Raw genomic sequence first — 72,089 nt, forward strand, 5'->3', positions numbered from 1 at the left:
TAGGGTGCTACGGTACATAGGCTTGAGTGCGGTACAGTCTGCTGTTCTGTAAGGACCGCTATAGGTCCACAATAGATAGGGTTGACGTGCACCACTGCTGACCGCTCACCTATACTGCAGCAGTCCTTCAGCGGTATAGGGACTGACGTACAGTCTGCTAATCACTAACACACAACCTGCTTGTTCCACAAAAGTTCTTATAAGGACTGGTAACTTGGTATAGGGTGCTACGGTACATAGGCTTGAGTGCGGTACAGTCTGCTGTTCTGTAAGGACCGCTATCGGTCCACAATAGATAGGGTTGACGTGCACCACTGCTGACCGCTGCCCTATACTGCAGCAGTCCTTCAGCGGTATAGGGACTGACGTACAGTCTGCTAAACACTAATACACAACCTGCTTGGTCCACAAAAGTTCTTATAAGGACTGGTAACTTGGTATAGGGTGCTACGGTACATAGGCTTGAGTGCGGTACAGTCTGCTGTTCTGTAAGGACCGCTATCGGTCCACAATAGATAGGGTTGACGTGCACCACTGCTGACCGCTGCCCTATACTGCAGCAGTCCTTCAGCGGTATAGGGACTGACGTACAGTCTGCTAATCACTAACACACAACCTGCTTGTTCCACAAAAGTTCTTATAAGGACTGGTAACTTGGTATAGGGTGCTACGGTACATAGGCTTGAGTGCGGTACAGTCTGCTGTTCTGTAAGGACCGCTATCGGTCCACAATAGATAGGGTTGACGTGCACCACTGCTGACCGCTGCCCTATACTGCAGCAGTCCTTCAGCGGTATAGGGACTGACGTACAGTCTGCTAAACACTAATACACAACCTGCTTGGTCCACAAAAGTTCTTATAAGGACTGGTAACTTGGTATAGGGTGCTACGGTACATAGGCTTGAGTGCGGTACAGTCTGCTGTTCTGTAAGGACCGCTATAGGTCCACAATAGATAGGGTTGACGTGCACCACTGCTGACCGCTCACCTATACTGCAGCAGTCCTTCAGCGGTATAGGGACTGACGTACAGTCTGCTAATCACTAACACACAACCTGCTTGTTCCACAAAAGTTCTTATAAGGACTGGTAACTTGGTATAGGGTGCTACGGTACATAGGCTTGAGTGCGGTACAGTCTGCTGTTCTGTAAGGACCGCTATCGGTCCACAATAGATAGGGTTGACGTGCACCACTGCTGACCGCTGCCCTATACTGCAGCAGTCCTTCAGCGGTATAGGGACTGACGTACAGTCTGCTAATCACTAACACACAACCTGCTTGTTCCACAAAAGTTCTTATAAGGACTGGTAACTTGGTATAGGGTGCTACGGTACATAGGCTTGAGTGCGGTACAGTCTGCTGTTCTGTAAGGACCGCTATCGGTCCACAATAGATAGGGTTGACGTGCACCACTGCTGACCGCTGCCCTATACTGCAGCAGTCCTTCAGCGGTATAGGGACTGACGTACAGTCTGCTAAACACTAATACACAACCTGCTTGGTCCACAAAAGTTCTTATAAGGACTGGTAACTTGGTATAGGGTGCTACGGTACATAGGCTTGAGTGCGGTACAGTCTGCTGTTCTGTAAGGACCGCTATAGGTCCACAATAGATAGGGTTGACGTGCACCACTGCTGACCGCTCACCTATACTGCAGCAGTCCTTCAGCGGTATAGGGACTGACGTACAGTCTGCTAATCACTAACACACAACCTGCTTGTTCCACAAAAGTTCTTATAAGGACTGGTAACTTGGTATAGGGTGCTACGGTACATAGGCTTGAGTGCGGTACAGTCTGCTGTTCTGTAAGGACCGCTATCGGTCCACAATAGATAGGGTTGACGTGCACCACTGCTGACCGCTCACCTATACTGCAGCAGTCCTTCAGCGGTATAGGGACTGACGTACAGTCTGCTAATCACTAACACACAACCTGCTTGTTCCACAAAAGTTCTTATAAGGACTGGTAACTTGGTATAGGGTGCTACGGTACATAGGCTTGAGTGCGGTACAGTCTGCTGTTCTGTAAGGACCGCTATCGGTCCACAATAGATAGGGTTGACGTGCACCACTGCTGACCGCTGCCCTATACTGCAGCAGTCCTTCAGCGGTATAGGGACTGACGTACAGTCTGCTAATCACTAACACACAACCTGCTTGTTCCACAAAAGTTCTTATAAGGACTGGTAACTTGGTATAGGGTGCTACGGTACATAGGCTTGAGTGCGGTACAGTCTGCTGTTCTGTAAGGACCGCTATCGGTCCACAATAGATAGGGTTGACGTGCACCACTGCTGACCGCTGCCCTATACTGCAGCAGTCCTTCAGCGGTATAGGGACTGACGTACAGTCTGCTAAACACTAATACACAACCTGCTTGGTCCACAAAAGTTCTTATAAGGACTGGTAACTTGGTATAGGGTGCTACGGTACATAGGCTTGAGTGCGGTACAGTCTGCTGTTCTGTAAGGACCGCTATAGGTCCACAATAGATAGGGTTGACGTGCACCACTGCTGACCGCTGCCCTATACTGCAGCAGTCCTTCATCGGTATAGGGACTAAGAGTTTTGTCACAGGGTCATTTAAAAAATGACAGGCAGAGGAAGAGGCAGGCCCTTCCGCAGGGGTGGTAGGGGTAGGGCAGGAGCAACAGGCTTGAGCCAAAGTGGGAAGTTGCAGAAGGTGCGTTCAATTACTTTAAAGGATGCACCAGACTTGGTTGAGTGGCTCGCTCAGCCTTACTCTTCTGCACCCTCCTCATCCTCTCGATCTGCACCCTCTTCTTCACTCTCTGCTATGTGCACCCCCAAAGACACTACCACCAACAACACGACCACCACCACCACCACCACATACCTTCCGCTTGAGTCACTGGAATTATTTTCCGATCCATATCAAGAGGACATTTCTGATGCGCAGCCACTCTTGGTATTGGATCAGGAAGAGGAGGTAGCAACAAGCGCTACTCAGCAGTCTGACGCCAGTACCCAGATCAGCCCAAGGAGGAGGTTGGTCCCCGGTGTTGCTGCCTACTCCGAGATCTCTACTTATAGCGGTGGGGAAGGTGACGTTGATGATGACGTGTCTAGTGATGTCACGTGGGTGCCCACAAGAGAGGAAGAGGAGGGGAGTTCAGAGGGAGATATGGACCAGCAGATAGGGAGGAGAAGCAGCAATGACTTACATTGCACAGCAGGGACAAAGCAGACTGCAAATGTATCAGGAGCGAGTCATCGACCATGTACGGTCACATCTGGCGCTCCCAGGACACCGGCACATGGCTCCGCAGTGTGGGCTTTTTTTAACGTGTCCGCTGCTGACAATAGCGTTGCCATCTGCAATCTTTGCAGTCAACGCGTTAGTCGCGGTAAGCCCAATACTCACCTAGGGACGACCGCCTTAAGAAGGCACATGAGCAGCCATCACCGAGCCCAGTGGGAGCAACGGAACACACAAAGCCACACTGCAGGCTCTCACCGTCCAGCCTCGTCTTCTACTTCTCCTTCTCCTCTCTCCTCACAATTGTCCTCCACTCCACCTTCCATCACGCCAAGCTCACATTTTTCTGCAAAAAGGCAGGCTTCCGTGGGCCTAATGTTTGAGCGTAAAAAAATGATGACGCCGGATAACCCTCTTGCCCAACGGTTGGCGGCTGGCTTGTCAGAACTCATAGCCCGCCAACTACTGCCATATAAACTGGTGGACTCGGAGGCCTTTCGCAAATTTGTGGCCATTGGAACACCACAATGGAAGGTCCCAGGAAGGAAGTATTTCTCAGAGAAGGGCATCCCAGAGCTATATGGCCATGTTCAGCGGCAAGTGAATGTATCTCTGGCACACAGTGTCGGTGCCAAGATACATCTGACCACAGACACGTGGTCTAGCAAACACGGGCAGGGAAGGTATATCAGTTTTACTGCCCACTGGGTGAACCTTCTGACGGCCGTCAAGCATGTAACCCGTGGCACCCGTGTAGATTTGGTTTTACCGCCACGGATTGCATGCAGGCCTGACTCTTCTTCTCCTCCTCCTACTCCATCCTCCTCCCTCTCCTCCTCAGCTGCCTCCTCCTTTTCCGCTGCTAGCGTCTCTTCCACTGCACCGCCCAAGCTCCCCAGAACCTATTCCACATGCCAGGTGAGACGTTGCCATGCCGTGCTGCGTCTGTTGTGCCTGGAAGCAAAGAGCCACACTGGCCCGGCACTCCTTTCAGCTTTGCGTTCACAGGCAGATGAGTGGCTAACACCGCTCAATTTGACAGTTGGTAAAGTGGTGTGTGACAACGGTGCCAATCTGCTTAGCGCATTGAAACAGGGCAAAATCACGCACGTGCCGTGCATGGCACACGTCTTAAACTTGGTCGTGCAGCGATTCCTTGTCAAATACCCTGGGGTCCAGGACATCTTGCGGCAGGCAAGGAAAATCTCGGCCCATTTCAGAAGATCTTACACGGCCATGGCTCGCCTTGCTGACATTCAGCGGCGACACCATCTGCCGGTCAGACGTCTTATTTGCGATTGCCCGACGCGATGGAACTCAACCTTCTATATGCTTGATAGGCTGCTCCAGCAGAAACGTGCAGTTAACGTCTACCTGTATGAACTCTGCGAAAGAAACGGTTCTGGGGAGCTGGGTTTTTTTTCACCGCGCCAGTGGCTGCTCATGCGCGACACATGCAGACTTCTGCGGCCATTTGAGGAGATCACCAAACTGGTCAGTCGCAGCCATGGCGCCATCAGTGACATGGTACCTTATGCCTTCTTTCTGGAGCGTGCATTGCGTCGTGTCATTGATCAGGCTGTGGAGGAGCAGGAGCGGGAAGATGAGGAAGTCGCAATGCTGGATGAATTCCCAGGGGGGGCTACTCTATCTGAGACAAGTCAACAACAGGAGTCTGATGAGGAGTCAGAGGAGGATGGTGCCGGGGCGGATGAGCAGGAGCAAGAAGAGCATGCTTTAAACCTTTCTGGGATCCCTGTTGTGCGAGGATGGGGAGAGGAGAATGAAGAGGACGACATTATCCTGGATGATGAGCAGGAGCCAGGCCACCACACCGCTTCCACTTTAGTGCAAATGGGGGCCTTCATGCTCCAGTGTTTTAATAGGGACCCCCGTATAAAAAGCATGAGGGTCAAGGACCAGTACTGGGTGGCAACGTACTTAGACCCCCGGTACAAACACAAAATGGCGGAAATGTTACCGCCGTCGCAGAGGGCTGTCAGAATGCAGCACTTCCAGGCCTTGCTTCGAGAAATGCTGCATTCTGCTTTTGCGTCCGCTGGCAGAGGAGCAATTCCCACTCCCAGAGAAGGATTTGCGGGTACCAATCCAACAGCGCCTGCAAGAAGAGGCCGGTTTGAAGATGTGTTGGTGACTTCGGATATGAGGTCATTCTTTCAGCCGACCCATCGACAGGTGTCATCCGGATCCAGCATCAGGGAACGCCTAGACCGTCAGGTGTCCGACTACATTGGGTTAACGGCCGATGTGGACGCTCTGAGGAGTGATGAACCCCTAGACTACTGGGTGGGCAGGCTTGACCTCTGGCCAGAGCTTGCCCAATTTGCAATCGAACTGTTGGCTTGCCCCTCATCCAGTGTCCTGTCCGAAAGGACGTTCAGCGCAGCAGGGGGGATTGTGACCGATAAGCGTACTCGCCTAGCTCACCACAGTGTTAACTACCTCACATTTCTAAAAATGAATGAGGCATGGATCTCGGAGGAATTCAACACATGTGACCAGTAGACCATGTATATGTCTATAAACTATTTTTTTAATCAAGCACACAGACCTTCTTAATTCATTTGGCTCACTTCCTTGACCCAAAAAAGCACACCGTACTATATGCCCCTACCCTCCTCTTTGAAGAGGTTGAGCGGTGTCATATTTCTACTGGGGCTGCTTATGATATCCCTGTGCTGTGCTGACTTCCTCCTGGGGGTTCTTATTATGAAGGGATCACACTATCCCTGTGCTGTGCTGACTTCCTCCTGGGGGTTCTTATTATGAGGGGATCACACCATCCCTGTGCTGTGCTGACTTCCTCCTGGGGCTGCTTACGGTGCTGCTGTCAGTGCTGTATGTCACGGTGCTGCTGTCAGCGCTGTATGTCACGGTGCTGCTGTCAGCGCTGTATGTCACGGTGCTGCTGTCAGCGCTGTATGTCACGGTGCTGCTGTCAGCGCTGTATGTCACGGTGCTGCTGTCAGCGCTGTATGTCACGGTGCTGCTGTCAGCGCTGTATGTCACGGTGCTGCTGTCAGCGCTGTATGTCACGGTGCTGCTGTCAGCGCTGTATGTCACGGTGCTGCTGTCAGCGCTGTATGTCACGGTGCTGCTGTCAGCGCTGTATGTCACGGTGCTGCTGTCAGCGCTGTATGTCACGGTGCTGCTGTCAGTGCTCTGTATTACGGTGCTGCTGTCAGATGCCTCTATCACGGTGCATGTGTCATTCCGGTATGTCACGCTGCTGGTGATCATCTCCTGCACCCTCTTCTTTGCCTACCCTGGTCCCTGACCTTCCCTCTCCTCCATTGCCTTCATTAGCTCCATAGTCCTGAATTGTTAGAACAATTTCCCAAATAAAATAAAAATGCTTGTAGTTATCGATCCCAAATTCACCTCATACATGTATTATGTCATTGTCCAGATGGTGGGACTACGTTTTACCCCCTAATAATTACCACGTGGCCGCAAATTCGACATGAAGGTTTGCAAAGTTCGCCTCCCATTGAAGTCAATGGGGCCCGCGGCGAACGTTCGGTTTCGCGAACGTTTGGGTCCGTTCGCATTTCGCGTTCGCGAAACGTCCCGTCGGAAGTTCGTCCATCACTAGCCGAGAAGAGCCGAAGGCGGCCGAAAGCTGCCGAAAAGAGCCGAAGGCGGCCGAAAGCTGCCGAGAACGGCCGAAGGTGGCCGAAAGTTGCCAAGAACGGCCGAAGATGGCTGAAAGCCGCCGATAATGGCCGAAGGTGGCCGAAAGTCGCCTTCAAGAGCCGAAGGCGGCTGAAAGCCGCCCAGAGGCTCAGAATTTCGGGGGATTGGCGTATAACACGCACCCACGATTTTCCCCTGCTTTTAAGGGGAAAAAAGTGCGTGTTATACGCCGATAAATACGGTACGTTGTTGTTTATCAGTACCGAGATAATCCACCATAACCATTTGGATGGGAAGAATTTGTATGGACAACTTCAGCAATTGCCCTACTTCCACACCTCCCTTGTTTCTCTATATTAATTTGGATGAGGGTACTTTGCTATGTCTACTTAAACCTATACTCAAAATTCAGAATTCCCCGTGATGAAAATATGATTACCCTGTATGAAACACGTGTAGGGGAGGGGCCAGGATGGTACGACAGGCAGTCTATCTGCCTAGGAGGAAACATACACCATTCCAAAACCAGCTGCTGTAATATTTCATGCCATACACAGAGTGGTGCACTGACGCACCTGGTACATGTGAGTACCCCATTGGGGGATTGTTCTTATTTGTTTAATAAAACGTTTAAAGCGATATCACACTATCAAGGCTTTCTATTTCCCTTTATTCCCGAGATACTGCGTGGGAAGTCCAAGATCCTGTTACCATTATAGAACTCAGGGGTGGTTCACAAGCGTGTATTGACTGAGCCTAATTGCTAAGTCACACGCTCCAAGGTGAACGTTTAATACCTAGGGGGTCACTGGAATAAGAGCACCAATGCATGATCTGCAACACCTGTCAATCATCTTTAGACGCATAGATTTATAAGCATGTCAGCAGTGCTATAGCTGGATACCATGCATATGCACTTTTTTCAACAGGACTGTCACAGTATTGTTTTATAAAAAGACTTGTTTTTGCACAATAGCACTTTTTGCTATTTAAAGTGGGACTAGTGTTGTTCCCTATATACCACCGTACACTTATACCTGTGTTACAAAGCACTTGGATGCACATGAGCACTTTATTATTAATGTTTTAATTGACATATTCATTATTTTTATTTTGGTCATATCACATCTATGTCACTTATGTCACATTAACACTACACGTGTTTTTTTAATCTTTAGCATGTATTTATTGTGTAATATTCTAGAGCACAGTGTATTATTTACTATTTTGGGCAAAGTGCGCAAGCTTATGAGACGTGTGTAACGCTTGCAGCTGGTTAGTGATACTTATTAGGCTTCGGGTTGATTGAGGCTCGCAGGAATTTTATCACTTTCCTAACTTTAACAATGTTAACATAAAGCATCAGACTTCAAAGTTCCCTTTAGATCACAGTCCACAAAGTTGTCGCTTACATCAGAGTCTGCTGCATTCCCCCAAATATTATGGTCTGCAGCGTTTCCCTTTACATCAGAGTCTGCTCTCTGCAGTATTGCCCTTTACATCAACGTTCCCTTTTGTATCAGGGTCTGCAGAGTTCCCTTTATGCCTGAATCCTTTTCAGTTCTTGTGTGTGGGTAGATGTTCCAACTGGCTCTACCACAGGCACATCTACCCGGCACCGGATGGGGAGCAGGAGATTGTCCAGTGCAGGACCAAAGATTCACTTTAAAGGAGATTGTACAGTGTATGGCCATCTTTCAAGAGATTGTACAATCTGATTGGACAGCGTACGGCCATCTGCAATCAGATTGGACAGTGTTTGGCCATCTGCTCTCTCTCCTCTTGTCAGCATGCAGCCTGGTATTGGTCTGCAGATGTGGAACTACAAGTCCCAGCACTCTACAGACAAGTATGGGGTAGAAACTCCTGCCCAGCCGGCCTTACATTCTGGTGGTGAGGACAGCTGTACCACCTCCGCCCAGTCTCCGCTCCCCGCCTCCCCTGTACTCGCCCTCCACCAGGCGCACACCATCCAGGGCTCTGAGGCATGATACCTCCACACTCGGGCTGCCATGTTCTCATGTTCCAGTGTTTCTGGGCCATCCCAGCTGCCCCTGCTGTAGCCCATAGTTCATAAAAGACGCGGCAGCAGTGACATCACCAACCATATGCCCAACTGCTTGCCCCCTGTCTGAGCCCAGGCTGGCCTCCGAACTGTGCCTGCTCAGTTCTAAAGCCTGGCCACAGTCATATATTTTACAGGCAGCAGCTGTCCATAACAGACCATTGGCAGCCTTGCTCCACGCTCGCCCTCAATTTATTTTTACTCACCAAATGCTAGCAGGTGCTGATAATACTATAACTAGTTTAGAGGTGGTTATACTATCGCCCAGGTCTACTGCAGAGCTACTCCTACAGGCAGTACCAGAAGTCCTTGTAGGGTGGCTTATCTGAATAGACAGTCCTACATCCTACTCTTCAACCGGGTAATGTTGAGGCTCATATTGATATTAGTGCACATGGGAATCTGCATGCAGTATTATAAACTGTTGGGTATTTGTGTAATCTTCTACAGCTTACATTCTGATAGAGGCAGCAGGTTGTGACCACAGGGACCTCTTACCAATTCAGCTATACAGCCACAGAAACCCAAGCGTGCGGATGTCCTCATTTTTGACTCATGAACTCTCCCGGTGTCTTGTCAAATACTGTCCCCCATTGGATAGTGTCCGTCCTGTACTGCTCGCGCAGTACGGAGGCAAGGAGACACCGAAGGTCTCCGAAGATGAACGGCGCCTGCGCACTGTGTTCAGGTTCAAGCCCTAACATCCAAGTGGACATAGAGTTAGAATAAAAAATTGCCAAGCAAAGCGAGGCCGTGCCCAAAGCGTGGCGAGCAAAGCGAGCCCGTGAGGGGCCGTCTTACTAAGTGCTGTTTAACATTATCTACTGTATGTCCACTTGCATGGTGGGGCTTGAACCTAGACTCAGGGCACAAGGTACTATTAAGTGCGCAAGCACCGTTCTCCGTGCTGCACCTGCACAGTACGGGGCAGACACTATCCGATGGGGGGCAGTTCTCAGCAGAACACTGGCAGTAGTGCTCTAGGTTCTGTACAGTGCAAAACTTCCTCCAGTAGCATTTCAGTCCCAGTTTCAGCGCTCCCCAATCCTCCCTCCTTCTCTTGTCTCCCAGCTGTGTGAGATCGCCTCCTCTGATCCAACTACCAGCAAGTCCAGATGGCAATGTTCTCACTCCAAACTCCCGCAGCAAAAAGTCTGCACTGTTCAAACTGCACCCTGGGAAGCAACCACTCCTTTCTTATCCCCCGGGAACTGTAGTCAGGGCAGGACTTAGGGTGGTGGGGGCCCCTGGGCTTGAGTCACTTTCGGGCCCTACCATCTATACATTACCGTATTTATCAACGTATAACATGCGCCTGCGTATAACGGCGTTTTAAGAGGTAAGTTTAAGGGAAAAAAAACGTACATTTAAATGCCCATCAATGCAGCCTTATCACTGTCCATCTGCAGCCTTGCCCATCCATCTGCAGCCTTGTCCAGTGTCATTGCAGCCTTGTCAGTGTAATTTGCAGCCTTGTCAGTGTAGCCTTGTCATTTGCAGCCTTGTCTTTGCAGTCTTGAAGTTTAGAAATGGTGCCGCGAGAGTCCTGTGTATCTTGGCGGCCCTCTGGTCCTCTTGGCGGCTCTCTGGTCCTCTTGACGGCTCTTGGGTCCTCTCAATGGCTCTCAGGTCCTCTCCGCGGCTCTCGGGTCCTCTCGCAGTCCCGAGCGGAGCCGAGAGTAGCCGAGAGTACTCGGCTCGGTTCGACTCACAGTCCCGCCCTATGATGGACATAACACAGGGACTGGGCATGACTGTGAGCGGAGCGGAGCCGAGTACACTTGTCTATGTATCTCCGTGGGGCCCCCTATTGGAAGGGGCCCATGGGCTTGAGCCCAGTCAAGCCCAATGGTAAGTCCTGCCCTGACTGTAGTCCATTGGTTAATAGAGGTCCACTCCCTTCCTGGACTTCAACTCCCACATTCCATTGCAGCCAACTTCAAAGTCTGTGGGGTTCCCCTAAACTCGCCTGCTCCCCTTGCTGATGGGAGTTGGCAGTGTATTTACAGTAAATCCAGCTTGTCTGTTTAGTTACATTTCAAGTGTAGCTGCAGACAGTGTTATGACTTGCTCATTGCAGTCAAATACCTGGCTACAAATACCTACAACTCCACCTTTGGAGCGCAGTTCTATGTTAGCCTATGTAGCCATGCAAATCAGGCATTTAGATCAGTATTCTCAGAAAGGAGCTCATGAGCATAATTTCCACGTATATGTCTGTAAACACATGTAAATGTGCATAAACCCATGCATATGAGTGTAAATGTATTCATGTGGCCAGAAAAAAAAAAATATTCCGGCCTATGAAATGCATTACACTCAACACCATACACCCATAAATGTGCGTATATATACACACATACAGTAAATGCTCATAAATGCGCAGTATTAAAGGTATTTTTTATGTTAAGTTCTGGCAGAAAAAAACATCCAGCAATTTTAGAGCATAAATGTATATGTCTGTGTGTATGAGGCCTAATGTGGAGTTGCCCAAGTCTTGTGACATACTTCAACAAGGCAATAGGGTATGTGAATATGGTTTTCAATGCAACCCTGCCCAATGAATCACTTAAATGCATTTTAAGACACTTCAACACTCCTCCTGGAAGTCGCACAAAACATTGCAAAAAGGTGTAGGACAGCCTCAGCCCTGACTCTAAACAGGCCACACTCCCAACGCATTTCACCCTGTCCACTGAGCTTAGTCATGGGGATTAACCTTACCCGTTCCCTGCAACTCCCCCCCTGAATGTGTGTTTATTCAAATTGTTAATGCAAAATACCAAATTATAAATTCTGATTTAAAAAATTTGCAATCCGCTTAGGTGCTTATTACAGCCAAAAGACAATAGATATCTTCAGCTGTATGTTTACGTTTTACAAGGTAGAGAGTTGCAAACTGAGTGACCCAGAGAATATGAAATGGAACACAATATTTTTATGAAGCACAACGCTGGATTAAGAAAATCAAAAAGTACAAAATATCTTACCTCCAGTAATTATAGCTGTTTCACTGGAAAACATAACATTATTTTTCTGAAAGATGGCACAGTAATATATTCCAGAGTCCCATATGCTTATATTGTGTATTTCTAGAACAGGGCCGGTGTCCTCCTCCTTACAATTGTACTTCTCAGAAAATTGGCCTTGTCTGCAGTTTGTAACATTTTCCAGCTTTTCAGAATCCCTCAAAGTCCTCCGAAACCAGTAGAACATTCTAGTTCCATTCAGTGAGTCACTACTGACTAAACAAGGAATATTAACTGAGCCTCCAGAAGGAGAATAAGTCAATTTGTGAGGCTGACATAGTTTGATAGCTATGCCTGTAAAAAATAAATAAATAAATAAAATAAATGAACAGCTTATCAGTCATTATTGCTTTATTTTTTTAGTTAAAGATAATAGGCTTGTATATATTTTCTATATGAAGGTCCATGACAAAAAAGGAATAAACCTTTTGAATATATATATATGAATATATATATATATATATATATATATATATATATATATATATATATATATATATATATATATATATATATATATTTTTTTTTTTTTTTGGTTCAGGTAATGAAATATTACATAAAAACATTTTGTATCTTTATTTTCAGCCAGCAAGTAGATACAAAAGCCCATTTTCACATTGCCTTCATTTCCTATCTACTTGTAAAAAAAAAAAGTCTGTTATTTACAGAGCTCAATAGTTCATGCTGAAATTTATATACACTAATAAACAAGTCAGAGCAGAGACCCATCCTTTATTGGGCGGCACTTTCAGAGATTTCAGACACAGAAAAGGGGACTCAATCAAAGGTTAGTGGTAGGAACCACAGGGGCGAGTAGGGGATGTCTTCTTCCGCACACCTGGAAGTGTGGAGTGGGATAAGATTGGTCCCAAGCCCCAGGAAGACATCATGTAAGACAAGTGAATGTTGTAGCGCTAATACATGTACACATTAATATTCAAATAAAACCGCGCAAAAGGTCAAATATTCAAAAGTGACAAGTATAAAAGAACAAATGTGAAAAAAGTCCAATAGGTGAGAAAATCTATTAAAGATGTCTTATGAATCATCCACCGAAAGATGGTAAGGCAGGATTATATTATGCTGATACTGTCCAGCAAGGAATACATCAAGATGGTACTTCTTCAACCAAAGGTAGAGGTGTGTATACTCTTACCGGAACAGATGGACTCAAGTGCCAGCGACAAAGAGTCATATAGGAAAGGGTGCAGGAATTGTCAGTTACACGTAACTCCAAAGGATCCAGAGCTTCCACTGATGTTATAGATGGCCACCAAACGAAGCTTCGATGGGGATAACACCAAGGCTGGGTCTTGAGAGTCAAAAACCCAACTGGACAGCAGGGCAATCTCTCATCCGGGTAGTATGAAAAAAAGGAATGCTTATAGATCAAAAAAGTATGTTTGTATGTCTAAAAACCAGCATACAGCAATAAAAAACTGTGATCACAAGTTAAAAATTCAGGGCAATGTAAGGAGCGATAAGCCTAGCCTAACGCTTTTCAACTAAAAAGGCCTTCGACATATGGGTCATATAACATGATATAATCCTGCCTCGCCATCTTTTGGTGGATGATTCATAGGCCAGAAAACTTTGTAGTTCCTTCCAGTCTCTCTGCTTTCCTTTTAAAAACTGACTAGTTACCTAGCTTTGCTGGGAAGTCAGTGTGCTCTCCTCCAATGATCAAGCCTCTGTTGACACCCCCCCTGCACAGCCCTTCACTGGGAAGGTCATTGTGACAATGTTTCTCCTCCCCTAGCCAGGGTTGCCAACCTGCTGAAGCACAATTTACTGACATGACCCCAAACATTGGCTGGGGGTAGTTCCTACAAAGGCCACTAGGTTTCAGCACAATACAGAATAAAAGTATCTAAGAGAACAGAGCATGAGAAGAAATCACTAGTAATAAACAGCATAGTATGGTCCGGTCTAGTGCAAACAGTTATTTGTGGTCCCCTTTCTTACAAGGATGCTGGGTGTAGCTGATAGTCCAGATGGTTGACCACAGGAATCTCCAGACTGGCTCCCCAGGGAAGGTGGAGGGGATTTCTGGTCTGGATGTCCAGATAGCTGCAGAAATCCTAGGTATGGGAGGTGGTTGAAGATACTTGACCTCTGCACTGGAAAGACAGTATTCAACAGCCAGCTACCACAGTGCCGACCACTGTTTCTGAGGCTTAGGATTCAGCTGCATGCTCTTGTGTTCTCCTCCAGCAGCCAGCACATCGTGAACAATGAGGACTCCCCCACTTGGTGACAGCTAACATGCCCAGCCACTGTTCTCCCATCAGATATGGTCTCTCTGAGCACCTAATGCCACGTACACACGATCGGACTTTGCAGCAGAGGTCCGTCGGATTTTCCGAACGAGCGTACCTGCCCACACACGACTGGACTTTTCCGGTGGACAAACTGTCGGACTATGGCGGGAGTCCGCCGGACTTTTGAAATGAACGGACTTGCCCACACACGTATAAAAGTCAGTTAATTTTGAACGTGGCTCCAGGTAGATGGGACTAGCGAAGGAGGTCAATTTCACTTGAATGGGTAGCATTTGGCGGTGGTACTGCCTGTTGAATGCATCAAGGAGGATAATCTGGCTCCCTCCACAGCTTAAGGAGGAAGCGGGGAGGTAGTTGGGGGGGGGTAGGATGGCCAAATCAGCTCTGTTTTTACTACCCCCTAACATCCCCCATTATCAGTACCTTGGTAGAATACAAGACTAATGGCCTCAAAGGGAAAAAAAAAACTATTATAAATGCATATACACTGCTCAAAAAAATTAAAGGAACACTTTGAAAACACATCAGATTTCAATGGGGAAATATATCATGCTGGATATCTATATTGATATGGCCTGGGTAATGTGTTTGGGTCCTTTCACATATACGGACCGTTCGTCCGTTTTTCATCCACCCGTTGAGGGATGAAAAACAGACATCAATGCCTTCCAAATGGAAAAACGGATGACGACAGATGTTCATCTATTTTCATCCATTTTCATTCACTTCCGTCAACATCCATTTTTTTGAACAGATGAAAGTTCTATTTTTCATCTGTCAAAAAAATGGATTGGATGAAAAACGGATATTAACTGACATTGCATTGATAGTGGATGTAAAAAAAAAACTGATGAAAAACGGATGAACTGAACTGATGAAATGAATGGTGTGAAAGGACCCTTAGGAATGAAAGGATGCCACATAATTTTATGGAAATGAAAATTATCAACCTACAGACACCCCGAAAATCAAAGTGAAAAAATTATGCAGCAGGCTAGTCCATTTTACTGAAATTTCCTTTCAGCAACTCAAAATGGTACTCAGTAGTTTGCATGGCCCCCACGTTCATGTATGCATGCCTGACAACATTCGGGCATGCTCGTAATGAGACAGCGGTGTCCTGGGGTATTTCCTCCCAGATCTGGACCAGGGCATCACTGAGCTCCTGAACAGACTCTGGGGGAAAATGGCAGCGTCGGTTGGACAGAAACATAATGTCCCAGAGGTGTTCTATTGGCTTTAGTTCAAGCGAGCGTGGGAGCCATTCAATGGTATCAATCCCTTCCTTCTCCAGGAACCGGCTGCATACTCTCACCATATGAGGCCGGCCATTGTCATGCACCAGAAGGAACACAGGACCCACTTCACCAGCGGAGGGTCTGACAATGGATCCAAGAATTTATTTTTAATATATTTTTATTGAAAAGAATGGCGTGGTACAACAACAATACGCAGGGGGGAAAAAAAAGGAAAGAAAAGGGAATAATTATGTTTAATGACCACGGCCTAAGTATCCTTAAGTTAACCAGATTTTATATTTCCAATTCCCACTTGTATTTTCACAAAATAGAAAACTGAAAATTGCCTAAATATAATGTGCCGACATATTTGCTAACAATGCCAATTTTTATATACTTATATGCACGCATAAAAAAATTAAAAGAATGGCCAAGTCAAAGTCCAGACCTGAATCCAATCGAGAATCTGTGGAAAGAGCTGAAAACTGCTGTTCACAAACGCTCTCCATCCAACCTCACTGAGCTTGAACTGTTTTGCAAGGAAGAATGGGCAAGAATTTCAGTCTCTCGATGTGCAAAACTGATAGAGACATACCCCAAGCGACTTGCAGCTGTAATCGCAGCAAAAGGTGGCTCTACAAAGTATTAACGCAAGGGGGTCAAATAATTTTGCACGCACCACTTTTCAGTTTTTTATTTGCTAAAAAAGTTTAAAATATCCAATAGATTTTGTTCCACTTCACAATTGTGTCCCACTTGTTGGTGATTCTTCACAAAAAATTAAAATTTTATATCTTTATGTTTGAAGCCTGAAATGTGGCAAAGGGTTGAAAAGTTCAAGGGGGCCGAATACTTTCGCAAGGCACTGTATATGAATGACAAATAGGCAAGGATGTAGTAGTTGCCAGCAAAGAAAATTTTTTCTGACATTCCTGGTGGAAACCCTGGGTTACACAAAATTGGAGTCAAAGGCCCTGGGCGTGAAGATACATTGTATGTTGTGATAAATTTGTCTTATACATATACCGTATATACTCGAGTATAGGCCGACCCGAATATAAGCCGAGGCCCCCAATTTACCCCCAAAAAACTGGAAAACTTATTGACTCGTGTATAAGCCGAGGGTGAGACATGGCTGTCCATCCCTGTGTGTCCGTCCATCCCTGTGTGTGTGTCCGTCCATCCATCCCTGTGTGTGTGTCCATCCATCCATCCATCCATCCATCCCTGTGTGTGTGTCCGTCCATCCATCCCTGTGTGTGTATCCATCCATCCATCCATCCCTGTGTGTGTGTGTGTGTGTGTGTGTGTGTGTATTCATCCATCCATCCATCCCTGTGTGTGTGTGTGTGTGTGTGTGTGTGTGTGTGTATCCATCCATCCATCCCTGTGTGTGTGTATCCATCCATCCATCCATCCATCCCTGTGTGTGTGTGTGTGTGTATCCATCCATCCATCCATCCCTGTGTGTGTGTGTGTGTGTGTGTGTGTGTGTGTGTGTGTGTGTGTGTGTGTGTGTGTGTGTGTGTGTGTGTGTGTGTGTGTGTGTGTGTGTGTGTCCGTGCAGCCTTGTGTGTGTGTCCAGCCTACCTGTGTCCCGAGCCGCCGTCGTCCCGAGCCTCCTCTGTCCCGTGCCTCCTCTGTCCCGTGCCTCCTCTGTCCCGTGCCTCCTCTGTCCCGTGCCTCCTCTGTCCCGTGCCTCCTCCGTTCCGTGCCTCCTCCGTCCCGTGTCGTGCCGATGGATCGCCGCTCTTCTCGGCGGCCATTCTACAATTCAAAAGCCGCGCCTCCGTCCTCCGCCTGTGATAGGCGGAACACTCAATTTCCCAGCAGCCTGTGTTCCGCCTATCACGGACATCCTCTCATACTCGTCCGTAGTATGAGAATGAACGGATGTCCGTGATAGGCGGAACACTGACTGCTGGGAAATTCAGTGTTCCGCCTATCACAGGCGGAGGCGGAGAAGGAGGCGCGGCTTTTGAATTTTAATGTCCGCCGTCTGTCTGCTCGATACGCTGATCGAGCAGTCAGACAGCGGTGACTCGAGTATAAGCCGAGGGGGCACTTTCAGCCTCAAAAAAGAGGCTGAAAATCTCGGCTTATACTCGAGTATATACGGTAACAGAGATTAAATTAAAGGCGTTACTTGTGTTGAACGTGGCCGATCAATGAAGAAGCCATGGGAGAGAAGTTAGTGGTATAGGCACTAAATCGGACTCAAGTGTAACCCACTGCTTGAGAGATCCATGGTGAAACCGATCTAGCACCTTACTAAGTAAAGCAGCCGCATGGTACATCCCTGTGCCGCCAGCAACGAGTGTTGCATTGTTGACCATTTCTTAAGATGACATTGCATAACGTTCACAAGTGGCAGGTAATTGAGCTCATACAATTTATAGAGTTGTCTAGCTATCCAAATCCCCAAATAATTGAATACTGGGCCCATTGAAACAAAAAATTATCAGCAAGAGAAACTTGAATGTCCTCTGCAACAGTAATATTAAACAATGTGATTTTGCCACATTTATTAAAAAATTGTTTAGAGTACCGAAAAGTTAAATTTCCTTTAAAAGCACTGGAAATTTAATTATTGGATTAGTTATGTGGAGCAAGAGAGTGTCTGCAAACAAACAAATCTTGTATTGCTTACCAAAAACTTCAAAACCTTTATTGAGTTCATAGCATGCAAGGACATCGCCAAATGCTCCATTGCTAGTATATACAGGAGTGGCGAGAGGGTACACCCCTGGCGGGTTCCTTTCGATAAATGAACCGGATCTGAAAGTAGGCCATTCACACTAATATGAGCTGATGGAGCCTGAAGATAAACCTAGTTGTTCTAATGTTGCTTTCAAAAACTCTCAATCAAATGCCTTTTTCGCATCTAGCGAGTTAGGACAAAGCCCACCTGATCTAAACCAACAATAGAAGGAATAGCTGCTGGTAAATGATCTGCTATTATTTTAGCATATATTTTAAGGTCAACATTTATTAAACACGATAACTTGTATATTCGGCAGGATCATTCTGGTCTTTATGAATGAGAGTAATATGAGCTTCCTGCGCTTGATGAGAGAAAGTACATGAATCTGAAATTGAGTTGAATGTAGCTTCCAAAATTGGTGATAAAATGTCCTGAAATTGTTTATAAAACACAGTTGAAAAACCCTCAGGACCTGGACTCTAACCCGATGGAAGTGCCTTAATTGTTTGTTGAATTTCCAGTGTAGTGAAAGGCATATTCAATAAGTAGTGATGGCCGAACGGTTCGCCCGGCGGTCGTTTCGCGGCGAATTTCCGACATTCGCGGTCCGCACGTTCGAACGCCTTTTTCCGTCGTTCGCCGCGGCGGACTTACGTGTTTAATGTATACAAGAACTTTAACCTTTGGTGACACGTTTATCATGTGATACAGGACAGCCAATTGAGACATGACAGCACATGGACACTTGTACATTCCCCCTAACCTATAAATACACCCGATCCGGTGGCCATTTTACATTCTTTCTTCTGTTACGATAGGGACAGGTTCCTGTGTGGAGTAGGGAGAGATAAACCACTAGCTATTTGGTACACAAAAGTTCTTTTCAGGACTGGTATAGGTGTTAGGTGTTGATAGGTTTGCTGTGCTGCTGATTCTTGCAGCAGCCTGAGTGTCTTTTGTTAGTTTAGAGAAAGGGAAAGGACGGTGTATGCTACAGGGACAGCCAGATTAGTCTTTCATCATCATCATCATCATCATCATCATTAGCTGTTACTATCAAGGTCCACAAAAGAGCTGTTCCAGTAACCACTAATCGTTCTCTTTTTTTGCCAATTTGTATAGGGACAGGAAGGAAGCAGTGTTGTCAGGCAGTGAGGGTAATTTTAAAGACTTGCTGTTATTATTAGTTCCACAAAGGTTCTTTTCAGGACTGGTATCAGTGGTACAGTAATAGGCTTGTACATGTATAATATTCTTTCTTCCAAATATAGAAAGGATATTATACTTGACTGCTGCCCTTCTGCTGCAGTCTGCTAAACATTCACAACTCACTTGTTCCACAAAAGTTCTTATAAGGACTGGTAACTTGGTATAGGGTGCTACGGTACATAGGCTTGAGTGCGGTACAGTCTGCTGTTCTGTAAGGACCGCTATCGGTCCACAATAGATAGGGTTGACGTGCACCACTGCTGACCGCTGCCCTATACTGCAGCAGTCCTTCAGCGGTATAGGGACTGACGTACAGTCTGCTAATCACTAACACACAACCTGCTTGTTCCACAAAAGTTCTTATAAGGACTGGTAACTTGGTATAGGGTGCTACGGTACATAGGCTTGAGTGCGGTACAGTCTGCTGTTCTGTAAGGACCGCTATCGGTCCACAATAGATAGGGTTGACGTGCACCACTGCTGACCGCTGCCCTATACTGCAGCAGTCCTTCAGCGGTATAGGGACTGACGTACAGTCTGCTAATCACTAACACACAACCTGCTTGTTCCACAAAAGTTCTTATAAGGACTGGTAACTTGGTATAGGGTGCTACGGTACATAGGCTTGAGTGCGGTACAGTCTGCTGTTCTGTAAGGACCGCTATCGGTCCACAATAGATAGGGTTGACGTGCACCACTGCTGACCGCTGCCCTATACTGCAGCAGTCCTTCAGCGGTATAGGGACTGACGTACAGTCTGCTAAACACTAATACACAACCTGCTTGGTCCACAAAAGTTCTTATAAGGACTGGTAACTTGGTATAGGGTGCTACGGTACATAGGCTTGAGTGCGGTACAGTCTGCTGTTCTGTAAGGACCGCTATCGGTCCACAATAGATAGGGTTGACGTGCACCACTGCTGACCGCTCACCTATACTGCAGCAGTCCTTCAGCGGTATAGGGACTGACGTACAGTCTGCTAATCACTAACACACAACCTGCTTGTTCCACAAAAGTTCTTATAAGGACTGGTAACTTGGTATAGGGTGCTACGGTACATAGGCTTGAGTGCGGTACAGTCTGCTGTTCTGTAAGGACCGCTATCGGTCCACAATAGATAGGGTTGACGTGCACCACTGCTGACCGCTGCCCTATACTGCAGCAGTCCTTCAGCGGTATAGGGACTGACGTACAGTCTGCTAAACACTAATACACAACCTGCTTGGTCCACAAAAGTTCTTATAAGGACTGGTAACTTGGTATAGGGTGCTACGGTACATAGGCTTGAGTGCGGTACAGTCTGCTGTTCTGTAAGGACCGCTATAGGTCCACAATAGATAGGGTTGACGTGCACCACTGCTGACCGCTCACCTATACTGCAGCAGTCCTTCAGCGGTATAGGGACTGACGTACAGTCTGCTAATCACTAACACACAACCTGCTTGTTCCACAAAAGTTCTTATAAGGACTGGTAACTTGGTATAGGGTGCTACGGTACATAGGCTTGAGTGCGGTACAGTCTGCTGTTCTGTAAGGACCGCTATCGGTCCACAATAGATAGGGTTGACGTGCACCACTGCTGACCGCTGCCCTATACTGCAGCAGTCCTTCAGCGGTATAGGGACTGACGTACAGTCTGCTAATCACTAACACACAACCTGCTTGTTCCACAAAAGTTCTTATAAGGACTGGTAACTTGGTATAGGGTGCTACGGTACATAGGCTTGAGTGCGGTACAGTCTGCTGTTCTGTAAGGACCGCTATCGGTCCACAATAGATAGGGTTGACGTGCACCACTGCTGACCGCTGCCCTATACTGCAGCAGTCCTTCAGCGGTATAGGGACTGACGTACAGTCTGCTAAACACTAATACACAACCTGCTTGGTCCACAAAAGTTCTTATAAGGACTGGTAACTTGGTATAGGGTGCTACGGTACATAGGCTTGAGTGCGGTACAGTCTGCTGTTCTGTAAGGACCGCTATAGGTCCACAATAGATAGGGTTGACGTGCACCACTGCTGACCGCTCACCTATACTGCAGCAGTCCTTCAGCGGTATAGGGACTGACGTACAGTCTGCTAATCACTAACACACAACCTGCTTGTTCCACAAAAGTTCTTATAAGGACTGGTAACTTGGTATAGGGTGCTACGGTACATAGGCTTGAGTGCGGTACAGTCTGCTGTTCTGTAAGGACCGCTATCGGTCCACAATAGATAGGGTTGACGTGCACCACTGCTGACCGCTGCCCTATACTGCAGCAGTCCTTCATCGGTATAGGGACTAAGAGTTTTGTCACAGGGTCATTTAAAAAATGACAGGCAGAGGAAGAGGCAGGCCCTTCCGCAGGGGTGGTAGGGGTAGGGCAGGAGCAACAGGCTTGAGCCAAAGTGGGAAGTTGCAGAAGGTGCGTTCAATTACTTTAAAGGATGCACCAGACTTGGTTGAGTGGCTCGCTCAGCCTTACTCTTCTGCACCCTCCTCATCCTCTCGATCTGCACCCTCTTCTTCACTCTCTGCTATGTGCACCCCCAAAGACACTACCACCAACAACACGACCACCACCACCACCACCACATACCTTCCGCTTGAGTCACTGGAATTATTTTCCGATCCATATCAAGAGGACATTTCTGATGCGCAGCCACTCTTGGTATTGGATCAGGAAGAGGAGGTAGCAACAAGCGCTACTCAGCAGTCTGACGCCAGTACCCAGATCAGCCCAAGGAGGAGGTTGGTCCCCGGTGTTGCTGCCTACTCCGAGATCTCTACTTATAGCGGTGGGGAAGGTGACGTTGATGATGACGTGTCTAGTGATGTCACGTGGGTGCCCACAAGAGAGGAAGAGGAGGGGAGTTCAGAGGGAGATATGGACCAGCAGATAGGGAGGAGAAGCAGCAATGACTTACATTGCACAGCAGGGACAAAGCAGACTGCAAATGTATCAGGAGCGAGTCATCGACCATGTACGGTCACATCTGGCGCTCCCAGGACACCGGCACATGGCTCCGCAGTGTGGGCTTTTTTTAACGTGTCCGCTGCTGACAATAGCGTTGCCATCTGCAATCTTTGCAGTCAACGCGTTAGTCGCGGTAAGCCCAATACTCACCTAGGGACGACCGCCTTAAGAAGGCACATGAGCAGCCATCACCGAGCCCAGTGGGAGCAACGGAACACACAAAGCCACACTGCAGGCTCTCACCGTCCAGCCTCGTCTTCTACTTCTCCTTCTCCTCTCTCCTCACAATTGTCCTCCACTCCACCTTCCATCACGCCAAGCTCACATTTTTCTGCAAAAAGGCAGGCTTCCGTGGGCCTAATGTTTGAGCGTAAAAAAATGATGACGCCGGATAACCCTCTTGCCCAACGGTTGGCGGCTGGCTTGTCAGAACTCATAGCCCGCCAACTACTGCCATATAAACTGGTGGACTCGGAGGCCTTTCGCAAATTTGTGGCCATTGGAACACCACAATGGAAGGTCCCAGGAAGGAAGTATTTCTCAGAGAAGGGCATCCCAGAGCTATATGGCCATGTTCAGCGGCAAGTGAATGTATCTCTGGCACACAGTGTCGGTGCCAAGATACATCTGACCACAGACACGTGGTCTAGCAAACACGGGCAGGGAAGGTATATCAGTTTTACTGCCCACTGGGTGAACCTTCTGACGGCCGTCAAGCATGTAACCCGTGGCACCCGTGTAGATTTGGTTTTACCGCCACGGATTGCATGCAGGCCTGACTCTTCTTCTCCTCCTCCTACTCCATCCTCCTCCCTCTCCTCCTCAGCTGCCTCCTCCTTTTCCGCTGCTAGCGTCTCTTCCACTGCACCGCCCAAGCTCCCCAGAACCTATTCCACATGCCAGGTGAGACGTTGCCATGCCGTGCTGCGTCTGTTGTGCCTGGAAGCAAAGAGCCACACTGGCCCGGCACTCCTTTCAGCTTTGCGTTCACAGGCAGATGAGTGGCTAACACCGCTCAATTTGACAGTTGGTAAAGTGGTGTGTGACAACGGTGCCAATCTGCTTAGCGCATTGAAACAGGGCAAAATCACGCACGTGCCGTGCATGGCACACGTCTTAAACTTGGTCGTGCAGCGATTCCTTGTCAAATACCCTGGGGTCCAGGACATCTTGCGGCAGGCAAGGAAAATCTCGGCCCATTTCAGAAGATCTTACACGGCCATGGCTCGCCTTGCTGACATTCAGCGGCGACACCATCTGCCGGTCAGACGTCTTATTTGCGATTGCCCGACGCGATGGAACTCAACCTTCTATATGCTTGATAGGCTGCTCCAGCAGAAACGTGCAGTTAACGTCTACCTGTATGAACTCTGCGAAAGAAACGGTTCTGGGGAGCTGGGTTTTTTTTCACCGCGCCAGTGGCTGCTCATGCGCGACACATGCAGACTTCTGCGGCCATTTGAGGAGATCACCAAACTGGTCAGTCGCAGCCATGGCGCCATCAGTGACATGGTACCTTATGCCTTCTTTCTGGAGCGTGCATTGCGTCGTGTCATTGATCAGGCTGTGGAGGAGCAGGAGCGGGAAGATGAGGAAGTCGCAATGCTGGATGAATTCCCAGGGGGGGCTACTCTATCTGAGACAAGTCAACAACAGGAGTCTGATGAGGAGTCAGAGGAGGATGGTGCCGGGGCGGATGAGCAGGAGCAAGAAGAGCATGCTTTAAACCTTTCTGGGATCCCTGTTGTGCGAGGATGGGGAGAGGAGAATGAAGAGGACGACATTATCCTGGATGATGAGCAGGAGCCAGGCCACCACACCGCTTCCACTTTAGTGCAAATGGGGGCCTTCATGCTCCAGTGTTTTAATAGGGACCCCCGTATAAAAAGCATGAGGGTCAAGGACCAGTACTGGGTGGCAACGTACTTAGACCCCCGGTACAAACACAAAATGGCGGAAATGTTACCGCCGTCGCAGAGGGCTGTCAGAATGCAGCACTTCCAGGCCTTGCTTCGAGAAATGCTGCATTCTGCTTTTGCGTGCGCTGGCAGAGGAGCAATTCCCACTCCCAGAGAAGGATTTGCGGGTACCAATCCAACAGCGCCTGCAAGAAGAGGCCGGTTTGAAGATGTGTTGGTGACTTCGGATATGAGGTCATTCTTTCAGCCGACCCATCGACAGGTGTCATCCGGATCCAGCATCAGGGAACGCCTAGACCGTCAGGTGTCCGACTACATTGGGTTAACGGCCGATGTGGACGCTCTGAGGAGTGATGAACCCCTAGACTACTGGGTGGGCAGGCTTGACCTCTGGCCAGAGCTTGCCCAATTTGCAATCGAACTGTTGGCTTGCCCCTCATCCAGTGTCCTGTCCGAAAGGACGTTCAGCGCAGCAGGGGGGATTGTGACCGATAAGCGTACTCGCCTAGCTCACCACAGTGTTAACTACCTCACATTTCTAAAAATGAATGAGGCATGGATCTCGGAGGAATTCAACACATGTGACCAGTAGACCATGTATATGTCTATAAACTATTTTTTTAATCAAGCACACAGACCTTCTTAATTCATTTGGCTCACTTCCTTGACCCAAAAAAGCACACCGTACTATATGCCCCTACCCTCCTCTTTGAAGAGGTTGAGCGGTGTCATATTTCTACTGGGGCTGCTTATGATATCCCTGTGCTGTGCTGACTTCCTCCTGGGGGTTCTTATTATGAAGGGATCACACTATCCCTGTGCTGTGCTGACTTCCTCCTGGGGGTTCTTATTATGAGGGGATCACACCATCCCTGTGCTGTGCTGACTTCCTCCTGGGGCTGCTTACGGTGCTGCTGTCAGTGCTGTATGTCACGGTGCTGCTGTCAGCGCTGTATGTCACGGTGCTGCTGTCAGCGCTGTATGTCACGGTGCTGCTGTCAGCGCTGTATGTCACGGTGCTGCTGTCAGCGCTGTATGTCACGGTGCTGCTGTCAGCGCTGTATGTCACGGTGCTGCTGTCAGCGCTGTATGTCACGGTGCTGCTGTCAGCGCTGTATGTCACGGTGCTGCTGTCAGCGCTGTATGTCACGGTGCTGCTGTCAGCGCTGTATGTCACGGTGCTGCTGTCAGCGCTGTATGTCACGGTGCTGCTGTCAGCGCTGTATGTCACGGTGCTGCTGTCAGCGCTGTATGTCACGGTGCTGCTGTCAGTGCTCTGTATTACGGTGCTGCTGTCAGATGCCTCTATCACGGTGCATGTGTCATTCCGGTATGTCACGCTGCTGGTGATCATCTCCTGCACCCTCTTCTTTGCCTACCCTGGTCCCTGACCTTCCCTCTCCTCCATTGCCTTCATTAGCTCCATAGTCCTGAATTGTTAGAACAATTTCCCAAATAAAATAAAAATGCTTGTAGTTATCGATCCCAAATTCACCTCATACATGTATTATGTCATTGTCCAGATGGTGGGACTACGTTTTACCCCCTAATAATTACCACGTGGCCGCAAATTCGACATGAAGGTTTGCAAAGTTCGCCTCCCATTGAAGTCAATGGGGCCCGCGGCGAACGTTCGGTTTCGCGAACGTTTGGGTCCGTTCGCATTTCGCGTTCGCGAAACGTCCCGTCGGAAGTTCGTCCATCACTATCAATAAGTTAGCAGTATCCTGAATCTAATCTTGGAAGGGCCGTATTCAAAATGTATAGGGCCATTATTTTGCATCCCTTTGTGTTGGTTGGTACCATGAGAGGATTAGTAATATTATAAAGTGTCCTGAAATTTACTTGAAAGGTCCGAGCAATGTCTTCAGAAGTATGTACCAAGCCATTTTTAGGGCATCGAAGTATGGGAATATAAGTACAATATAAGTACAATTTGGTTTAGTGCGAAGTGACCTGGCCAGTGGTCTGCCCGCCTTATTCCCAATTTCATACATAGTTCTATGCATTTGTCTTTATGTTTAAAATATGCCATGCCAAGTATATGTAAAAGATCTTTACGTTTCTTTTCTAATAGCTGAAATACATGAGCCTGAATTGAACGTTTATGAGCAAGCTCAAGCTTATGAAATTCCTGTAGGAGCTGTGTAATCTCTGCAGAATGTGCTTTTGTTAACCACTTCAATACAGGCCACTTATACACCTTCCTGCCAAGGACAATTTTGAGCTTTCAGTACTGTCGCAATTTGAATGACAATTGCGTGGTGATGCTACACTGTACCTGTGACAGACCTAGCCGGGACAGAGGCTGTTGGAGGGGACAGAATGTGAGCCTCTTGCCTTGCAATTATGGGCCCTGGCATTTGGGGGAATGGTGCTCTTTGTGAGCTGTATGCTTGGGGAACCCTGAGGTGGTGTTACTTGGATTCAGATCCATGTCCCCCCCCCCCCCCCAAGACACACAGATTCTGGATATGTATTTGCCATATTAGAAATAGACTGAATCACACTGTTGAGACACAAATTGTTAGATGCTAATGTCAACTCCAGCCACCTGTCTGTTGTGTAAATTAGGTCGCGTACACACGGGCGGACTATCCGTCCAACTAAGTCCGTCAGACAATCCGACAGACAGTCCGTCCTACTTTTGAATGAACGGACTTGACCACACACGATGAACAGACAGTCCGCTGAAAGCTTGCGCGATGACGTGTACGGCACGTACGATGGGACTAGAAATTCGAGTCCAATACACTGCAATGCAACCTTCGGCCGTGTAAATCCTTTCTGAGCATGCGCCATACTTAGTCCGTCGAACTAGCCTACTCACGAGCGGACTGTCCGCTGAAACCAAGTTTGGACGGACAATATTACGGAAATTCCGAAAGACTTAGTCCGCCAGACTGTCCGCTGAAGCCCACACACGAGCGGATTGTCCGCTGAAACACGTTTCAGCGGACCAAGTCCGTCAGACAGTCCGCCCGTGTGTACGCGGCCTTAGTCTAGTCTGGCTTGTAAGGATATTCCCCATGTTGTTGTTTGTGCTAATTAACCCATGGTGGTACTTGATCATCTCTGCCACTCTCAGACCACCCTCATGAAGTCTGTTTCTGATTGTTTGGTCAAAGACATTCACACCATTGGCTTGCTGGAGGTCGTTTTGTAGGGCTCTGGCAGTGCTCATCCTGTTCCTCCTTGCACTAAGGGGCAGATACTGGTCCTGTGATGGGTTAAGGACCTTTTACTGCCCTGCCCAGCTCTCCTAGAGTAACTGCCTGTCTCCTGGAATCTCCTTCATGCTCTTGAGAGACACAGCAAACCTTCTGGCAATGGCACAAATTGATGTGCCATCTTGGAAGAGTTGGACTGCCTGTGCAACTTCTAAAGGGTCCAGGTATCGCCTCATGCTACCAGTAGTGACGCTGATCCTAGCCAAATGCGAAACTAGTGAAAAACTGTCAGAAAGGATGAGTAGGGAAAAAAATGTCAGTGGCCTCCACCTGTGAAACCATTCCTATTTTGGAGGTTGTGTCATTGCTGCCCATCTAGTGCCCCTGTTGTTAATTTCATTAACACCAAAGCAATTGAAACTGATATACAACCCCCTCTGCTACTTAACTACCAGCTCAATATCCCAGGAGTTTAATGGACTTGATGCTTTACTCTGATTAACCACTTTCAGACATTTTGCAGGTTTAAGACCAGATCACTTTTTGAGATTTGGCACTGCGTCGCTTTAACTGACAATTGCGCAGTCGTGCGACATTTCCCACAAATAGAGCTTTCTTTTGGTGGCATTTGATCACCTCTGCGGTTTTTATTTTTTGCGCTATAAACAAAAGAAGAGTGACAATTTTGAAAAAAAACATTATTTTTTACTTTTTGCTATAATAAATATCCCCAAAAAATATATAAAAAAACATATTTTTTCCTCAGTTTAGGCTGATACGTATTCTTCTACATATTTTTTGGGGGAAAAAATCGCAATAAGCGATTATTAAAATAGGGGATAGTTTCATGCCATTTTTATTAATAATTTTTTTTTTTTACTAGTAATGGTGGCGATCAGAGATTTTTATTGTGACTGCGACATTATGGCGGACACATCGGACATTGTCATTTATACAGCAATCAGTGCGATCAGGTGATCGCGGGTATCCCCACGGCAATCGAGTCCACGGGACCCGCGATCGGACTCACAAAAGTCCTGTTCGGCGTGCACGCAGCCGCCGCCACGCAAACGATGGCATGGCGGCAAATTCAAAGGGACGTACCTGTATGCCGATTTGCCTGTTCGTGCATCATGATGGGCCGGTCGGGAAGCGGTTAAAAAGTGTTTCTATAATTTTTTTTGAGCAGTGTATGTATATATATATATATATATGTATATATATATATATATATATATATATATATATATATATATATATATATATTTATATATTTGTAGTTTTAAATAATATCAGTATAATTTTTTTTTCTGGTACCCCTTAACTGTATGTACAGTAGATGTCTTATGCCCTGTACACACAGTCGGAAATTCAGACGGAAAAGGTCAGATCGGATTATGTTGTTGGAAAATCCGATCATGTGTGGGCTCTTTGGTCTCATAATTTAATCTGAGCATGCATGGCACTTTGTCCGTCGGAATTCTCTACAAACGATCAGAAAAGTCTGATCGGATTTTGATGTCGGAAAATTTTAGATCCAGCTCTCAAACTTTTCCCGTCTGAATTTTCAACAGAAAAAGGTTGAGAGCTGGATCTAAAATTTTCTGACAACAAAATCCGATCGGACTTTTTCCGATAGTTTGTAGAGAATTCCGACGGACAAAGTGCCATGCATGCTCAGTTTAAATTACGAGACCAAAGCTATTGGCTACTATCCTCTACATGGTCCTGTCGTATGCAACGAACGTCACTTGTTCCGAATGATCGGATTTTCTGACAACTTTGTGCGACCGTGTGTATGCAACACAAGTTTTGACCAAAATCCATGGGAAAAAATCCGACGGATTTTGTGGTCGGAATGTCCGACCGTGTGTACAGGGCATTACAAGCAATTGTTTATAAATCATCATCAATATCATCAATCATAATCATCAAAATCATCATCATTAGGGATGAGCTTCGAGTTCGAGTGGAACTCATGTTCGACTCGAACATTGCCTGTTCGCCTGTTCAGCAAACAGTGAACAATTTGGGCTGTTCGCAGCAAATTCGAAAAGCCAGAACACCCTATACAAGTCTATGGGAGAAATCTAAAGTGCTAATTTTAAAGGGTAATATGCAGGTTACTGTCCTAAAAAGTGTTTGGGGACCCCGGTCCTGCCCCAGGGGACATGGATCAATGCAAAAAAAGTTTTAAAAACGGCCGTTTTTTCAGGAGCAGTGATTTTAATAATGATTAAAATGAAACAATAAAAGTGTAATATTCCTTTAAATTACGTAGCTGGGGGTATCTATAGTATGCCTGTGAAGGGGCGCATGTTTCTGGTGCTTAGAACTGTCCCTGCACAAAGTGTCATTTGTGTAGGAAAAAGTCTTTTAAAATCACTTGCGGCTATATTGTCGGCTCCCCGTAATACAGAGAACACTCAATGATTGGTCTCAGTATTAGCTGACAATTCATTCATTCATTGATAAAAAAAAATAAAAAAAAGCGTGGGGGTTCCCCTAAATTCAATTACCAGGCCCTTCAGGTCTGACACGGATATTAAGGGGAACCCTGTGTCAAATAAAAAAAAATTTACGTGGGGGTCCCCCTAAAAATCCATATCAGACCCTTTATCCGAGCACGCAACCTGGCAGGCCGCAGGAAAAGAGGGGGGGCGAGAGAGCGGCCCCCCCTCCCTCCTGAACCGTACCAGGCCACCTACCCTCAACATTGGGAGGATGCTTTGGGGGTCTGTGACCCCTCAAAGCACCTTGTCCCCATGTTGATGAGGACAAGGGCCTCATCCTCACAACCCTGGTCGGTGGTTGTGAGGGTCTGCGGGCAGGGGGCTTATCAGAATCTGGAAGCCCCCTTTAACAAGGGGACCCCAGATCCCGCCCCCCCTGTTTGAAATGGTAAGGGGGTACAAAAGTACCCCTACCATTTCACAAAGAAAGTGTAAAAATGGTTAAATAAGACAAACACACTTTTGAAAAATTCCTTTATTAAAAATAAAAAAAGATTCCAGCGGTGCCAATCCACTCTTGCTATCCAGCGGCGAATCTCCGGGGTCCAGCGATGGATGGGGCGGGGTCACCCATACATCACTGGGGAACTCCATGCTCCCTTCACCAGCGTCAGAGGGGGCGGGGTCAGGTGACGGGTGGCCCCGCCCTCCTAATATAAGAAACGTCAGCGCTGGGATCTCCGCAGTGTCTCCGCAATGGAGACAGAAAACGGATGTATGGACAGCGCTGGACTGAGAGATCCCCCATCGCTGGATATGATCATCCATCGCTGGACCCCGGAGATTCGTCGCTGGATAGCAAGAGTGGATTAGCACCGCTGGAATCTTTTTTTTACTTTTTAATAAAGGAATTTTTCAAAAGTGTGTTTGTCTTATTTAACCATTTTTACACTTTCTTTGTGAAATGGTAGGGGTACTTTTGTACCCCCTTACCATTTCAAACAGGGGGGGCGGGATCTGGGGGTCCCCTTGTTAAAGGGGGCTTCCAGATTCTGATAAGCCCCCCACCCGCAGACCCTCACAACCACCAGCCAGGGTTGTGAGGATGAGGCCCTTGTCCTCATCAACATGGGGACAAGGTGCTTTGAGGGGTCACAGACCCCCAAAGCATCCTCCCAATGTTGAGGGTATGTGGCCTGGTACGGTTCAGGAGGGAGGGGGGGCCGCTCTCTCATCCCCCCTCTTTTCCTGCGGCCTGCCAGGTTGCGTGCTCGGATAAAGGGTCTGATATGGATTTTTAGGGGGACCCCATGTCAATTTTTTTTAAAAATTTGATGCAGGGTTCCCTTTAATATCCATATCAGACCTGAAGGGTCTGGTATGGATATTTAGGGGGACCCCCACGTCAATTTTTTTTAAAATTTGACACGGGGTTCCCCTTAATATCCATGTCAGAACTGAAGGGCCTGGTAATTGAATTTAGGGGAACCCCCACGCTTTTTTTTTTTTTTATCAATGAATGAATGAAATGTCGGCTAATACAGAGAACACTCATTGAGTGTTCTCTGTATTATGGGGAGCCGACAATATAGCCGCAAGTGATTTTAAAAGACTTTTTTTCCTGCACAAATGACACTTTGTGCAGGGACAGTTCTAAGCACCAGAAACATGCGCCCCTTCACAGGCATACTATAGACACCCCCCAGCTACGAAATTTAAAGGAATATTACACTTTTATGGTTTCACTTTAATCATTATTAAAATCACTGCTCCTGAAAAAACTGCAGTTTTTAAAACTTTTTTTTGCATTGATCCATGTCCCCTGGGGCAGGACCCGGGTCCCCAAACACTTTTTAGAACAGTAACTTGCATATTACCCTTTAAAATGAGCACTTTAGATTGTGAACGTTTGAGTCCCATAGACTTTAATAGGGTTCTAAAGTTCACACGAAGTTTAGGTCTGTTCGCAGGTTCTGGTGCGAACCGAACAGGGGGGTTTTCGGCTCATCCCTAATCATCATCATTCATCAATATCATCATCATCATTCATCAATCATCATCATCAATATCATCTTTTAGGATGTTTTCTCCTGTGAGGGTTCTGGGGCTGTGACTGACAATACAGTGTCATGTTATGAATACAGAAATAATTTCTGCTTCAAAATAATAATATAATATTTTTAAATAATTTTAAATACATTTTTATTTAAAAAACTCCAGCTATAGTTTTGTATTAGTTATTACAGGTACTTATATAGGAATAAATAAATGATTTAATAAAAAACAAATGGTATCATTATTATTCAGTAAGTGGTACAAATAAGTATCAATTGACTGTACAGGAGAAAATTCATGAGAGGGAATAAGCTATAACCTTATGTGAGACAATTTATTTTTGAAGAATCCAAAGACCAGTACAGTGCATCTTTTTACTCTAAACATTTTCAAAATTATATCAAAATCACCAGTTGTCTACTGTTACTTGGTACTGACCCCCAAATTTAAAATCAAAACCATTTTCCTTAATGCTTAATCTACTCTGTTCTGAGAGACACGTTGATCTTCATAATTGTTTCAGGTTTGTAGCTCGGAATATATTAGAGTTATTGGATAAGTATAATATGGAAAATAAGTGAATACTGTGCTTCAATCAGGTTAGTCAAATGCCTTAACACAAGTTACAATCTAATTGTACAATCTCCTTTGGATCTACCAACTTTGTATAACCTGCCTGACTAGATACACATTGATTGGATAATTTAGGTAGGTCCTCAAATTGAAAAGTTTTGGTAGATCTAAAACTGATTGCACAGAACTCATAGGGTTGGATTGTGACATGAGTGGTAAGCCATACACCTGGAAAGGATAGATAATAGCTTTATATTCAAAGATGCTTTATTTGATTATTCAAGTTATAGTCAACGCATTTATGGATTTTTTACAATCTATAACCTTGAAACTAATTATGTATTGGATACCAATGATTGTAAGGTGGATGGCATTGCCAGAAATGGGAACCCAAATATTTCACTTATACTCATATTGAGTTCATCTACAAAATATACCGTATTCAAAAAATTTGTTTAGAGTGCTCAACTAAACCACGTGACCACAGAACATTACTGGGTGTACATTAAAAGTAAGTATGTTTGCCAGCCTTGTAGCTCTTACCTTCGATAATGAGGAACAAGTAAAAGAGATGCATGTCTCAGCAGCAGGGAAGGTGTTATAAACATTCACAGTAAATTCTAATCACTGCTTTTTCCACACCGGAAATGTTACCTTCACTAGACATACTCTCTAGAAAAACTCCTCCTGTTTAAAAAAAAAAAAAGAAGAAAAAGAGAAGCAGAACGCAAACTGGTTCATGCTACAGAAATTAAATGTATACATAAATTTGTACTATTATAATATAACTATAATACAAAGTAATAATAAGGGGGACTTATACTCAAAGTACAGGTCCACTTCCTTCGCACATAATAGAGAATGGTGGTAAGGGTTATTAATGCACTCATAAGCTTATGCAGATACAAAAATATTCATGCTCCCTCTATTAAAGAAAAAAAAATCCATTCATAAAAGGATGTAAAAACATATTGTACATACAGAAGGTAATGAAAGGGGCTCTCACTACAGGGGCCAAAACTTAAAGCATTGACTATAGAAAAAAATATTTTTGAAAGGCAGGACTTTTGAAGCACCACAATAAACACATTATATTTATAAAAAATAAGATATATTTATTCATACAAAATTAAAAATATTTATATAAAAAGCCTCTAGAAAACAGGACATATTTGTGCAATGAAGATCTCCAAAATTGCATACAGTATATCAAAATCACCCACTTAATCAGGGGACAAAGCCTCTTTACAACAAACTATTACACACCCACGGTGGTTGTGATGGCTGGAGATAACTTGACATGCTTCCTGGACCCACCACTCTGCTTCATCATGAGCCAGGAGGTCAAAATATTGTACAGTAGCAAAAAAAAACATTAATACTAGGAATGGGCCGAACCACCCCCTGTTCATTTTTTCGCACCAGAACTTTAGAACATCGCAAAAGTTCAGAACCAAAGAACCCCCATTGAAGTCTGTGGGACCCGAACTGTAAAAATCAAAAGTGCCCATTTTGAAGGTTTATATGCAAGTAATTGGGTATATAATGGTTATGGGGTCCATGTACTGCCCTGGGGGCATGTATCAATGGAAACAACGTTTGTAAAAAAAAACTATTTTTTAAATGAGCAGTGATTTATTGATGTTTAAAATGAAAGCAAAAAAAATTTGAAATAGCAATAAAAATAAAAAATATATTTCAATATAGTGCCCTTGGGGGTCCCTTAAGTATACCTGTAAAGTGGCACATCTGTACTGTATATAGAAGCTGCTGCAGCAATAATTGCATTTATAAAGCCAACAAAAATTAAATTTTCCCTGCAAGCTTTCTTTATTTTGTAAACAACGGCTTGGGGAGCCAGTCTGTATGATGAGGCCACAATGTAGTGCACTGGGAACAATATTATAGATTTTTTGGATATATTCTAGTATCTTTTCTGCAGACTAGATAGAAGTAGCAGGTGTGGAAAAAAGTGGTCTTTTGGTGTCGGAGGTGCCTTCACACTGTAACCCTATAGAGGTACTCTTAATGAAAGCAAGAATTGGCCTTGCTGTCAGAAAACTGAAATGATATGCACCTGTCAAACAGGTGTGGAAATATTGGTCTTTCTGTGTTGTGGCGCCCTTACAATGTAACCCTATAGAGGTTGTCAGGGCACCAAAGGCAGATCTTTGGCTCCTCCAGTGTTTTATCTCCTTGATATTCCTGTTCCTGCGACTCCTGTTACTGACCCAGCTTGTCCTTGACCTGTCTCCTGCTTGCTTCTTGTGTTTGACCTCAGCTAATCACCTGACCACGTCCACTCTAATACCCACCTGGCTCCTGACCTAGTGAAAGTAAAGAGGCCAGTAGAAGGAGCTGTGAGCTCTGAGCGCCTAGATTTTTATTCCACAGAGACTGTCCTGGCCCCTTCCTCCCGCTCCCTGCTGGTGACATAATTTACTCTTCCTGTTCAAGCTGGACAACATGGAGATGACTACTTCCTGGTTTTCCTGAATGTACAGCTATTTTTCACAACATCACACCAGAACCTTTCCCAGCTACCCGGATCGTGCGATAATCTTGTGGGACGCAATAGAACTGCCAGGACTACATACTTATGATGAGCATGACTCCCACTTATATCTTGTGTTTTTAATCCAGTGCAATAAATGATACTGTTTTAATACTACACTTGGACTTTGAATGCCCACTGGATGCAGGGCAGCCCAGCTGCTTAATTGCATACTGGGCAAGTTTAGACCAGTGGTCTATTCTCATGACCCAATAACCCGGTGGATCATCAACTGGAAAGCTCTCCATCCCTGTTTTCGCCCCTAGATAATCATCCACAATATGATGCAAATGCTGCCGATGGGATGTGGAAGCTGACAGTCCTGGGCACCGAGGACTAAAAAAAATGATAACATACATTACTTAGGAGGCCCCCTTCTCCACCGCTTTTCTCTTGACCAATAAAAGCCTCAAAACTATGTTTTCTATGACACTGTAACTTACCAAAGTCACCAAAAGCATTATATAAACTCGTCTTTAAGATGTCCTCAAGAGATTTCATTTTCTGCTCTCTGTGGGGACAGGATGAGTTCTGAGACTTTCCCCTTGTAACGTGGTCAAGGAGGGTTGCCAACCAATAGTGATCCTTTTCCTGAATGCCACGTATTCTTGGGTCTTTTCGCACAGCTTTGAAGCATGAGGGAACCCATGTACTTTCTCTAAGGGTGGATAGGAGGTTTGTGCCATTATCGCACACCATTATTTCTGGCTCCAGCTGGTGTGGCGTGAACCACCTCTGGGCATGCCCGGGAGATCTGCAAGAATCTGTGCTCCGGAATGGTTCCTGACCCCTAGACACACCAGCTGAACCACCGCATGGCACTTTTTAGCCTGACTCATTGAATAGCCCCTTGAATGTTTAAGGAGTACTTGTGGTTCATATGACAATTCAGAGGAGGGCATGGAGGAGAGGAGGAGAAGGGGGTAGAGCTGATAATCTCGCATCATCATCACTAGCTGTATGGAGACATAGCAGCACAACAAGCTGCAGCACTGAGCCCTGTCCTGCATCCTTCCGAGTTTCAAGCAGAGTTACCCAGTGCACTGTTAATTAACCACTTAAGGACCAGGCCTCTTTTTCAGACTCAATTTACATGTGTTTACATGTTTAAAACTTTTTTTTTGCTGTTTTGACCTCATGGTCATTCGAACAGGTTAATATTTTATTCTTGGGGGCACCTCCTTGTCCCCCCTGCTCTTCATAACCTGAGGTGGAAATCCTCTGGTGCTCTAGGCCCGTCCTATCAATTCCAAGGTGGACGGCCCCTATGCACTCTGTACCTCCCCATCTTCTCTCCCTGCCTGTTCCATTCTCATGTCCCCCCTTCCCCCACACACCCCCAGCTCATTCTTACCCCCCAAGATCTATTATTTTATTTAGCCTATGGATCTAGTTTCTTGAGACCAATTGCCATTGTAGTTCTTCTTGTATCCTTGCTGATTCGTTTCTATAATTTAAATCCCTGGAGTTTTCTGGGGTTTTGGATTTCCAATCTTGTACAAAAGTCAGGTATTTCTTCTATAAATCTTAGTCTAGCTGATCGTCCATTTTTCCTAGCTATCAAAGTTGGAGGAAAGCCCCAATTATATTGAATTTCCTGTTCTTGTAAAATTTTCAATAGGGGTTTCAGCATTCTCCTTCTTCTCAGGGTTTCTTGTGATAAATCTTGGAAGAGTTGTATCGTTTTTTCCCCATACTTAATTGGTGTGTTTTTCTTCATATTTCTCCCCAAAAAATTTTTTTCCTCCCAGTTTTAAATTGGACAATTATATCTCTCGGAATTTCCATTGGGAGCCCTTGTAGTCTTCTTAGTCTATGTACTCTTTCAATGTTTATAAAATTTGTTTCTTCTTTTCCCAACATGGGATTGAAAATCTTCTTTATTTCTTGCGGGAAATCTTCCTCTTGAGTAGATTCGGGGAGACCTTGAATTCTCAAGTTTTTCCTTCGAGCCCTGTTTCCTTGGTCTTCTATTCTGTTGTTCCTTTTTTAATGTATTTATTTCTCCCTTCAGTTCATTTATTGTTCTTACATGGGACTCTACTTTTGTCTCCACCTCTTCAATTCTCGAGAGCATATGACCCAAGTCCTTATGAATTCTTGACATTTCTGTCTTCAAAGAATTTTCCAGCACTGCAAACATTTTTTCCATATCAATTTTTGTTGGGAGCTGAGCAGCCTGTTGTTCCTCTGGCTTTATAATACCTCCCTCCGCCCCCACCTCCATATCTTGTTCTGATCGGGGTTCTAAGAGTAAGCTAGTTTCTACTGTTTTATTCTGACCCTTTTTCTCCTTCTTCTCCTTTTTTTCCTTATAATCCATTTGTCGCCCTTTTACCGTTTGTTTTCTTTCGCCCTCTCCCTCTCCTTGCGTTAAGTATTTATTCATAGGGCCGGGAATTAAGCTAGGTCGGGGCTATTTAGCAGCCGCTCCTCCTCTGGTTTTACCCCGCATTGGAGGTAGGGGAAGAGACAAAAAAAAAGAAAAAAGGGGAAACACCGCACGCACACTGTCCTTGCACCAATCTATTCGACAGCGCGCGCGGATATAAACTATAATTTTAGCAATAAACTATGAGGGGACATTCATCTCATATATTTTATCATGGAATATATAAATCCAGCGTATATATCTCCAGCTATATCTGCAAACAAAATTCCAATGGATGCCTTATACATAAATTCGATTTTAACGTTAACGTTATTTCTTTTTCTGTCCTTTTTCCTCCTTCACCTGTCCTCCCTCCATCTACTTTAAGTCCCACAGATTTTCCTTTTTCTTTCCTTGTCACTCTCCTTTTTTCTTCCTTTTTTTTATTTTCTTTTTCCTCCCCCTTTTCTTCACTCAGGCTATTTCTCCTTACTGAAACTCTCAGACGGATTTACTTATTTACTTGTCATAATCAGCACATTACAGTCTCTTTATATTCTCTTAAATGTATCGAGAGCCAAAAGCTTTACTTATCTTTAAGAATCCAAGGCAAGGTGGGGGGCATCTCTCCTCCTCGCTCCAGATGCTCTGCTTCCTCTCTATTCGGAGATACTTGTGCCTTTCTGTCCCTTCCGACAGTCTCTCCACTTCTCCCTCCCGTGGCCACACACAGCATGCCGCTCCGGCCGCACACCACCCAGCACGCCACAGCCGGGCAGCGGGACTCCTCAGAGCGCCTGGTCGCAAAGTGCAGCTCATCCACACCGGCTCACAGCTCCACAGCCCCGCTCAATCCTCCAGTCTGGGACCAAGGGGGGACACCGAACGGAGCGACGAAGGAGGTGCGAGGGCAAGGGGGATCGGGAAAGGGGGGCCGGCTTCAAACACTTTCTCCCTCCATCTCCCCACAGGCAGGGAGAGAGTTCAGAGGTTCCTTACGGCGTGCAGCACGGCAGTGCCATTGTTAAACTCCTCCCTGTCAGTGGGGAGGGGGGTGGGGACGGGGGAGGGAAGGGAGGGGGTAAAAGATTGGGAGGGAAGAGGTTCGTCTTAAAAAAGGAAAATAAAAATAAACACTTTTTTCTACAGATTTATCTGCGGGGTACAGTTTAAAGATGTCCCCTTGTGTCGCCGTGGCGGCCCCTGTTCATGCCCCCTATTGGGGAATGGGGGGCGGTCCGGGGGGATGCATGGGGATTAGAGAGGGATGGAGGATAAGGATGACATAAAAATCTTGACCTATAATGTGCGGGGATTAAGTTGTGTGTCCAGGAAGAGACACATAATTCTACGAGAATTAGAAAGGAGTTCTGCTGAAGTTATATTTCTCCAGGAGACACACATTACTCAAGACTCAAGAGTGAAACTGTACTCATGTACCAACATGGTATTATGGAGATTCACCAATTAGAAGGGCAAAGGGAGTGGCTATAGGCTGCGGGGAAAAAAATAGTTTTTTAATAGAAGAAAATTGGACCCAGAGGGACGTTTCCTCTTTTTATTGGGGTCTATACAGAATATTAAATATATGCTCGCTAATGTATATTGCCCCAATAAAAACCCTAAAAAATATCTAGTGGGAATATTGAAAGAGCTAATGGAATTCAGGCAGGGTAAATTAATATTAGCAGGGGACTTCAATTTTTCTATAGATCATAAATTAGATAGTACTTCAGATGCAATTGATAGAGAAACAAGGCAACTTCGAAAAATAAAAATAAAATTATACGAACATCAATTAGTGGATCCATGGCGAATTCAACATCCAAGCACAAAAAACTTCACATTTTACTCTGCAGTACACGGTACATATTCCCGGTTAGATTATATTGTGATTGAACATAGAATTTTGGAGGAAATAATAGAAACAAAAATAGGCATAATAACTACTTCAGGCCATGCTCCAGTGTCTTTGAGAATTAAATTACATGGGGAACCTATGGGAAAAGGGACATGGAGAATAAATGAAGATCTACTGGAAGATAATGAAGTAGAAAGAACAATAAAGGAAGAGATTGAAAAATATTTCAAAGAAAATTATACATCTGAACTTTTAAAAGCAAAGATCTGGGAGGCTCATAAAGTCGTCATAAGAGGCAAATTGATATCCATTGGGGCAGGAAAACAACAGGAAAGAAGGAAAAACATGACGAAAATTATAAAAGAACTACAGGAACTAGAACAAAGACATAAAAAACAAGCGGAAAAAGAAACATATAGATGTTTAATTACAAAAAGAGAACAATTAAAGACCTTGATGGACCAAGAAGAAAGTCTGGAGTTGAAGAAAAGGAAGTCTATAAATTATATAGAGAAGATTAAAAATGAAAAAGGAGAGCTAGTGAATTAGACATCAGAAATTGCAGTAGCTTTCCAACAATATTACAGTGCATTATATTCAATAAAAAAAAATCAGATTATTTAAGTTGCCAAAAATCCAATCTGAGCAAAAGGAAGAACTAGAAAAAAGGATAAAACAAGAGGAAATAAAAACTAGCTATGAAAGAAACTCCAGACGGCTTTACGATTAAATATTATTAAAAAAAAATCTGAATCCCTGATCCCAAGGATATATGAATACCTGAATAAGATAGGAGAAGATGTAGAAGTAAGAAGAGAATCACTATTAGCGCATATTACAATCATACCTAAAGAGGGAAAAGACAAAACGAATTGCTCGAGCTACAGGCCTATTGTGCTACTAAATGCAGACATAAAATTGTTCGCAAAGATCTTGGCTACTAGACTAAAAAAACGAATAACATATTTGGTGAATGCAGATCAGACGGGATTTGTGTCGGGCAGAGAAGGAAGGGATAACAGAATATAAACATTATTGATGCCAGGTAAAGGAAAGTCCGGTGAACCCCCAGCTCTACTTCTGTCTATAGATGCAGAAAAAGCATTTGACAGAGTAGACTGGGTGTTCATGATGGATACATTGCGACATTTAGAATTTGGACCAAAATATATGAAATGGGTTAAAAACTTGTATAACTGCCCAACAGCAATGGTGAAGGTTAATGGGAGATTGTCGCCCGTGTTTGGGATGTACAATGGAACACGTCAGGGGTGTCCGCTCTCTCCTCTTCTATATGTCCTGTCAATGGAACCTTTCCTGGCGACATTGCGGGGTGGGGGAGGTGAGGGTGGGAGAAAAAGAACATAAAATTGCGGCATACGCAGATGATGTTCTTATGTACGTAACAAACCCTGCGGTGACACTCCCAAATATAATTAAAGAAGCAAAAAAATATGGGGAACTCTCAAATTTTAAAATAAATCCTATAAAATCTGAAATATTAAATATAGGAGTAGAGAAAATGGAAGTGCGGACGTTCCAAAGAGAACTCTTATTTACATGAGTAAAAGAAGAATTAAATTACCTGGGAATTAAATTAACACCAACGATTGAAAATATATCCCCCGCAAATTACATTCCATTAATAAATGAGGTAAAGGTAGAAATAAAAAAACTGGCCACACAACCAATATGGTGGATTGGAAGAATAAATATGTTTAAAATGATCATACTTCCAAAAATAATGTACAAATTTCAAATTATACCAATAAGGATTCCACAGAGTTTTTTTAAGATTGTAAGAAAAGTAATGATAAAATATATTTGGCAAAATGAAAAATAAAAAATAAAATTTGCACTCATCACGCAGAAAAGGGAACACGGGGGATTGGCAACTCCAGACATAAAAAGGTACTATAAAGCGGTAGTATTGGCACGTATGGTTGAGTGGACAAATGAAAATAGTGAAAAGAAATGGGTAAAAATAGAAAATACAATAAGTAGAACTACTTTGCACAAAAACATATGGATAAAATGTAAATTTAGAGTAATAGTTCCAGAAACACATGATTTCATTAGAAAAGTTTTTAAAATCTGGGACATAGTTCACTGAGAAATAAAATGGGAATGTAACTCACCTTTGATGGCCCTAACGGGAACACATTTTTTTTACCAGGAGATGAGATTTTTATTGCACATGAAATTAGAAACCCACAATTAGGATATTATCACAAAGGGGAGGATGAAAACTTGATAAGAAATAATGGAGTCTAAAGGGTGGAAGATAAGTTAATGGAACTACTTTCAGTTAAAGCATTTAGAAAAAAAACACTCCCGCATCCAATTCTTGGAAAAGTTCTGCTTTACCAAAATAGCATTGAAAAAGGGAATGTCAAAAATTTACAGTGTATTGACAGATCTAGAAGCACAAGGAAGATATATTGACCAATGGGAAAAAGATATGGACTTAAAATTAGAAGCAATATATGAAAACAATTATCCCAAAACTCCTGAATGCAGCAAAGAGGTTGATCCCCAAAAACTGGTTAAAGAGCGAAAAAACAGGTATAAAAGAATGGTTTGAACAAATAGAGTATTACAAGAAAATGGAATCCCTGGGCAGCAGAGACAAAGGTCAATATGAAAATAATGTCACCATATGGGAAGGTTGGGAAAAATGTAAGACCTCTGATAAATATCAGGAGAAGATGACGATGGGCAGACGTCCATGAGTTGGAAAGGAAAGGGATATAGAATCAGACGAACATGGAGGTGGCTGGGGGGGAAGGGGAGTGAAGAATAATGGGAAGGGGGGGGGGGGGTCTCTTTAAATTGTCTGTAATTAAAAATTGAATTTATTAAAATAATTAAATTATAGCAGAATAAACCCCTATGATGTGAAAACGAGAAGGGACAAAATTGAACTGTAAAGTTGAAATAAGTCTCTGGAAATTTCGCTGAAGTGGAAAAAGAAAATAAAAAAGAAAAACGTTTTTTTTTGCTAGAAAATTACTTAGAACCCCCAAACATTATATATTGATTTTTTTCTAACACACTAGAGAATAAAATAGCGGTCATTGCAATACTTTTTTTCGCATCGTATTTGCGCAGCGGTCTTACAAGCACACTTTTTTGGGAAAAAATAATTTTTTTTCAAATAAAAAAATAAGACAACAGTAAAATTAGCCCAATTTTTTTTATATTGTGAAAGATAATGTTATGCCGAGTAAATTGATACTCAGCATGTCATACTTCAAAATTGCGCCCGCTCGTGGACTGGCGTCAAACTTTTACCCTCACAAATCTCCATAAGCTACATTTAAAAAATTCTACAGGTTGCATGTTTTGCGTTAAAGAGGAGGTCTATGGCTAGAATTGTTGTTCTTGCTCTACTGATCGCGGCGATACCTCATATGTGTGATTTGACTATCATTTTCATATGCGGGCGCTACTCACGTATGCGTTCGCTTCTGCGCGCGAGCTCGTCGGGACGGGGTGTTTTAAAAAAACTTTTTTTTCTTATTTATTTTACTTGATTTTATTTATTTTAACACTGTTTTAAAAAAAAAAAAATGGATCACTTTTATTCCTATTACAAGGAATGTAAACATCCCTTGTAATAGAAAAAAGCATGACAGGTCCTCTTAAATATGAGATCTGGGGTCAAAAGTCCTCAGAGCTCATATTTTGACTTAAATGCAATAAAATAAAATAAAAATGTCATTTGAAAAAATGACATTGAAATTTTTTTTCCTTTAAGCCCTTGTACACACGGTCGGACATTCCGACGGAAAATGTCCGATCAGACAGTGTTGTCGGATAATCCGACCGTGTGTGGGCTCCATCGGACTGTTTCCGTCTGAATATCCGACCCACAAAGTTTTAGAGCAGGGCTGTAAAATTTTCCGTCAACATGATCCAATCAAACAAAGTGCCACGCATGCTCAGATCAAATTCCTAGACCAAAGCTATTGGCTACTAGCCTGAACGTATTCCCGTCGTAATGAAATAACATTGTCACGTTCTGAACAATCGGATTTTCCAACAACTTTGACCGTGTGTATGCAACACCAATTTCGGACGAAATCCGTCGGACAAAATCCGACGGATTTTGTTGTCAGAATGTCCGACCGTGTGTGAAAGGGCTAAGAGGTATGGGCAGAAGTGACGTTTTGACGTCGCTTCCACCCTCCTATGGTATACCCAGCAGTGTGAAGGACCCAATCGCCTCTGCCACTACCAACGGCCACCGATAATGGTGATCTTGCGGTGAACCCGCCCAGAGACCACCATTATCGTAAACATGACCGCCTCCTGTAAAGATGGATATCTCAGTTGTGGCAGCAGCTGCTGCCGTTACCGAGATATCCCTCTTCAAAGTGCTGATGTATATGTACAGGAGGCAGTCGGCAAGTGGTTAAATATCATCCCTGACCATGCTTGCTGGACCCCATGTCAGCAGTAATGTGGATTTTGCGGCTGACTTCCTTGCCCAATGATTCCACAACATTTCCCCCCACGTGATGGTACAGAGCTGGAATGACCTTATGTGAAAAGAAAAAGTGGCTGGGAACCTGCCATTGTGGTAGAGTACATTCTGCAAATTCACAAAAGGGGCAGACATCAGAAGTTGTAAAGCCAGCAGCTTTGACAAGCTTGCATTTAGACGCTGAGCATGTGGGTGGCAGTGATTATTTTTTTTCCGCTGCAGCAGATGGGGCAGAAAAATTTGCTGGCTATAGTCTGCAGCTGGTGATGTGCTACTGCAGATGTGCTGCAAGGTCCTGGGGCACCCTGCGCTATACCATCATCCCTGTCAGTGGAGGCTGCTGAGAGGTCATGAGGTATAGAGGAGGTAGAATGAGGTGAGTAAGGAGGAGGAACAGAATTGCATCCCTTTTGTGCGGTTTTTAGGTGCTCTTACCAATGGACTGAGTGGTGGGAGTTTAAGTGCCTTGTCAAGCATGTTGTACCAAAAATGGCTGGTGTTTTTGCCATGCTTGATCTGCTTGAGACAAAGTTTACAAATTGCAACAGTGTGATCAGCTGCACATGTGCTAAAAAAGGCAAAGACAGCTGAGCTGTGGGAAGTGGGCCGGGAGATAACAGCTTCACAAGGTGATGGTATAGGGTGGCTGCTCTCTACTCTTCCATGATGGCTGCCTCATTAGTGTTGTGCCTCACTGATGCTGGGGCTATGGCAGGAATAGCTGTGGACAAGGAGGCAGGTTTAGCCACTCTGGCAGCTGCAGTGGACTGCGCACTAGTCTCTGCTTGGGTGCCAGAGGATGGAGGAGGATAAGGATGGTTTAGTAAGCCAGTCCACCACCTCCTCTGCATGCTGTGGCTGGATAGCATGGGCAACATCACTAAACAAAGGAAATTATGCCCTGCCTGAGGACTGACCACGTCCACCTTTACCTGTGGACACATATGCTGCTGGCCCCTACAGTGCCATGGTAATGTCTGCCTCTCCTTGTTGGCCACTCAGACATAATGGGTGCTTATTAAGAAAATGTAATAAAGATGTGGAAATGTGTACGTGGATGCACTTTAATCAATGGAAAGGGGTGTTCAGTGCACTTTAATGTGAGTATTCACTACACAGACACTTCACGGATACAATATGATATACTGCGTCAAAGGTGCAGTAACACAATGTTATGGAATTATTTCTGATTGGGACTCTAAAAACAGTTAGAGTTAATACTGCAGCTGCAGGAACAGATTCACAGGACGCAATCACTGTATCTAAAATGTCCGTTCAGACCCAAAGTTAATTATTACATGTTATTTTATACATAGATAAGAAAGGGTGGTGTGAGATGTTATTAAAAACTAACAAATAGAAATATATTATTAAAAGCTAGCGAATAGAGCAATTGCAAAAGAAAAACCTTGAGAGGGGAGGGGGGAGAAGAGACAGAGAGAGCTTCTAGCAGAAGACGTGTCTGTGTGTTAGGTGAAGGTTACAGAACACATTTCAACAGCGTGAACAAAATGGAGTCTCTTCTGCTTAAATGAACAATACAGTGAAAGTCCATGTCATTTCCCTCCTTTTGTCTATTTGACACCATTCTTCTCCGCGTTACATTCAGCCGATTGCTGGTAACTCCTGTTACATTGGCACAGAGAGACAGCGTTTTGTTCAGCTCTCTCCTAGTTTTCTCACGATAATGGGTTCATCAGGGCTGGTGGACCACTTGTTGGTAAAGTGGGTAGTTACACAGAGGCATAGCCTGATGAAGAAGTAAATAACAAATATCAGAAATAGGAACATAACAATGTAAGCACTTAGCTTCTTTAACCATGTTGCTATGCCATATAAAAAGTCACCAAAACCTCCTAATCCCTTAAAGGGGTTTCATCCATCTTTAGCAATATCTATGGCCTTATTCTGTAGCTATCTTATCTTAGCAAGATGCCCTTTAGTAATGTCCTCATTATCAGAAATGTATATACAACAGTATAGGTAATCAAATTGTTGGGATGTGCAGAGGTAGGCAGAGAAGGAATTACAGTTTGGGTCACACAGGTGACCAAGAAGGGATGTATAGAGGGAAGGAAGGTGGGTGCAAAGATGAGCAGAGGGGGCAGGTAGAGTTAAAGGGGAGGGGGACTGAAGCGGAGAGGATGGGGGAGGTTTGGGGTGCAGAGGTTAGCATGGATTTTAGGATGCAAAAGTGTACTGACAGGGTGGATAAAGATGGAGGTCATGTGTAGGGAAGCCCATTCATTTCAATGGGCTGCTCTATGCGCTAAAAAATGCGGAAGAAAGTACCTAACACTTTTTCAAAATCACACGGTGCCAAGGCACATATCAGCAGATGCGTGAGGGTGCCACTAACAATTAATGGTACTGCTGTGTATTTGCTAAAGGGAAGCATGTTTCTGTGGTGTCAGGAAAGCAATTTTGCATGCGTTCCCAGCACACACAAATGTGAACGCAGGCTAAATGTCTCAGTTACATTGGTGGTCAGTGTAAAATTTCTCATTATGATGGGGCTTGGTGTAGAATCCTTTCATTCACACTAGTGGCCAGTGTGAATGTTCACTTTACATTAGTGGTCAGTGTGAATGTTCACCTTACATTAGTGGCCCGTGTAAATCTCTAGTTATATTGGTGGTTACTGTGAATGCTTCTATTACATTAGTGGTCAGTGTAAACCCCTATTACATTGGTGGCCAATGTTGAAACTCCTCTTTATATTGGTAGTCGGTAAAAAAATCAGCATTGCCATTGATCACACCCTCCCCTCCCTCCAGCACTGCCACTGATCCCTGGAGTTCCAAGATCTCTAGGATTTTTATGTCTATTGATGGGTCTGCTCATCTCCCCAGTCCATGGTGTGCAGACAGTGAGGAGATGATGTGCTGTAACCTCTAGCAACCAAACAGTGAGCAGCAATACGGTATAGTAATCTCTAGCAATCAATCAAAAAGCAGAAACCATGTGCTGTAACCTCTAGCAACTAATCAGTGAGCCTTAATGTGTGCTGAAAACCTCTAGCAACCAGTCAGTGAGCAGTAATGATATGCTGTAACCTCTGGCAACCAATCTCAACCGCTGCCTGATCCGATACAGTAAACTGATTTTGAGTCTAGCTGCTATTTATTGTATTTCTCAGAGCAAGCGGAGAGTGAAATTGCATGGGGGGGCCCAAGAAAATATTTGCCCAGGGTCCAATCAATATTAAAGATGGCCCTGAATATAACATGTACCTGTAACATTAGTAGGAAGCTAGGCGTAAGCTTTAACTCCACATATATAATATAACCCGTTACGTATGGATGGTATACCTGTGCCTAAAAAATGGAAGCAATGACATGGAATCTCAGGTAACCAATATTTTCAGTAAATGGGTTCCTCTGTCACTCTCAATAGTTTCAGGAACTCCATAGCTACAAACCAATTCATTCCAAATTTTCTTTGCTGTTTTTGCATTTGCTTTAGCTACCGACCAGCACCTGAAAACATGTCAGCACATACTAGAGCAGACCCCACCCTTCCTTTTTGACCCCTCCCACTTGGTGAAAATGGGTGTGGTTTCAGTGAAATAGTGGGTGTGGCTCTAAGGTGGAGTGGTTAGCATCTGAGATGAATGAGGGATGGAGGGAGAGGGATGGAGGGAGAGAGGGAGGGACAACAGGCCCAGGTCCTACACAACAATAGAAATGTGTATTCTAGAACGTTTAACAGCAGATAAAGATACTCCAAACACCTGGTGTTAGCACTTCAATCATCCCAGCACCATGGTTGTTATGGTGTCAGGAATATTGAAGTGCATTATTTCTATTACATTGTAATATAAAATGAAATCATTCAACTCACCATAATGCTTTTGTCAGGTCACCTAGAGCCCAGGTGACAGATGCACACCGTAGGGCTTAGGAGTGCACCGCAAGGTTGCGGACCCTACGGCTGACTGCTGCGGACAGGGGTCAAGGTGATAGGAAGGCAGGGCCGCCAGAACACCAAGATGGATCCCACCGAGGTTAGAGCGTAAGATTCCCTGGGGCGCGGAGTCTAAGAGCCAGCAGGTGTTCACCAGAGCCTTGAGTGGTGAGGATGGACTTGGCTGCAACTGGCTCCAGGTCGCGACCCCCAGGGTCCCCCAGCTCACACCCACAGTAGGCAACAGGAGGATAGGGATGGTGAGGGACAAAGCCAAGGTCGGGGCCACAAGCAGACAAGAATAGTCGGGGACACGCCAAAAGGTCAGGATCACAGGCAAACAGGGATAGTCAGGACACGCCAAAGTCGGTAACGGAAAACAGTAGAAGAGCACACGGCAGGTAACAGGAATCTAACACACAAAGGTTGATCAGCAGGATTGGCTAGCAGTGCACAGGTTAATATAGAGTAGTCTGATAGAAGCTAGGGTGGAGCCATGCCAGAGGATGGATTATAAAAGCAGTCAGGTGAGGCTCGGCTGGTCTCTAGAAATGAACACATGGAGACAGGTAAGCAGACGAACTCTATTGCATAACCATGACAGCTTTCTCCAATCATGGCTCTGACAGGGCTCTGTGTCCTGATTGGGCAAAGCTTTCGCTCCTTCAGCCAATCAGTGCTTCCAATGCACCGTGCAGCGGCACAGTGCATTGAAGTCATTCAATGGTTGAACGCCCTGATCATTTGGGTGTTCGCCAAACAGGTGAACAGCTACTGTTGGGCCTGAACTCATGCTCAGCGCGATCTGTTCACCCATCCCTACTTAATACAAACCAAAACAAAAACATAGACATTATCATGAATAGAATATGGGGGAGGGAACAGTGGAAATGACAGCCCAGCCTGAAGCCTAGAGCCAGAGTGCAGCCGTGAAACCATGAGAATAACAGCACACAATGAGCAACATGAAGCCAGGGCAGAAGAAGCCACCATGGAAAAGCCGAATGGTGAAAATGACAACCTAGAGAAATAGGAAGAAGGAGCCACCCTAGAGGGGCATGGAGCTCTCAGGATAACGGTTCCATGCACCTCTAGTTGCAGCTGAGAAGAGGTGGAGGAGGTATCTGATCCTTTAAGGTAAAAACTTGAACGAACACTTAAATAGTCCAAACAAGAAACTTAACATAAATTTTTATCCTAATATCATACAAGATAATAGATAAGGGATTCCTGCTGGGGCTGTCGTCAGTCCTTTACAAGAACCAAGTTTAGACTTCTAGACATAAAGGATCCACACAACTGTCATTTGCACTGCATGTACAAGATCTTTTCCCCCAAAAACTCAGGGAGTGGGGGATCTCCCTGCCATCATCCCTGGTGCTATTCCTGTCCACCTAGCAGACATTTATGGTCCTCACACTTTTCCTCTTGTGTTTTCCTAAAATAAATGAAAAATTGGGAAGAGTGGGGAAACGCTTATAATGGCCACAGAAGGTGTGCAGACCACCAAAGAAATAGAGAGACCCTGTCAGGTGGGTTATCTCATCAGTATCCACCCAAAACTATAATAATGCTTTTAAGTGAAGTAAGCTTTGCAGCTCCTTTTTTATGGCAGTTTTGTTTTTTTTATTTACATTATTTCTTCAAAATTTTGACTGAATTCTTTTTAGCATGTGATCTATTAACACCTATTAAAACCTCAAAGAATAGGCTTATATCTAGCAGGATGTCAGATGTGCTTGTGATCTATATTTAGATTTCATGTAGAATACAGTGTCGCCCTGGACTTTCAGAAGAGTGAAGAGAATGGCGTGAGATAGGAAGTTGTCTTCACACCTAAACAGTTTTTCCATATAGCTCGATGAAACCCCAAGAGATGTGGTCAACAGCCAACTGACTGACATGGGAGGAGAAGAGGGCATTTGTTTGCCTGGGGGTCATCTCTGTGCTGCTAGTTTCGTTCCATTGGTGAGAAAGCCCAGAGATGAGGCCAGAGCATCCGGTGATGAGCCGCGCCACGTGACCATGTCCTGTGCTATGGTGATATGGGCAGAGGGAGCAAGACGAGTGTCATTGCACCACTGTCATACCACAGCAGAGGGGGGAGGGGCGGTGAGTTGCAGAAGGGGTACCAGATGTGTGATGGAGAGGAAAGTGTGCCATGAGTTGCATGGAGGGGTGTGATCCATGGTGAGGAGGTGTGCTATGAGTTACATGGCGATTTATAATGTGCTGTAGCTCACTGATCCAGCTATTAAGTCTGTGGTTAACTGACATCACCAGTGACATTAATACAGTGATTAGTGATAATACTATACACTGTCACTGTACCAATGACACTAGCTGGGAAGGGGTTAACATTTGGGGCATTCAAGGAGTTAAAGCGGGATTCCGCTGCCTTTTTTTAAAAATTTTTTGCCTGTTTCACTGGTGGGTAGGGATGAGCTTCGTGTTCGAGTCGAACGTACGTTCGACTCGAACATTGGCTGTTCGGCCGTTCGGCGAACTCCGAACGTTTGGGCCGTTCGCGTCAAAATTCGAGTGACGCGCGCGGACCACAATGCACTGCGGTGGCGCAGTGCATTGCTGCCCCATGATTGGCCAAGCATGCACTGTGACCCCGCATGCTTGGCCAATCGCAGCGCCGGCAGCGAGGAGAGCCATGATTGGCCACAGGCATCCTGCCTGTGGCCAAACATAGCTCAGGCTGTGTAGTGCACGCCCCACACTATATAAGGCCGCCTTTGAGGCGGCCTCGTGTAGTGTGTTAGTTAGCATCTGAAGCAGTGGGTGTTCTGTGTACCTTCAACACAGTACACACCAATCGTTTTTGGCTGATTTCCTATCTTGCTGCTGTGTAGTGGTTGTTGTCTGTGCCCTGACCGCAGTATACACCACTATATTCACCTCACCTATATAGCTAGTGATCTAGCTTTAACCACTTAACAACTGCCCATTGCCGATTAACTGCTTCAGGGCGGTTGTTTAACTCTGAGAGGCGCGCCTGGGGCGCGCACTCGAGAGCATCCGTGACCGCCGGGTCATCACGGTAAACGCCCGCTCATAGCGGCCGTTTACCACGTGATCGCTCCGTCAAATGACGGAGTGATCACTTGTAAACAAACCGGCGTCATGTTATGACACCGGTTCCTCCCTCCCCTCTCTGTACCGATCGGTACAGCGGAGGGGAAAGAGATCGGTGTCAGCAGCGATGTGGGCTGCATCTGCAGTGCCCACATCGCTGCTCACCGAATTTAACCCCTCAATTCCCTGCCAATACTCTGCAATACCAGTACATACTCTGCAGTACCCTGCCATTACTCTGCAGTACCCCGCCATTACTCTGCAGTACCCCGCCATTACTCTGCAGTGCAGTACCCTGCCATTACTCTGCAGTACCCCCCATTACTCTGCAGTACCCTGCCATTACTCTGCAGTACCCCCCATTACTCTGCAGTAACCCCCATTACTCTGCAGTAACCCCCATTACTCTGCAGTAACCCCCAATACTCTGCAGTACCCGCCATTACTCTGCAGTACCCGCCATTACTCTGCAGTACCCCCAATACTCTGCAGTACCCTGCCATTACTCTGTAGTACCCCCCCAATACTCTGCAGTACCCTGCTATTACTCTGTAGTACCCCGCCAATACCCCGCCAATACTCTGTAATACCCTGCCATAAATTGCCATACCCAGCCATACTCGGAGATACCCAGCCATACTCGGTGATACCCTGAAATACCCAGCCATAGACGCCCCCCACCCCTCACCGCGCTCCGGTGCTTCTACCAACTCGCCAGTACGATCAAAGCCAGAATCTTTTTTTTATTTTTTTATTTCAGGCTTCCCAGCCTAGAGGTGAGATGTGGGGTCATATTGACCCCCCAGATTTCACTGTAAAGAGGACCTGTCACCCCATATTCCTATTACAAGGGATGTTTACATTTCTTGTAATAGGAATAAAAGTGATCAAAAATATATTTTTTGGGAAAAAAATGTCAAACTAAAATAAATAAAGTAAAATGAACAATAAAAAAATAAAATAAAAATTAAAGCGCCCATGTCCCCATGTGCTCGCATGTGCCACACATGTGAGGTATCGCCGAGAATGTTAGAGCGAGAGCAATAATTCTAGTCCTAGACCTCCTCAACATGTAACCAGTAAAAAAAAATTTAAAGCGTCGCCTATGGGGATTTTTTAAGTAGCGACGTTTGGCGCCATTCCACGGGCATGTGCAATTTTGAAGAGTGACATGTTTGATATCTATTTACTCAGCATAACTTCATCTTTCACTTTATGCAAACATTGGGCTAACTTTACTGTTTTTTTTTGTTTGTTTTTTAAGCACAAAACTGTTTTTTCCCCCCAAAAAACGCGTTTGAAAAATTGCTGTGCAAATACCGTGTGAGATAAAAATTTGCAACGACCACCATTGTATTCTCCAGGGTCTTTGCTAAAAAAAAATATATATATAATGTTTTGGGGTTCTCTGTAATTTTCTAGCAAATAAATGATGATTTTTACATGTAGGAGAGAAATGTCAGAATTGGCCTGGGTGCTCCAGAACGCCTGATGGCGCTCCCTGCATGTTGGGCCTCTGTATGTGGCCACGCTGTGTAAAAGTCTCACACATGTGGTATCGCCGTACTCGGGAGTAATAGCAGAATGTGTTTTGGGGTGTAATTTGTGGTATGCATATGCTGTGTGTGTGAAATAACCTGATAATATGACAATTTTGTGGAAAAAAAAAAAAAAAGGAAATAGGCCGTCAGTACTTCAGGTGTGATCAATTTTCAGATATTGGCACCATAGCTTGTGGACTCTATAACTTTCACAAAGACCAAATAATATCCACCAATTTGTACTTATTTTTACCAAAGATATGTAGTAGTATGAATTTTGGCCAAAATTTATGAAGAAAAAATGACTGATCTGCTAAATTTTATAACAGAAACGAAGAAAAATTCATTTTTTCGCAGAATTTTCGGTCTTTTTTCTTTTATAGCACAAAAAATAAAAAACTGAGAGGTGATTAAATACCACCAAAAGAAAGCTCTATTTGTGTGAAAAAAGGACAAACATTTTCTATAGGTCCAGTGTTGCATGACTGAGTAATTGTCATTCAAAATGTGAGGGCACCGAAAGCTGAAAATTGGTCTGGTTATTAAGGGTGTTTAAGTGCCCAGTGGTCAAGTGGTTAATAATAGAGCTTGCAGTCAGTAGTGTTAGGAGATTAGTGTTAGGAGTGCGTGCTGTCTGCGTGCTCTGTACCCAGTACATACCGCTATAATATAGGGCAGGCCCCTACTTTCAAACATCCAACTTACAAACATCTCCTACTTGCAAACGCAAGGAGACAGCAGCAAGTGAGATGAAAAAAGATGGACGACAAAACAAATTATACAGGGGTGATAACCCTTCCCTATGTTTTCCAAAAAGCTTAAAAATCATTTTTTTGACTGGAGCTACACTTTAAAAATGTACCGGTTGAAAATGACAAACAGATTCAACTTAACACAACAAACCTACACAGTCCCTGTCTTGTTTGCACCGCCTGTATACTGCTGTTCTGAGTATATAGGGCCTGGGGGCCACACGCATTTCCTTTTTTTAATATGGGTACGGGGTTCCCCTTAATATGCGTACAAGACCCAAATAGGCTGGTAATGGGCAGGGAGGGCTACCCATGCCATGTTTCTCAATGATTTTCAACCATATTGCAGGAACCAGATATAACATTAAAACCGCAAGCCGTTTTAAATGGTGTTATTTCCGTTTAATGTCATTTTGTGCAGGGACTGTTCTAAACATGGGAAACACGTGGCACTTCACAGGCATACTACAGACACCCCCCAGGCACCATATTTAAAGGAATATTTCACCTTTTTTTTTTCACTTTAATCATCATTAAAATCAGTGCTCCCGCCAAAACGGCAGTTTTTAAAACTTTTTTTTGCAGTGACCCATGTCCCCTGAGGCAGGAGGCAGGTCCCCAAACCCTTTTTAGGACACTATCTTGCATATTAGCCGTTAAAATTAGCACTTTCCATTTCGAACGTTCGAGTCCCATAGACTTCAATGGGGTTCTAACGTTCGTACCGAACGCGGGGGTCGTTCGCAAGTTCTGGTGCGAACCGAACCGGGGGGTGTTCGGCTCATCCCTACTGGTGGGCGATTCCTACGGTGTCTTTGCAGTCACGATCGGCGTCTTTTTAACCCCCGGCCTGACAATTTCATTGCTAAGGAAAACTTTTAAAAAAGCAGTCCGGCGGTTTCCATTTTCACTGTGGGCGTTTAAAGCCCACAGGCATTTACTTCCTGGATACGATGACGCTGAGCTCCCAGCATCCACCGCTCCATCTCGCACATGCTCATTGAGTGTCCTCTTTGTTTTCCTTCCTCTTGCCTCGTGTGCTATAGTGGTAATGGCAGATAGAGCTGCCTGCCCACTTTCAAAATGGCAATTTCGGACACGGCCTCGTCACGTGACCGGCGTCCTCCTTCCGAAATCTCACGAGATTTCGGCATGACTGTGTCCCCCACGGATTCCTGGGAAATAGCTAAAAAAGTTCCCAGGGACCATTGCGAAGCTGATAAACACGCCTACTCCCACGGGAGGAGAGCCCAGAAGTCGGCATAAACATTAAAAATAAAAGGTAAATACTGCATATTATTTTACTTCAATGGTCATAACTGCATCTATGTTCCAAAGCCATTTGAATAAGATGAACTTGCAATTTTCTGTAAAAAAACGCTTTAACTATGTGCTTAACAATGTTTACTGCATGCTGTTTTTGCTAACCAACGTGCTGGGTTTTACTAGAAAAAAATGGCACATCGCTGCTGTCTGTAGAGAGCCCTGTGTCTTTTACAGGGCTTTCTTCTGCCATTCGCGGGCCCCGGTCATAAATTATTGGCTGATCGGCTTGTGCTGCAGCGAATGACAGCTCGGGTATGAAGATGCGCATGAGCGAGCAGACCTCGAAGAAACAGGTATATTAATGTGCTGGTACGAGCCGCCCCACCACAGTATATGTACTGCGGCAGGTCGGCAAGTGGTTAAAACAGCTTTTACATACAGGTATACAGGTATCCTTCCAAAGCTCCAAACTGTCCCCTGGATTGTCCTCTGTCCCTCTTAACCACTTGCTTACTGGGCACTTAGTCCCAGACCAATTTTCAGCTTTTAGCGCTGATGCACTTTGAATGACAATTGCGCGGGCATACAACACTGTACCAAAATGAAATTTTTATAATTTTTTTCCCACAAATAGAGCTTTCTTTTGGTGGTATTTAATTACAGCTCTGAGTTTTATTTTTTGCTAAACAAACAAAAAAAGATGCAAAAAAAAAAAAAAAATCATGTTTAATAGTCTGTTATAAAATTTTGCAAACGGGTCATTTTTCTCCTTCATTGGAGTGCGCTGATGAGGCGGCACTGATGGGCTGCACTGGTGGGCACTGATGGGCTGCATTGGTGGGCACTGATGGGCTGCATTGGTGGGCACTGATAGGCTACACTGGTGGGCACTGATAGGCATAGTTAAGGCAGCACTAATAGGCACAGATAAGGCAGCACCGATGGGCACAGATAAGGCGGCACTGATGGGCAAAGATGGGCACAGATAAGGTGGCATGGATGGGTGGCACAGATGGGTGGCACGGATGGGTGGCACGGATAGGTACCACTGATAGATGGGACTGATGGGCACTGATAGGTGGCACTGATAGGTGGCTCTGATAGGTGGCACTGCTGGGCACTGATGGGCGGCACTGCTGGGCACTGGTAGATGACACTGATGGGCACGGATATGTGGCACTGGGGTGCAGCACCTTTGTTGAGGCAGATTGTGGGCACTGCTGGGTGGCACTGTGGGCACTGCTGGGTGGCACTGCTGGGTGGCACTGTGGGCACTGCTGGGTGGCACTATGGGCACTGCTGGGTGGCTCTGACGGGGGCACTTACTTTTTTTAATGTGGCAATGGCAGGGGGCAGGTGGGCACTGGCAGGGGGCAGGTGGGCACTAGCAGGGCTGGCCATGATCGGGACGGATGTCCCGATGACGGCCGCCGGTGATCGGCTTTTTTTTTATAATAGCCGATTACCGGCTCCGTTATATCACATGATCAGCTGTCATTGGCTGAACCAGAAGTACATTGGGCAGACAGGTCAGTTAGGGGTCAGACATTAATGAAGGGTGGAATGGGGATAGATGGGGGGTGGGATATGGCAGGTGACAAGAAATTTCCCATGTTGCAAACAGCCATTGAAAACTATAGTGCAATTTGTACTACTAAAAATAATATGAAAAACACCAGAGCAAAATGTAATAATGCATTAAAGTGTTTGTTCACCAATGCCAGAAGTCTGCCAAGCAAAATAGGTGAGTTGGAAGCTGTGGTGCATGAGGAGAGCTATGATGTAATCGGTATTGCTGAAACTTGGCTTCAATCCTCACATGACTGGGCTATTAATATTCCTGGCTATGCACTCTTTCGGAGAGACAGGGTAAAAAGGAAAGGTGGCGGGGTCTGTCTCTATGTGAGAAGTGATCTCAAAGCAAGTGTGAAAGAGGACCTGGTGGATGGAGAGTGTGATGAGTCCGAAGCATTATGGGTGGAACTGCATTTAGATGGGTGTAGTTCAAAGTTAATCGTTGGAGTTTGTTATAGACCACCCAATGTGAATGAGGAGGTGGAGACTCAGCTCCTTGCACAGATGGAAAGGGCTGCAAGGGCTGGGACAGTGATAATAATGGGGGATTTTAACTACCCAGAAATTGACTGGAGTAATGGCACTGCTGGGACAGTTAAAGGGCAAAAAATGATAAACCTATTACAGGACAATTTTATGGTCCAGTTTATTGAGGCCCCAACTAGGAATGAAGCTCTGTTGGACCTGGTAATCTCAAACCATGCGGAGCTTATTACTAATGTCCAGATAAAGGAACACCTGGGTAGCAGTGATCATAACATGATTTCCTTTGATGTTAGCGCTAAACAAGAAATACATACGGGTAAGTTAAAAACACTTAACTTCAAGAGAGCTAATTTTCCGAGGATGAGGGCTACTCTCCAGGACTTAGACTGGGAGAGAATATTCGCTTCAATGGGCACAGAACAGAAATGGGAATTCTTCAAAAAGACTGTTGGGGATCTCACTGCAAAGTATATTTCCATGGGCAATAAGTTTAAAAGGCTAAAAACAAAACCTATGTGGCTCACGGCCAAAGTTAAAAAAGCTATAAACTGTAAGAGAAGAGCTTTTAAAAAATATAAAAATGAAGGATCACTAGTGTCATTTAAATGTTACAAAGAAATTAACAGAATATGTGAAAAAGGAAATCAAGGATGCAAAAATTCAAAACGAACGACAGATTGCAAAAGATAGTAGGACAAACCCCAAAAAATTCTTCAAATATATTAATAGTAAAAAGGTCAAGTCTGAGCATGTAGGCCCTTTACAAAACAATCTAGAGTTGGTGACTGGGGACAAAGAGAAGGCTAATTTATTAAACACTTTCTTCAGCTCTGTGTACACAAAAGAGCATGGGGGAGCGCATGTCCATAATGGGGGTGATAGTGACACAGCCCCAAATGATCCACAATGGCTCAAAAGTGATATGGTCCAGAAATACTTAAACAGAATAAAGGTGGATAAAGCACCTGGCCCTGATGGCATCCACCCACGGATCCTAAAAGAATTGAGCTCTGTAATTTCAGAGCCATTGTATCTAATTTTTAGGGACTCATTAATGACGGGAATAGTCCCACTGGATTGGCGCAGGGCGAACGTGGTGCCTATATTTAAAAAGGGATCAAAGTCTTTACCAAGTAACTATAGACCTGTTAGCTTAACTTCTATAGCTGGGAAGATACTGGAGCGTTTAATAAAAGACCACATCGACGAGTTCTTGCTGAACAAAAACACTTTAAGCAACAGACAACATGGATTCATGAAAGACAGAAGTTGTCAGACAAATCTGATTTCTTTTTATGAGGAGGTAAGTAAAACTTTGGACAGAGGGGTGGCGGTGGACGTGGTATACTTGGATTTTGCAAAAGCATTCGATACAGTTCCCCACACATGGCTCATGTGTAAGGTAAAGTCTACTGGTTTGGAAATATCAGTTTGTAAATGGATAGAAAATTGGCTAGAAGACAGAATTCAGAGAGTAGTGGTTAATGACTCTGAATGGTCTAAGGTTATCAGTGGTGTACCCCAAGGTTCAGTGTTGGGACCCTTACTTTTTAACATCTTTATAAATGATATTGGGTCTGGGATCAAAAGTAATATTTCTGTCTTTGCAGATGACACCAAGCTATGCAGTGGAATAACGTCTTTACAGGATGTCTCCAATTTACAAGCCGACCTCAATACACTGTCTAATTGGGCGACTATGTGGCAGATGAGGTTTAATGTTGATAAATGTAAAGTTATGCACTTGGGGCCTAAGAATATGCATGCATCATACATGCTAGGGGGAGTACAACTGGGGGAATCCATAGTGGAGAAGGATCTGGGGGTTTTGGTAGACCATAAGCTCAATAACAACATGCAATGCCAAGCTGCTGTTTGCAAAGCGAGCAAAGTCCTTTCTTGTATTAAGAGAGGTATGGACTCCAGAGAAAGAGATATAATTTTGCCCCTGTTCAAATCATTAGTAAGACCTCACCTGGAATATGCCGTTCAGTTTTGGGCACCAGTTCTCAAAAAGGATATCGGGGAACTGGAGAAAGTGCAGAGAAGGGCAACCAAACTGATAAGAGGCATGGAGGAACTCAGCTATGAGGAGAGATTAGAGGAACTAAATTTATTCACTCTTGAGAAGAGGAGATTAAGGGGGGATATGATCAACATGTTCAAATACATTAGGGGTCCATATAGTGAACTTGGTGTTGAGTTGTTCTCTGTACGGTCAACCCAGAGGACACGGGGGCACTCTTTACGTCTAGAGGAAAAAAGAGATTTCATCTTCAAGTACGGAAAGGTTTCTTCACAGTTAGAGCTGTGAAAATGTGGAATAGACTCCCGCCAGAGGTGGTTCTGGCCAGTTCAGTAGATTGCTTTAAGAAAGGCTTGGATACTTTCCTGATGGTACATAATATAACTGGGTACTAACATAGGTAAAGTTGATCCAGGGAAAATCCGATCGCCTATTGGGGGATCAGGAAGGAATTTTTTTCCCCTGCTGTAGCAAATTGGAGCATGCTCTGCTGGGTTTTTTTTTCGCCTTCCTCTGGATCAATTGTGGGCATAAAATTGGGTATCTGGATTGTACGATTATTTTTTATTTTATTTATTTGTTTTTAAGGTTGAACTGGATGGACTTGTGTCTTTTTTCAACCTGACTAACTATGTAACTATGTAACATGATAAGGGGTCGGGATCGACCCCTTGCACGGATCGGTGATCAGGCGAGTCTCGTAGACTCGCCGATCACAGAGCGCGGCGCTCGTGCACGGGACTACGTCTATTGACGTCGTCCCGGAAAAGGAGATCCACGATGTAGCCGTCATTTGGCTATAGCGCGGATCTCAAGTGGTTAAATTAAAATATAAATCACCTAGTGCAAAAACTACTAGTTTATATAGAGTTAAAAGAAGTTGTGTACTCGCTTTTGTTGCCAGCGGTTTAGACATTAATGGCTGTTTGTTGAGTTATTTACTCACTACTTTACATTGTAGCAAAGTGTAATTTCTTCAGTGTTGTCACGTGAAAAGATATAATAAAATAAAATATTTACAAAAATGTGAGGGGTGTACTCACTTTTGTGAAATACTGTACATACGGGATCCTCTGTGGTGCAGTACAGCCGTCCTCCTATTTGAATCTCTGCTACACTCCCAGGCTCCACATTGCCCATGAAAGTAAAGCCATAGAGTAAAACCGTATATACAGATTTTTATTAAAATAGTAAAAGGTACTCACAACTATAAAAGAATCAGTACCAATAACAATAAAAAAAAGCCATTCCCAGAACTATGACGGGTCACTCCCAGACTCCAGAGTGTGTGATGATGTCACGAATGTCAGCTCTACCTTATGCAATTTGTCACATATGATATCTTCTGGGGCGTTAATCAATTGTATAGTCAGATGCATTCATATTTAGACATAATTTTGCATCATTTTGACTATGCTTTATATTTGTTCTTACCCTGATAAAGAAGGAGCTTTGTTGGACTCAAAACGTGTTGGACAATTTTATATGACTAATTTACCAACAATTTAAATTCTCTTTGATTCTTCCATTCATTTGGTGTTTGGAACTCCTTTCTGTATTTGTTTTTTTTTTTTTTTTTGCTTGTTTTTTTTAACAATCAAAGGTGCTTTATTGTTGTCAAAACAGGCAAGACAAAGCATACAGATTGACTTAGAACAAATCAATACAAAATGCTTGGATTTCATACAGGAAGCAGGGAAAGACCACAACCGTAGTTTGTCAGTGCAGTTCATTACATACTAGACAGTAATCGCAAACAGCAGCAGGTTCAATAGGGAGAAGAAGACTCATAGATAGTACATAACCCCCCGTCCCTCCAAAAGATTCTATGTATTGGTCCATGGGGCCCACACTTTGTCATATTTCCATTGACAACCCCTGTTTATATAAGTTAATCTGTACATGGACAGCGCGGTATCTATCAAGGCGTCCCAGGGGGAGAGAGAAGGGGGGAGAGGGAGATCCATTTCAGGAGAATCTTCTTTTTAGCATAAAACAGGAGATAGGATACCAACAGTTTTAAATTATGGCAACGCTGCACATCATCATGAACCCCCAATAGCACCAATTCGAGTGTAATTTGGGGGGACAACTGTAGCCAAAGATTTATTTTGCTGAAGACCTCTGACCAAAACAATGTTATAATCGGACATTCGCAAAACATATGGAAGAACGTCCCCACCTGTGTCCTGCACTTGGGGCATAAGGGATCCAGGTCTGGGAAAATACGATGCAGTTTCTGGGGAGTGTAGTAGATTCTGTGCAGGAATTTTACCTGAATAAGCTTATCCCTAGAGGAGCTGACCGACCTGGGACCCTGTTCTAGACAGTCATCCCAGTCCTCTCTGTCTAGTGATGGTATGTCACTCTGCCACACCCTTAACAGACTGTACATTTTGGTGCCCAGAAGAGCAGCATATATGGTTGATAAAGGCTTGTCTAAGTCTCCAGGGGATACAATTTCCTCAATAGGGTCAGCCTGAAGGAGTGGCGGTTGGGGAAACTGTGCTCTAGCGGCAGGTCGCAGCTGTAGGTATTGAAACTGCATACATTGGGGTAACTGAAATTTGTGAAGTAGGTCATTCATCAGAAGTAAGACACCCTGAGGCATAACATCTCCCAGGGTGAGGACACCACGTTTGGCCCAGACCTGGGGACCTGGAACTGTGGTAGACAGGGATTACCCCAGAGCGAGTGGGTCTGAGACCACTGGTTGGGACCCATGAACCTTCGTCTAGCAGCCACCCACACCCTCCAAGTAGCCCTCATTGGACCAGGGACCTTCGTGTACACCTTCGGACCCCTATATACAAAATTCAGCAAATCAGCCAGGAAGCCCAAGCTAACTGCCTCCAAACAGGTGGCCGTGTTTGACGCTGAGCCCATGAACCACCACTGGACTGTCACCAATATTGCAGCCCAGTAGTAGACCCTGAAATTGGGCAGAGCCAATCCACCCAGGTGAGCTGGAAGCCACATGGTAGATCATGCCTGTATAGGGACATCGCCATGCCAGAGAAAGGATTTCTCTAAACAAAGAGACCAGGATCCATATCGGACAGTTTCGGAAGGAGTATTTCTTTGGTTTCAACTAACATTACTATAGCTGATTTTGTTTTGTTTTTTAAGCCCCTCATAACATATTTTTATTACTTGTTGATTCTGTCAGTATATCTGTTAATTTTCGCTTGAAATTGCATAGCAGCATTGCAGCATTGTTGGCATGAGGGCAAGGTAGTCATAGCCCACGTACACATGGTCAGAGATTTTGCCAACCAAATCCGTCGGATTTTGCCCGTCGGATTTAGTCCGACGGATTGTGTCCGAAACTGTTGCATACACACGGCTGGGCCAAGTTGGCGAAAAATCCGATCTTTCAGAACGTGATGACGTAATTTTGTTACGATGGGACTACATTCAGGCTAGTAGCCAATAGCTTTGATGTAGGAATTTGATCTGAGCATGCGTGGCACTTGGTCCGATGAAAATGCTCTACACATGATCGGATTAGGTCCATCCGGCCCAGTTGGTCGGGAAATATTTCCAACATGTTGAAAATTGGGTCGGACGGAGATTCGAACGGAATCAGTCCGATGCATACCACACACAGTCGGATTATCTGACGACATGGTCCGATAAGACTCATTCCGACAGATTCTCCGACCGTGTGTACAAGGGCATAGAGGGACATGTCATTTTGAATGGACTTTATAAAAAGACAAAACCTAACCCCTACAACTGACACTTTTGCCAGACAGCTTGGCCTCATACATAAAGTGAAACATAAAAAACAGATCTACTGAGAAGATAATCAGGTAATATACCGGTAATTATGTGACGGGGAACTCAGAAAAACAAAAATAGCTGTATTAATGCTATAACAGACTATACCAAAACATTTATTTTATTTTACCCGCGGTTACACTTTAACCTGAGCCTACTTCTAACTCTAGTCTTGCAACCGTAATTTACACTAATATATTATCTAAATAAATTTTGTACTAACTTGCCAATACCGGTGTTGGTGTCATGTCATTTTTTGGCACATGGAAGTGCACCACAACATCTGCATATACAGTAAATTTCCTGCAATATAATACAAAAACTCAGTTTGAGCTGATGTTTGCAGTAAAAAATGGCAAGTGCACCAACTTCTAGAAGTAATGGCCTCCCTGGCTGGCACATCCGGGCTGCACAGCAGGCATCTAACTCCACCTATCTTATGATTTTATTTCAAGCCTTTATGCTTTCTTTAAGTGTCACAAAGAGGTTGCAGAGTAGCTATCAAAGATAGCTATGTTATCATCTTACTGTTGTGGTTGTCACTATATTCATTCCCGTTCATTAGTTGGTTTTGGCACTAGAGTACCCTCTTTAACCACCATTATCATTAGTTCTACACTAATGGAATTTATGAGCCGAGTGCAATTAGCTTCAATTACCTTTTTTTAAATTTTTAGTTTCCTTTTCTTCTTTTACTTCTTGGTGCCTTGTAATGTACTTGCAGTAATGCATACTACCTAATTCAGTGTACTGTAATCTGTTCCAGCACCCTTTTCCCTTTTGTTCTTGTATATGACTCCATTGTACTTTTCACTTATAAAATCAATAAAATTATTGATTAAAAAGAAAAAATCCTGCACTAAATTGATTGCGCTGATAATGACCGATCCATACGTTTTAATTACCTAGCGGTAGTTCCACATTACATACTCTGCATGTTCTTCCTCTTGATACACTCAAGGAATCCCTCTTTGTGGGTGTAGCTACCATTGGTGGTGGGATTTCATGGGTGTGGTTATAAGTGGGCATGATCAGTAGGATGTTCCTGGATTTTATTTCAAATATCTCGTCATATTAAGAGTCACCTGACTGCATTAACCCTATATCTTTAGGCAATGGCCCATGAGTGCCTTATAGTAGCCCTGACTGGAGGCTGATATCAGTATATGGACACAGCATTTGTAGGCAGGGCTATCCACATGGAGGCACAATGTTCAATTCACTGGCACCACTAATGGGCCTCATTTCCCTTCTCTCATGTTAGTGTGTGTCCTCAGTCCTGAAGGGAGCCAGTCCGTGTACCTTTACCAGCACATATACAGTCCCATGCCCACTTTCCTCCTGGTTGAATTGATTAACCATGCCCTAGATAGGCCACAGGTAATAATGGAGGCAAGTCAAATGCATTTTGGAAAGCTTTATTTTACAACTTCAGGGTGGACAATGATACCAGATGTACAACTTTAGAGCATCCAATTCCAGCAGATATACAACTTCAGAGCACAATATGTTCCATACTTAGCTTCTCACCTGGCATTTGACTGCTTTATGCATTTTTCCCAGTCTGGCATGCTGCTAGTCCTGTCCCCAATTTCAGTCCCATTCATGTTGTCAGGACTTCCACAGGTATTCCCCAGCAGGGGAACACCAGACACCTGAAGCTTTACATATTGGCAAGAAGGGCCCCACTAAAGCCCATGGGGGGCCAACTACAGAGCTGAGCTCCTAACTTTGTGCTCTCTCCACTAAATCTCCTTGCACCCGGTAACTCACTCAATATCTATGGTATCTCACAAAAGTAAGTTATATAAGTAAGTCATATTTTTGTAAATATTTTATGATATCTTTTCATGTGACAACACTGAAGAAATTACACTTTTCTACAATGTAAAGTAGTGGTTGTACAGCTTGTATAACAGTGTAAATTTGCTGTCCCCTCAAAATAACTCAACACATGTTAATGTCTAATCCACTGGCAACATGGTCTGGGGCTGCATGAATGCTGCTGGCACTGGGGAGCTACAGTTTGAGGAAACTATGAATGCCAACATGTACTCTGACATACTGAAGCAGAGCATGAAACCCTCTCTTCGGAGACTGGGCCTCGGGGCAGTTTTCCAACATAACGACCCTAAACACACCTCCAAGATGACCACTGCCTTGCTAAAGAAGCTGAGGGTAAAGGTGAAGGACTGACCAAGCATGTCGCCAGACCTAAAACCTATTGAGCATCTGTGGGACATCCTCAAACGGAAGGTGGAGGAGTGCAAGGTCTCTAACATCCACCAGCTCTGTACTGTCCTCATGGAGGAGTGGAAGAGGACTCCAGTGGCAACCTGTGAAGCTCTGATGAACTTCATGCCCAAGAGGGTTAAGGCAGTGCTGGAAAATAATGGTGGGCACACACAATATTGACACTTCGGGCCCAATTTGGACATTTTCACTTACAAACTACAGTTTATATAGAGTTAAAAGAAGTTGTATTCACTTTTGTTGCCAGCGGTTTAGACATTAATGGCTGTGTGTTGAGTTATTTTGAGAGGACAGCAAATTTACACTGTTATACAAGCTGTAGACCCACTATTTTACATTGTAGCAAAGTGTCATTTCTTCAGTGTTGTCACATGAAAGGTTATAATAAAATATTTACAAAAATGTGAGGGGTGTACTCACTTTTTGTGAGATACTGTATATTCTAAGGGAGGGCGCTAATTAGTGGGAATTATGCTAGCACACCCTTACTCTCTCCCCTACTTCTAAAACCTGGCATGTCCCAGTGCCACCAACTGTGGGAAAATGCTGATACTGTTCATTATGCAAATGACTACAATTATGTAAAAAAAAAACATTTCTATGGCAATGGCACACACTTGAATAGTTAAGTTTAAAACATTACTAAAATAAATTGAAAGAATGCACAAAAGCAATACAATCAGCAGCATTATAGAAATCAGTTAATATGCAAAACAGTGAGACAATTAAATGTAAAACCATGGATCCACCATGTGGACCCACTTCCCTGACTTCGGATGCCAGTGAAATGAAAGTGCCACGTCCTCTGCCACAGAATGCAGCACATTGTCCTTTTTAAATGTGCCAACCACAATTATAGTCTTGTGGCAACTTTTTAACTCCCGGGAGGTGAGATAGTTACTAGCGTCCTGCATTATATGAGGGACCACATCCCAACTATAAAAGATTCTATACACAGTGCTATTTGCAAATTAACTTTTAGGTGCCCATGGACTGCACATAAAAAAATACACATTCATAAAAACACTGTGTTTAACAACCTTTAAAATAAAAAAAACAATTTATAAAGCTCCCTTCTCTTTATGGATACCTGGAAATGTCATATATCAAATACTTGAAACGACTTTGAGCAGCTTCCTCAATATATCAATGTTTCGTAGGACCTGACCCGCTTCCTCAGGAGGGAGGGGAAGAGCAAATCATCTGTAATCATGCAAAAAATTGTGAGAGATAATGCAAAACTTTTCACACGCATCATAATTACTTAACCTCCCTGGCGGTATGATTATTTCAGATTTTAGGTGCTGAAAGCGGTACAATTATTTTGCATGGAAATTTGGCATTTTATATTGTAGGCCTGTAAAATAAATCCATCCAAACAAGAGTTTAATAGACATCCCGGGTACTATAAAATTTGTAATACGAAATCATAAATTATAATGTAATATATATATATATATATATATATATATATATATATATATATATATATATATATATATATATATATATATATATATATATATATATATATATATATACCGTATATATATATAATAAATAGCTATAAATAATTATAACAAATAATATAATAATAATAAAAATTATTCAATAATGTAATCAAACCAAAAACACTGAAATATGCTGAGTTGCAGAATTGTCGCAGTCATTACTTTTAGTGTTTGATGACGAATTTCCCCACAAATTACTATCTCTCAATTCTGCGAGTGATTCTAATTTATTATCTCTGTTTTCTAGCTGGTCTAAAAGCACTTTTAATGTAAACTGACATTTTTGGGTTGCTATGGACAATCTCCAGTTTCCAGGCATAAAGAACAGTGCTTATAATATAAAACTGCATGCAGGACACTGGACAAACCACTGGGGAAAAAGGGGATGTGCAATTATTTGATACAGTACTGTAATCTGTAAGATTACAGTATACTGTATCTATACTGTGTTTTTTTACTTTTTGAATTTGGCGCCGAACTCTGTCCCCGTGCGTTGCAACGCTTGCAGGGAACGGAGCTCTGTGCTGTCACAGATCGAGCGAGACACGGCGGCTCGCTGATCACAGTGGGGAGACATCGCTGGATCCAGGGGACAATGTAAGCAACCCCCTACATGGATCCTGCAATGGGATCCTGAGCCTGGCTTAGGAATACCGCTTATGGTAATGAAATCTCACCCCGAGCCGGACACGGGAATACCGCCAGGAAGGCTAATGAGCATCAGTACTTACAGTTCTTTTACATAAAATCCCATATGTATTTGCAGCACACTGCTGTGCAATGCATTCCTAAAAAAGAAAACACTGTGCAAACTGTAGAAGGGATTAGCATACCAATGACTTCTTCACCCTCGATTAGCATGCCAATGACTTCCTCACCCTTGCATTATTTTTGCTATAGATGAACGTAGGTTATCAGGTCCTGGGTGGCAGGTGAGAAGTTTATTAGAGACTGTGCCCCTCTCTACATCTGAAGCACACAGTGAAGACATCAGGGGTCTGAGGTTCCTAATAACTGCCCAAAGTGGGTATATTTCCAGCAGCAAATACTGTCATACAGGAGACACGTTGTAATGTACCTGGTCGGAGTCTGAAGTGACGAGGTGGCCTCCCTTGTATCTCCAGCCCAGGCCCCACAGAGTGACACAGAAGGTGCCAAGGGACAGGTGGAACACAAGTGCCTGTAGGTGTAAGTTGCAGAGCTTGTGTCATAAGTCATAGCCTCTGAGATTCAGACAGAACATCAAGTCCGGAACTGTGATGATGCTGGGTAGATCAACCAAGATTAAAGAGGAACTCTACCAGGCTTGCAGTTTCAGGAGATGCGGCTTGCCGAAGCTTCCAGCAGACGGGAGCCAGGAGTGCACAGTGTTCAATGTAGTTTGGAAGAGAGGAAGCCAGCCTGGGTGCTTGGAGGAGATGTGGAGCCAGACAGGAAACAGGAGCGAAGTCAAAGGATCAGCCAGAGTCAGCAGCGAGCAGGCAGCAAAGTACCAGGGCATCAGACAGAAGCAATGTCAGGAATAAGCCAGAGTCAGGAACCAGTAATCAGCAGTATAATCGGAATCCAACGTTATGTCAGTGGTAAGCCAGGTCAGCAACGGATGATTTAAACAGGATACAGGCAGGTCACAGGGAAACAGCTGAAGACCAGTCAGCATTGAGCAAGATTCACAGTGTCCTTTAAATAGGCCGCCTGGTGCTAAAGGGAGCTGTGGATGTGCTCCCTTTAACGCCAGACAGGGTGTGGCATGCACATTGGCACACCTGTGATCAGCCAAGTTCCGTATGCGAGCATGCATGCATGAGTGCGCCCAATGTGAAGAAGTCAATATTCTTATGAAAGGAATACATTTAAATTTAGGTATAACTAAAAGCCAAAACTTGTTTTTTAATAGCGTGGAGCGGAATTAGAACACCTGTTGAGCTTTCCGAAATTATAAAGAGGGTCACCTTTTGGCACACAGTATGTAAAAGAACAAGCTCCGTAATATAGAGGTAATATAGAGGTTGGATAAAAAGTTTAGAGCAGCAGCATACTTTTGGTAGTAAAACAGTAAATTATGTATAGAGATGTACACCTCAGGCCAAAAAGAGGGACAAGTGAGGCTGTACAAGGGACAGAAGGATTTGGTCTCAAAAGAGAGAAAGTCCCTTCATATGAGGAACAGCTGAGAGTTTTCATTAAATTAATGAACATCCCAAATTTTGAGTTGTCATAGAATAGTAATAGAGGGGATATCTTTCTACTGGGGACACTAGTTCTGGTGACAACCAGGGATTCCCTAATGTTATAGGGTGTTACTTTTACTTTCTGTTTTGGCTCCCGTAATGGAAAGGAATGGAAATCTCCCCAGTGGGAGTTCAGGGCAGCAGGACTCATTCAGACAGTTCTCTGGTGTTTCCCCCTCCCCTGAATCTGGATAGTTGGAGAACATTCTGGAAGCTGGAGGGTGGAGGGTAGGAGGGCTATTCTGCATATTTAGGGGTGCTTAGCCAATCCCTAGGAGATGGGACTGGCAAGTTAACCCTTAAATAGGAATGAATCATGCAGGAAGGGGCAGTCAGGTGGAAGATGAAGATGCAGTGCTGAGGCCCTCGAGGGACCTACCTTGGGCCGGGGGTCAGGTGTTAGCCTGAGAGGATCCTGGCCTGAGAAGAAGTTTGGAAGGAGTCTTCCCTGAGAGGCAGCAGGAGCAAGGAGGATAGTGCGAGTACTACAGCACGGTGCAGGGACTTACAAGGGAAGAGAATGCCACCTGTAGCAGGTCTCCCTGGAAGATCAGGTACACTGGGGAAGAGTCAGTCGGGTAGACTGGTGAAGAAGCAGCCAGGTGAGTTGGTGGAAGAGCAGCCAAGTGGGCTAGCATTTCCTGTGGTGGTAGAGCTGGGATAAGTGTCTACAAAGGAGTTGGAGATACTCCAGCATGTAGTTCACAACACTATGCTATTCTCTAAGGGACTTAAGTTGGATACACACTATACAATGTTCTTTCGATTTTCCTTAAGATTTACCAAAACCATATAATATGAGGTCAAACCTAAACACTTTAAAATTTGTATGCAGTCAGGCAGGCCCTTGTACTACATAGTTGAAGGTAAATATAAAGGAAATCAGACAATAAAAGTTGCATATTGTGTATCCAGCTTAATGCCGTGTACACACGAGTGGAATTTCCAAGAGAAAAAGTCTGTCGGGAGCTTTTCATCGTATATTCCGATCATGTGTATGCCCCATCTGACTTTTTACATTTAAAATTCTGACTAACCTAGAAAGAGACCATGTTCTAAATTTTTCCGACGGAACCATTCCTATAGTGAAAACCGCTCATCTGTATGCTGTTCCGACGTACCAAAAACGGAGCATGCTCTGAAACAAGTACAAGACGGAAGCTATTGGCTACTGAACTTCCTTTTTCTAGTCCCGTCATACGTGCTGTACATCACCGCGTTCTTCATGGTCGGACTTTGATGTGACCATGTGTATGCAGGGCCGCTGATAGGCCAGTACAACTGGCCCTGTTGTACCGGGCCTGGCCAGCAGGGGGGCCCAGGCAACCTGAACAGAGACCTAATTAATGTAAAAAAAATAAAAAAATCCCCCAGCCACTTTGACTGAACACTGTCTGTCTGAGTTCACAAAACCAACTCAACACAACCCCCCACCCCCGCCGTTCTTTTTACATTAGGCAGGGGAGGGACTATTTTTTCTATTTCGGACGCGGAAGAATGTCCTTTCTACGCCCCGCTCCTCATGCTGGCTCAATTTCCGGCCAGTGCGTCATCTATATTGCCTTCCCTGGCGCGGGGTGATGCCTCCCCCTCTGCTCTGTTCTTCACTCAGAGAAAAAGTAGAGGGACGAGCGGTGGTGGCGGAAGAAAAAAAAGAAGCAGCTTGATCTGGCATCTGACTGGAATAGTTTGTGGACACTTGCACTCCAATCCAGACAGCAACCAGCAACAGGATCAAGGAGGAAGTGATTCCTGGGGCCCGGCTAACACAGAACACAGGTGTGTGATTGCTTGGGGGGGGGGTGGATTCAAGATCTACTACTACTGCAGGAGCATCTTTACATTATGCCATTGGTGGCATGGGTGGCACTGTCTGCAGGTAGCACATGTGTTATAGGCAATAACGCATGCGGCATGGGTGGCACTGTCTACAGCACAATATGGCATTGGCGTCATGAGTGGCACGATCTCTGCAGACAGCACATGCATTATGGGTCATAATGCATGTGCTGCCTGCAGAGACAGTGCCGCCCATGCCACCAATACCATAATGTGCTGCAGACAGTGCCACCCATGAAGCTAATGCCATAACTCATGTGCTGCCTACAGAGATATTGCCATTATGCCATTGGCAGCATGGGTGGCACTGTCTGCAGCACATTATGGCATTGGCGGCATGGGTGGCACTGTCTGCAGGTAGCATGTGCTGCCTGCAGAGACCGTGCCACCCATGCCGTCAATTTCATAATGTGCTGCAGACAGTGTCACCCATGCCACCAATGCCATATTGTGCTGTAGACAGTGCCAATCACGCTGCCAATGGCACCATTGGCGGCATGAGTGGCACTGTCTGCAGCACAATATGGCATTGACAGGCGGCATGGTATTAGTGCCACTGTCTGCAGCATATGGCATCTGGGGAAGGGCCAGGCATGGGGCTAAAGGAGGGACCAAGGGTGGAGCTGAAGGGGGGCCCCGTCAGGTAGGCTGTACGGGGCCCCATGATTTCTATCAGCGGCCCTGTGTGTATGCAAGACAGCTTGAGCGGAATTCCGTCGGAGAAACCTTCAGAGTTTGTTCCGACCAAAAAAATGCTTGTGTGTACACGACATAAGAGTTCCTAGCTTGTAAGGGGCTGTTGCTGATCTAACATAAACTATTAGCTACCAAAGAGGGATCAATCAGAGCTGTACAGACCAAGGAGGAGGAATCAATTGGAGTTGTACAGGATAAAGGAGAAGAATCATTTGGAGCTGTAAATATAGAGGAAGTTGTCCCTGGCTTTGTTAATGTCAAGTTGGGTATCCCATAATTCCTATCTCCATCCAAGTTATTACCCCCTAATAAAAACACAAAACAAAGCTCAGGGACTGTTCCCTGTGTTCGGATGAAAGCTGATTTTGTTGTGTGCCTGGCTGTGCAGCAGTGGGGAACCCAGTCATCTATAACCCCTGCGGGGGTTGTGCTACAAATACAATATGTAGAAAAAAGGTGTATATATACAATCCTTGCACATCCATCCACTGACTCACCGAAAAATTTCCCGGTCGATAGTTGGTTTGTAAACAAAGGGGTGGGAATGGTACCCGACCAACCACCATGGTCATTGACCAAATATGGGCAAGGCACATATAAAAAAAATGTGCAGTGCTGTGAATAATAAAGTGCAAAGTGCAAATCACCTAATGACATAAAATTCATCCAATATGTAGCATAAATATCATTAATTCCAGTAAAGTGCAAAAAATGTGTACACAATCACATAAAAAAAATGCATAAAGAATTCATAAACATTCCACATAAAACCTGTGTAACAAAAGTCCCAAGAGAAACTTGAAAGAGATTAAGAAGTAATCCTTCAGAGCCGATAGAAAGTGGTATTTCTAACCAACCAATGTACAGCAGTCCATGTATAAGTGAAACATATCACCAGAGAGAAAGGTGTGAGGATACCCTGGAAAGCCTTCTAGAAAAAAAAATCACTCCACATTGTGTTAGAAAGGGGGGGGGGGGGGCTTGACCCCTGGTTAAGGTTGTCAAAATAAGTGTAGTGCTGTAACCTATACCAGGCAATGTTATCAATAGGACCATGTTAATAGATTGGTATTTGGCTCCCTCTACTGGTATACAATGGAAAAGACTTATCTAGCTTTCACATTACAGCTAAGCAGGAGGTGACTTAATTGTTTACTTTGTAAAAAGAACTCAACTACCCACAATGCCCACTCGCTTACCCATGAACACCGAGTGGCTGAACTGCATGCTGGGTAGGTAATAAAAGGCCCGGAGCAGCCATTTTCTGTCTCTTCTGGGCACGTAGCCTGCCTGCAAGGATCTGTGCAGGATTGTTCCAGAGGGCGCG

The sequence above is a fragment of the Lithobates pipiens genome, unplaced genomic scaffold (assembly GCF_037356315.1).
Source record: "Lithobates pipiens isolate NorthernLeopardFrog02 unplaced genomic scaffold, aLitPip1_a1.2 Scaffold_30, whole genome shotgun sequence".
NCBI classification, from domain to species: domain Eukaryota; kingdom Metazoa; phylum Chordata; class Amphibia; order Anura; family Ranidae; genus Lithobates; species Lithobates pipiens.